General features: G+C 41.9%; 4 protein-coding genes and 2 pseudogenes across 4 annotated transcripts; 1 reads left to right on the forward strand and 5 right to left on the reverse strand.

Moving 5' to 3' along the window:
- Positions 1–4484: 4484 nt before the first annotated feature.
- On the reverse strand, positions 4485–5448 carry LOC125411621 (olfactory receptor 1f45-like). The gene has a single exon (XM_048451818.3). It carries the CDS (start codon positions 5406–5408, stop codon positions 4485–4487), a length of 924 nt encoding a protein of 307 aa, XP_048307775.3. The 5' UTR covers positions 5409–5448.
- An 8404-nt stretch (positions 5449–13852) lies between these two features.
- On the reverse strand, positions 13853–14777 carry LOC125411639 (olfactory receptor 1E16-like; annotated as a pseudogene).
- A 6790-nt stretch (positions 14778–21567) lies between these two features.
- On the reverse strand, positions 21568–22531 carry LOC125411635 (olfactory receptor 1f45-like). The gene has a single exon (XM_048451844.2). The coding sequence runs from the start codon at positions 22489–22491 to the stop codon at positions 21568–21570; it is 924 nt and encodes a 307-aa protein (XP_048307801.2). The 5' UTR covers positions 22492–22531.
- An 8446-nt stretch (positions 22532–30977) lies between these two features.
- Positions 30978–31598, reverse strand: LOC146892901 (olfactory receptor 1f45-like; annotated as a pseudogene).
- A 10908-nt stretch (positions 31599–42506) lies between these two features.
- LOC125411653 (olfactory receptor 1f45-like) lies at positions 42507–43470 on the reverse strand. The gene has a single exon (XM_048451880.2). The coding sequence runs from the start codon at positions 43428–43430 to the stop codon at positions 42507–42509; it is 924 nt and encodes a 307-aa protein (XP_048307837.2). The 5' UTR covers positions 43431–43470.
- Positions 43471–55847: 12377 nt separating this feature from the next.
- Positions 55848–56777, forward strand: LOC125411647 (olfactory receptor 1f45-like). The gene has a single exon (XM_048451869.3). It carries the CDS (start codon positions 55854–55856, stop codon positions 56775–56777), a length of 924 nt encoding a protein of 307 aa, XP_048307826.3. The 5' UTR covers positions 55848–55853.
- The last annotated feature ends 13614 nt before the right edge of the window (positions 56778–70391 follow it).

Raw genomic sequence — 70391 nt, forward strand, 5'->3', positions numbered from 1 at the left:
AAAGGTATCTTCCACCAGAGCCAGACAAATAAATCTTTAAAACTAGTTTATCAAGACAAGCCTCTCACTGTCTTGTCCCAGAACAGCGTGTTTCTAGGTCTATGGACCACAAACACTCAAGGGTGGAGGCTGATAAACCAAAAGGGGCCGCTCCTTCCCTAGTCACTATTACTATTTGAGTTTATTAAAAGACCCATCAGTCACCTGTTCAGGACAACCAAATGGAAATGTATAATGTCTTTTTCTAACGCTTAACATGGATATAATCCACTGACAAAAAAAAAAAAGGCCAGTGGGAAAGAAACACACAGGAGCACTCAAAAGTAGCTCATTCTTGGGTTTAATTGCCTAAAATTCAAGGAGAACTCACCCAAAGAGACCAGAAGGAAGGCCAAAGAAACTTAAATGGAAAAAAGAGTTTAGGAGAATAGTAAACTTACAAGTAGGCAGAGCAGGTAATGGGACCAGACCAAAGAACCAGGACCAGTGAGATGGCTCTCTGGTTCAAGGTGATTGCTACCAAGCCTGAGGACCCAAATTGAATCCCCTGAGGCAGTGTGAGAAATGATGATCCTCGCTTGATAATAAGAGTCCTGGAAGGCCTGGAGAGGTTAGCTGAGTGGTTAGCAGTACTGGCGGTCCTAACACAGGATCCCAGTCTGGTTCTCAGCACCCACATGTGCTCAATTGTTTCTGACTCCAGTCTCAGTGGATCTGATGTTATTCGGGTCTCCGTGAACATCATGCATAGATGATGCACAGAAATACATACAGGCAAATACCATATCATATAAAATGAACAAAAATTTTAAAGAGCAGTAGAGACTCAGAATAATAAAATAAACTATTATGAACTGGGAAAGAAGGCATCAACCCTGAGAAAAATGAAGCAAGAATCTGGTTCTTATGTTCCTGACTGGTTTCCCTGCCCCCTGAATATCTCACTGACTGAACTTTTCTGGGAGGTACAATCTTAGCACAGTCCCCACCAAATTCCCCATTCTCCTGGGGCTTGAGATGTGCCCCTCCCTTTCCAGATAGAAGGACTTAGACACATAGTCAACTACAACTTTTCTTCTCCCATAGGATAAACTCAATAGCACTCTGCAAGCAGGCACCAGCTGCTAGCTAGGGAAGATGGGAGCCCAGTGCCTCCTGCTGGGTGGGATTCCCTGATGAGCTCCATACTGAAAATAGACCAGAATGATTTATTTCTCACAGAAGGAGAGGACTGAATCCCACAAGTTGTCCTCTGACTTCCACATGCATGTTGGCAAAGAGACACAGAGAGAGACACAGAGACAGAGACACACACAGAGATAGAAAAATGGCACAAGGAGCAAAGAAGGCAAGACGAAAGGGAACCTTCATCCGACGATGGATGGCGATACAGATGGAGACCCACATTGGAGCACCGGACTGAGCCCCCCATGGTCCAAATGAAGAGCAGAAGGAGGAAGGACCTGAAAAAAGAAATCAGGACCGCGAGTCGTGCGATCACCCACTGATACAAGGGGACTGGTCTAATGAGAGTTCACCAAGGCCAGTTGGACTGGGACTGAACGAGCACGTGATCCAACCAGAATGTCTGAATGTGGCCGGATTTTCTGAATGTGGCTGGCCCGGAGTCTTTCTGAAAAGCCATTGACAATGACACTGGGACTTGTTTCCTCTGCATATACTGGATTTTTGGGATTCAGTCTGTTTGGATACTCACCTTCCTGGACCTGAAGGGTCGGGGAGGAACTTGAACTTCTCACAGGGCAGGAAGCCCTGACTGCTCTTAGGGATGGAGAGGGAGGAGGAGGGGGAGTGGGGGAAGTGGGAGGGTGTTGGGAGGAGGGGCGGAAATGAAAACTTTTATAATTCAATAAACTTTGAATTTAAATATAAAAAAGAAAGAACAAAACACATTTATAAAATGACAAAAAAAGAATAAATTCCTAAAACGTAATAAATTTTTATTATTAAGAAAGAGTCAAGAAATAGTCTTATGGAGTCTTCGCATGAAATTCTAAGTTAGCATGAGTTCTCTCCACAACAACTTGAGCCTTGGTTGTGGAATAGGCTCCATCTTCTTGACGATGTGAAGAAATAACTGCATTCCATTACTGATAGTTTACCTTGCGGTCACACCAAACCTGTTGTCTGTGGCCCCTAACTCTGATGTGTGCCTGGAATAGGAGGCAACTAATCATATGTGGCAGTGAGTTTACCCCTTTTAGTTTTTCTTAGCTTTATATCTCTTATATTATATGTATACTATCACAGCTGATCTTATTCACTGCCACGGTTTCCCCCTCAGCCTTGGGGCCATTGAGTGCTGCCAGCTGTTCACTTGTTTATTCTGAGGACTCCACACTGGAATATTATCTTTCCCTTTTTAAAATTTCCCATGAACCAAACGCACCACAATCATATGGAAAGTCACCAAAGACAAATAAAGATTTAAAGGGAAAGAAGCTGAACCCTTTAGGAACTGGATCAAGTAAGTCCGATACATAGAACCTAATTTAAAATCTCTGTCGCCTGCCCAGAGTTTGGTTTTGTTTTAGGACTTCACAAAATGACTATGAGGTTAGACTTAATGTTTGAAGTGGTCCCTTTGAGAGTCTGCCTGCTCTCTCTGTTCCTCAGCTCCTTGCCTACTCTAACAATTCCTGCCTCCCAGAGGAAAAGGAAATCTCCCAGGAGAGCAACAGCAGCAGTTCCTTGACAGTGTCTGTGATGAACACATGACCACACAGCTGACAGGAGAGAGAGTTTATTTTGACTGATGGATCCAGAAGAATAAGAGTCCATCATTGCAGGAACCATGGCAGCTGCAGGATGGGGAAGCTGAGAACACATCTTCAAAGGCAAGCATGGTGCAGAGCGTGAACAAGAAGTGTCACGTAGCCCAAGTAGCATACTGCCTCCAGCAAGGACACACCTCCTAAACCCCACATATAGCGACATCAACTATAGACCAGTTGTTCAATCTAAAATCATAAAGGGGACATTTTTCTTCAAACCACAACAGTAACCATCTGGCCTAGGACTCTGATTCCAACATTATCTGGACAAAGGCCATTATATGTTATAGTGACAAACACAGGATGACACATTCCAGCCACCAGACTAAAGGAGACTATGGGGAGACTGGAGTCTGTTCCAAGGGTCGCCAGTAACGTGTGGGTACTACACTCTGGGTTCACGAGGGGCCAGGAGGAGAGTTTAGTGGCTCTAGAGAAATCCTGTACCAAATCACTGATTAGTTTTTATTGCATTAAGAAAGGATATTTTACATCTCCCGTGGTTCTGTGAGAGTTGGGTGACAGGACTCATTTGACACCCGAGGATGAACAAATGGCACCTGTGCGGAGGAGAGAGATGTACAGGGAGAGACAGAATGTGGTGAGATTCCCCAGGAGATCGCTACAGTCAGAGGCAGGACAGAGCTGGAAGGACTTGATGGTGAGGACAGCAAGGACCTGTAAGTCAGTAGAATGGGAGAGAAAAGAAGTGAGGACCCAGAGGCCATGAGGGAGAGCTACTGAAGAGTGACCACTGCCCCATCCAGGAGATGGAGGGCAGAACTATCTGGATGTGAAGAAAGGACATGACAAGTGACATTGTGGACACTTGACCTTTAGTATACACTAGAAGAGCACTGGAACTCGGAACACTCTGACCCATATTTCAAACTAAGCTTGAACTTGGACTTTGAAGTCCTGAGTTCCAATTACAATCATGACATTAATTCAAGTCCCCGTGTCCCTAGGCATGGCCATGACTCTAGACACTTTAGTTCTGTAAGGAAATCTGTCCCCTGCAGCTCTTGGGAATGTGCACAGACACAGGCATGTTTTGGTGAGTAAAGCCATTACAAAAGGCTTCCCGACACTTGCTAGGCATTCCTAAGAATCATGCTGAAGAACAAAGTCCTGAAATGTTAGATAGGAAGAGAAGTCCAGAGATAGTGTTCTGGGTTGTAGCATGAAGGACAGGGACTTCATCCTGAGACATAGGACAATCACCACCACCACCACTGGTACCAGAGGCCCAAAGAATGGAGCACTCTATAAGCAGCAATCTCTAGTTGTCTAGTATGGGTAAACTTCCTGTGGGACATTTACCAGGATAACCAGAGCTCTGCTTGAGGCCATAGAGGTAGATAATCATATCTCTTAAAAGTCCCTGATCACCGTTATAGCCAGTATCTCAGGAGATATTAAACACATCCCAGTTCAGAATGTTTCCAAATGTTCTCAGTTTCTCTTATCTGTGAAATGAACATCTTAGAATCATCCCTTTGAAGAGATAAATCTCAGGGTGTGTGACAGAGAGCATTAGTCAGTATCTGAATCAAAACCTGATCACAAACATAAATCACTAATCCCAGGAACCATCCTGATGAACACTGGACTTGTCAGGATCTCTTTATAAAAAGGAAAAAAATTCATAGCATCTAGGAATCCTCTCAGGTCTAGAAATTTCAAGCTCTAGGACCTGAGAATTATCTTCCTTAGGGCTCCTTTGATGTCACGATTCCTCAGGCTATAGATGAAGGGGTTGACCATGGGGGTCACCACTGTGAAGATAACAGAGGCCACTGCATCTCGTAGTGAATACGAGGATGAAGGGTGCATATAAACTCCTAGGATTGCCCCATAGAAAAGGCAGACCACAGTGAGGTGGGAACCACAAGTGGACATGGCTTTTCTTATCCCTTGGACAGAGGGCATCTTCAAGACCTTAGAGCAGATGTAGGCATAGGAAACAACAATGCATACAAAAGGTGTCATAAATATCATTCCGCCCTCAGCAAAGGCTGTGACATCATTGATAAAAGTATCAGAACAAGAGAGTTTCATGACAAGGTAGGGATCACAGAAGAAGTGGGGCACTGCATTGTGGGAACAGAAGGTGAGTCGAACCATGAGGAAAGTGTGCAAAAGAGCATTGAGGTTTGTGATGACCCATGATATGGCCACCAGGAGGACACAGAGTCTGGGGCTCATCATCAGGATATAGTGGAGTGGGTGACAAATGGCCACATACCGGTCATAGGCCATTACGCTCAAGAGGAAGCCATCCATGTTGCCGAATATGAACAAGAAGTACATCTGGACTATACACTCTGTGTAAGAGATGGACTTGCTTCCCTCCATGTGATTCACCAGTGCCTTGGGGACAGTGACTGAGGAAAAGCAGATGTCGACACTGGAGAGGTTGGCCAAGAAAAAATACATGGGTGTGTGGAGATGAGGGTCACAGCTGACAACCAGGATGATGAGAAGGTTCCCAGCGATGGTGACCATGTACATCCCCAAGAACATTCCAAAGACAACCTCTTCTTGGACTGAATCTTCAGAGAGTCCCAGGAGGAGGAATTCTGTTACTGTCGTTTGATTGTCACCATCCATGTCTCTGCAGAAGAAAGTGAGATGCACATAGAGAAATCATTCACCAACACTTGGAGAAAACATTGATACAGTTAGAAGATTTTACTCATTAGTTGAGAATTAGCTGTTAGTAAAATCCCTTACAATATATTTTTATAACAAAAGATTAGTCCATTTTGAAAGGATTGAATTCTAATATCTATGATTTTATTCTCTTATTTGCTAAGTGCCATATATATGTCCATTTTATGGAATAGTTAACTAACTCTAGGAGTTTATATACTACATGAAGAATTTGAGGAGTGGACACCTAGATGCTTTATCAAATTTACTGATCAATATCAGTGAAAATTCAAAACAAGCTGATGATCTTGTTCTATGTGTTACACATATACATACATGGGCATGCATGCTCACACATATACAAACACAGCCACACATAGATGCATGAACACACACACCATGTACAACACACAGACACATACACAAACAGGCACATATATAGCTTGAACCTCAGACACACAAGCACACATTTTCTCATTGTTCTTTGGCCTGATCAGAAATTTCTGAGCTTATGCAATCTTCCTGCCTCAAATTCAAACTGGCTCAAATAGGTAGGTACCAAGTCACCAGAAATTACAGCTGAGGAGGGAGGGGAGTCACCCTGGGGTGATCAGAGGCCTGGCTGGGGAAAGGGAAGAGAGGAGACAGGTGTCAGGAGAAATGGCCTGGCTGCAGGGACAGAACATGACATAGAAACTGATGACGTTGGGTACAGGATGCTCGTGTGGTCCAGACAGCGAGCTGACTGCTGCTGTGAGAGTGGAGCTAAGCACAGTACTGGGATGGGAATCCAGGTAACTTCTGGAGCGTTGCCATGGATGTAGACCAGCGTGACAACAACAGCAGCAGCAAAGAGCTAGAATGAGGGCTGGGGAGATGGCTCAGTGGGTAAAGCACATGCCATGTAAGTGTGAAGACCTGAGTTCAAATCCCCAGAACCCACCTGAAACTCCACACCATAGAGCACGTCTTCTATCCCAGTGTTTTTTAGGGTGAAGTGAGAAGCAGAACTCTGTATGGTTGCTGTGACACACGTGCAGCTACACCCATAAACATACATGTACACACACACACACACACACACACACACACACACACACCAATATTTAAAAGCTAGAATATGCTTCTAATGGCTCACAGGTTCCGTGGATTGTAGAAGCAGAGAGATGAGAGTTGGAACGATGGGTAGTTCATAAGGACCAACAAAAGTGGCCCCTGACTGTCGGTGTTAATGTTCTAGAAGCCACATAGCTTCCCCTCAGAGAAATAGGAAAAGACATACAATGAGATGTAAAGGCAACTTGCTCCCGTGGGGTGAAACCACAGCTAACTCACTCCTGAGTTTGTTGAGCTACAGTTATTCTATATTTTCTTATACTGTGCGTTTATAGTGGTTGAGTGCGTTGACTTCCCATGTGTAGAGCCCGGGTCTGCCCCTGCTCCTGGGGTTCATCTTGAGGACAGTTTCTGGTCAGCCAGCTAAAACATTCTGTTTGTTCCTGTGCTCCCTCGGCCTCACCTGGTGATTATCTATAGGGCATTGTTTCATCTTTGGTATGGTAATTTCCCACCTGCCTGGGGGGAAATCCTTGTGCAGCAGCGAGGTATTTAAGGATTTCCCCAAAGTTGAATAAATGGCATTCAGCTGATCTCCTTTCAAATGACCCAGGTCTCTTGTATGTTCTTTCAATCTTCAGGCCCTTGCCTGTCTTGCTTATGGTACAGTGGTGCGCAAACTGTACAGAGGGGGTAACACAAAATCGGTTGTTACACCCATGGGAGCCCTTACCCATTGGGAGGAGTAGATTTGGGGAGGCTTAGGGGGGAGGGAAAGGAAGAGAGGTGGGGTGAACTGTGGATGGAATGTAAAATGAAATTCTAAAAAATTAATACATAAAAGAGATGGCAGATATTGAAATGGTCAATGTCTTGGAATAATACTAACATTTTTGGGTTTAAGCCCTAGGTTTACAGCTTCCCAGTGCATCATGGTAGGTCATCCATAGATGCCCCTTTCTTTGAATGGCTCTTCAGCTCCAGTGTTTGGATTCTAATTCCACTTTCCCTTAAGCTTCCTTATAAGAGACAGAATGCTGCTGCCATTACTATAAAACGAGAACCTTCAGGATATATGAATGCATGCATGTATAAACACAATATGTATGTGTGTATATGCATACCTAAATGTGTATTTGTTTTGTTGAATGATTTCTGTGAATCATAGGATTGTTGCGTGTGTCTGAGATGCCAAATGTGAAGACAAGTCTGTATCACAGGGTGTTTGAGACCCTGAACCTTAAAGGCTGCTTTGTCTCTGGACTCCAGTTGAAATCAACATTCTACTGTCCAGTTTCAGTAGCATCCAAGCAGCCACAGTCTGAGACACAATCATTATACAACCACACACTCCAGGGTACAGACACAGAACAAAGAAGAGGACCAGGATAAAATAATGACATTCTCCATCTCTCTCTCTCTCTCTCTCTCTCTCTCTCTCTCTCTCTCTGTGTGTGTGTGTGTGTGTGTGTGTGTGTCTATCTCCTCTGTGTGTATCTCGGTGTCACTGTCTCTTCATGTATCTCTTAGTCCTTGACTCTGTCTCCCCGATTCTGTCTCTGTCTGTCTCTCTGTCTGTCTCTCTGTCTCTCTCTGTCTCTCTCTCTCTCTCTCTCTCTCTGCTTCTGACCAAGCTTTTTAACAGCCTGCAGTACTGTTCCTAATCCTTTAAGCTCCATTCTGTTCTTGTGCTTCCTCTGCCCACATTTAGCTTCCACTGTGTTCCTAGTGCAGAGAACCTCATGTAGGAACAAGGCCTGGACGTGGAAAAGTGAGAGGCTTTTCCTCCTTTGAACTTGGTCAGATGCAGAGGGACTGAATGAAGTTCTTTCTCTATAAGTCATCCCATGGGCTCTAGTCTATGGGAGTCTGCCTGCAGTGAGGGAGCCCTCTGCTGCTTTCTCAGCCTCCTTACCTGGGTGCTCTTGGCTGCTATCAGATGTCTTCAGGAAAGTTCGGTCTCTGTTGGTGCCATGGTGGAGGCTGGGTTTTGAGAAATCCACACTTGAGGGTGAGAAAGGAAGGGCCTTTGTCCCTAGAAGAGAACATCTAGAATGAGGCATGTGGCTCTCTCTGGTCAAGATTGGATGGTTGGAAGTGAATAAATTGATGCTCCATCCCTGGAGGTGGTGGAGCCATGAAGACGGAGCCAAGTGTGTGCTCCCCTAGGGTGGATTTCTCAGAAGTTCTAATTAGAGACACAGATGAGGTGTTCACAGTCTATATTCTCTTCGGGCACTGAAAATAGGAACCTTAGAAAGTCAGTTCTTGTATAAGTGCTAATTGCTAGGCTCTATCCTTGGTTAATTATTTATATTTGTTCCGATCTGAGAACATGGTGCTTACAAATGCATATTATATACTATCAAAATATATAAGTATTTGTATCATATAGCTATATAACATAAAATTTGGTCAAATTACAGTAGAGGTTTAGATCACCATGAACTTCATGTCAAACCTATCAAATACATAATAAAAATCAAATCACAAGCCAATTAGTGATATCATTATTGGTATGGCCTAATAACAAAATTGGATCCTTCAATCAAGCATAAATCAATTAACAAATCCAATTGTGAAGGTTTCTATAGCAATCATGTGAATGATGCACAAAAGCTCTTGAAAAGTTATAAAGATATTAATTAGTGTATAAATTCTCAATAAATCCCAAGTCAAAGAGCCCCCTTACTTGATGAAAGATTTTTACAAAAAGACTTCATTACACCCAGCAAGGTACCCAACATTATCTTTATCAACTGAACTTTCTCTAAGTGACTTTGCTGTTTTACTCATTCCCCTGCTCATAGAACTGCTACACTAAGTTCATCCATTTTTAAAAGTTTTTAAGGTATTCAATTTGGTAAATTTGATTGTTTCTCTTTCTTTTCTATTGTTTGGCAGAGTTTCACCATATGTTCCATGAATACCTAGAAAAAGCATCCTATTGTTTCAGGCTTCCAAAAGCTTTAATTAAAGATCTCATTCTGTAGAGGGGAACACTAAGAAAGTGCAAACATCACCCCACTGTGGTGTGGCTAAAGGGAAGAAAGGTTTCTACCGATCAGATAGAGAAGAGGCAGAGGATCTGGAAGAGGTCAGAGAGACAGAGAAAGCAGTAGACTGAACGTGGGCAGCAGAATGGACCTGGCCGGGGCTACCTGTGAAAGAAGAATGACCAGACAGAGACCAGGGAGCATAGGGAGAAGACCAGAGCAGCAGGAGTGAGGATGTGAGGAGAGCTGAGCTGTAAGAAGGATGAGCACCTGGGGGAGGGAGTCTGAGCTGGAGGGGGTTTAAGGTAGAGGAGAAGGTGAGAGGGTAGGAAGTCAGCAAGGACATGTGGGACAGGTCCCTGGGATACTGAGGAGCCTGGAAGCCAGCAAGTGATTTGGTATGCTGATAGGCGCCACAGGTAGCCATAGGTCCCTCCAGCTAGAGATAAGGGAAATTACCCCTTTCAGCCCATGGGAACTGAATTCACAATTTCCTGAGGAATGCTGGCTTTTATCTAACTGCAAGAAATACTATAGTTCAGCTTGAGCTCATATCTATATATGAACAGTCTTTTGGGGTTTGCGAAATTTAGGTTTCCTTTTGACCTAACACTTACTGCCACTGACTGACTTCATATATATTGCTATTATCAAAGTATACTTTAAAAACTTTGACTTCCAATTTCAGCACTGACATATAGAAGAGCAATTGAGTTTTGAGTGCCGATATTACACACTATATGTAATGGTTGTTCTGTCTCTTTAAGAAACAAGCTGTTACGAGCTAGGGGACTTCAGCTCCAGGTTCTTTTCGAGTAATATCTATGAGGACTCTGTGCCATTCTCTCCAGAGAGCGATGAGTGACCAGACCAAGCAAGAGAACTGTTTTATAATGATTCTTTACTAGCAACTTCAATATCCATTGCATCAATGGGGTTTACAATCTTAATAGGCATGGGGGATTGATAATGGTCAATCACACAGGCAATTTAATATCACAATTATTAATCCTACTAAACCTAACCTTATCACTAATCCATAAAACACTTCTTAACCTTAATACAACTTATCCATTACCTATCTATAAAACACTTCTTAACCTTAACTTATCCATTAACATTTCCTAATCTTATCAATTATCCATAAGATATCTCTTAACATTTCACACACTAAACATATATATATTAACACATCTATGCTCTTCTCTTAACATTTCATACACGCATGAAATAGCATTATACGACCTGGTATTCTTCAGCTTATAAAGGGCTTTTTGAATTTCTTCAGGCAGGGCGCCTGTCCGCACTGGGTCCTAGATAGCGAGGCTCTACTCTTGACCCCATAGTCTGTGCTCGGGAGATAAGGTTCCGATGTTCTGTTCCAGGCTGGTATTGGGTGCTGGATCAATACTTGACTGCGTAGTCTCTGGCCTGGTGCTAGTCTATCTTAGAATGTAGGGCCTTGGGACTCGACGTTTCGTGTGACCGAGTCTGGGGAGACAAGGCTTTTAGTTCTCTACTCTCGAAGATGAAGCTTTGCTCTCAGGATGGGAAAGCATTCTGAAAGGCAGAGTATCTTGTCTGTTCTCGGGAGACAGAACTTCAATGTCCACTCTCAGGAAATGAGGCTTTGCATTGGGATGCAAGGCGTTAAATGTCTGTTTTCAAGATATGGAGCTCTGTACTCAGGAGACAGAACATTAAATATTTAGGCAAAGCGTTTAATATTTCAGCTTTTCGGGAGGCAGGCTTGGAGGATCTCTTTCCACGAGGCCAGATACCTGAGCCATTGTGAGAAGTGAGATGACTGTCCTGCTTCAGCCCTCTCTTTTCAGTCAGTTCAAAACTGCCCCTTTTTGATCCTTCCGATAATCAGGTGTCCTAGGTTATCAGTATTCACTGGCCACAGAAGGGTGGGGGTCCTTCTTGTGTGGCAAGATTATTTCATTACCATGATTCCTGGGTGTAGCCCTCCCACATCTGGCAGGGCCAGATGGGTGTGGCAGCCTTCAAGTGGGCAAATGTTCTCTTAGTATTTTACCTTAGTAATTTTCCATACCACACACAAGAAGAAATGCTTTTACATTACACCAAGTTGCATTCATTCTTATTCTATAAATTTCTTGCTCTATCTACACTACAGATTCCCTTTGTTAATTCATTCAGAGGAATCTGTTTCCATGCTCATTACACAAGCCACGCCCACTCTCTCCCCCATCAGCTGAGGCAGGCAGGTCTTCCTGCTTGCAGCCTTATGCTCTCTCTCTCTCTTCTGTCTCTCTCTCTTCTGTCTCTCTCTCTCTGTGTCTCTCTCTCTGTGTCTCTCTCTCTGTCTCTCTCGGAGAGGCAGCTTCGATCTCTCTCCTCTCTCTCTCTCTCTCTCTCTCTCTCTCTCTCTCTCTCCCTCCCTCCCCCTGTTTTTCTCTGTCTCTCCCTCTCTGCTCTTCTCTCTTCTCCCCCTTCCCTTCCATACTTCCATAACCCACTTAATAAATATCCAGCCTCATTCTGCCTGGCATGCCTATCCATCTGTCGCCCGGGTACCCACATGGCTCACCACCAGGGACACCACCGGTGACCAGCCACCTTCGGAGTCCTGCATGTGGTCTCCTGTCCTGGCACTGCCTGGAACTGGCTGCTCTCAGACCCGCTGCCCCCTGCCTGCCAGGGATCCGCAGCAATTTTTAATTTTTTCCATTACACTTTGATCTTTAAAACCTGAGACCTGACCATATTATTTCTGGTGCGTTTTAAGTGTTTGTTTACTTGGATTTGGTTTGGTTTTTGGTCTGTCCCTTTGCATTTTCAAATTCAGGCAAATGTTCTTAATGATCTTATTTTCCCTTTCAATCTCTGCATCATTTTGTTCCTGCACCATTAGATAAGACAGCAGCAAAAAGCTGAACTGGGCTTATCAGAACACACCTCTAACTTTGTCCTAGGGTTAGGGGACAGAAGGTTTAGTTTTTCACCTTAAAGACCTTTGCTGCACGGTTTTGCATTTGACTGATGGTTGATTGATTGGTTGATTGATTGATTGGTTAACTGACTGATTGTTTGGTTGTTAAAAGCTCATTCTCAGGTGGAGCATACTCCCTTTGACTTTCTTAAGTGCCTGGCTGCTAACACTGGAACAGGAGGGAAAGCTGACATTCCTCTTATGTTCTGATAAAACATTGTCCCTCTTGGTTCCAGTGAGGCTACCATCCATGGCCTTCTGTCAGGGTTCCTCCAGAGCAATCAAAAAAACTCACATTTAGTTGGCTTCTTTCTAGCCAACTTTCCTAATTTAAATTATTCCATTTTCTTTTACTATTTTTTTTTTACTTTTGCATTGGAACTTCTTACCTTTCCTTTTTTTCTATATATCTTTCTTTCCTTCTTACTCCTTGACTAGCTCTGGGGCTGAGTGGCTGCCCCTGGCTTGCTATTCTCCTCCTTTTCTTGTACCTTGCTCTCATCTCGAGCCTAGATCTCTTCTATTTATTCTTTCTGTCTGGTAGCCCTGTTTATTTCTCTCTCCTGCTTAGCTATTGGCTCCTTGGCTCTTTAGCAAACCAGTCAGGTGCATTAGGCAGACAAATCACACAGCTTCACAGAGTTAAACAAATGCAATGTAAAAGAATGCAACACATCTTTGCATCAGTTCAACATTAGCAAATGTTCCACAGCATAAACAAATGTAACACATCTTAAAACAATATTCTACATTATTTGATCCAGTTGTATATTGCTTCTTTAAACAATCTTTCTCGTGCCACTATAAACTCTGCCTATAAAGACAGTTTTGCTTACTGTCTGCAGGTTCCAGTCTCCATCCCTGAGTGGCACCAGTCTTGGACCCAGGCTTATGCTGAGGAGGAAAAAGTAAATGGGTAAGGAAGGGAGCAGAGGGTCCACAAAGGGTGCTTTCTGAGATGTGAAATGCAAAGACATGCTTAAGCCCAGGACAGAGAAAAACTTGCCATTTCCCCACCAGCATCTAAACCAGATGCCTCCCCTTCAGAGGCCAGAGAGAGAGATCAGAGAAGGGGTTTGGGTCAGCTCTAAAGTGCTGTAAAAGCCCCAGTTCTTGTGGGAGCAGGCGTCTCAAACCACAGCTCACTGAGTTACCCCAGGGTTTCTTGTCTGTGAAATGAGCCCCTCAGTTATAGGCTTTATTCAGATATGACAAATTACTACATTTATGAAAATGAGAATCTGTGAGCATCAGATTTATAACACAACCATGATCATTTGGTGTTAGCCGCAGGAAATGTCATGCATTAATTCTATACCAATCTGTGCATAGTTTTTGCTGCAGAGATGAGCAGATGCATGGTGTCCAGAGGTCCTCTCAGCTCTAAAATTTCACATTCGAGCATCTGAGAACCATCTTCTTAGGGCTCCTTTCGTGTCATGATTCCAACGACTGTAGATGAAGGGATTGACCAGTGGTGTCACCACGGTGAAGATGACACCGATCACCATGTCCTGTAGTGAGTATGAGGATGAAGGGTATATGTAGACCCCAGGATTGCCCCGTAGAAGAGAGAGACCACAGTGAGGTGAGACCCACATGTGGACAGAGCTTTCTTTATCCCATGGGTAGAGGGCATCTTCAGGACCTTAGAGAAAATGTAAACATAGGAAACAACAATGTAAGAAAATGGTGTCAGCAATATCACTCCACCCACAGTGAAGACCATCAGGTCATTAATAAAGGTGTCAGAACGAGAGACCTTCAGGATAGAGTATGGGTCACAGAAGTGGTGCACTGCATTATGGGAACAGAAGGTGAGTCGAACCATGAGGAGAGTGTGCAAGAGAGCATGCAGGTTTGTGATGACCCATGATATGGCCACCAGGAGGACACAGCGTCTGGGGCTCATCATCAGGGTGTAGTGGAGTGGATGACAAATGGCCACATAGCGGTCATGGGCCATCACACTCAGGAGCCATCATTGTCTGTGGTGCCAAATGCTAAGAAGAAATAGATCTGGGCCATGAATTGCATGTAAGAGATGGACTTGCTTTCCACCATGTGATTCACCAGTGTCTTGGGGACGGTGACTGAGGAAAAGCAGATGTCGACACTGGAGAGGTTGGCTAAGAAGTACATGGGTGTGTGGAGATGAGGGTCACAGCTGATGGCCAGAATGATGAGAAGGCTCCCAGAGATGGTGACAAGATACATCCCCAAGAACATTCCAAAGAAGATCTTTTCTTGCTCTGACTTTCCAGACAATCTCTGGAGGAAAAAAACTGTAACCATGGTTTTATTGTTTCCACCCATGTCTGGAGGAACAATGTATCATCAGTCAAAAACATCGTTCACCAAGATTTAAGCAAAACAGTTTCCATTTTCTAATGGTTTTCTTGTTCATTATGAATAAATACAAATACTTATCCAATATTGTAGAATCTTACAATAAATTCCTTGCTAAATTTACCAGCATGGTATTATCGTGCCCATTCTTTCTGAACTACATATCTGTTTGCTACGTTCCACATACAGGACAATTCCTAGTCAATATTTACCGTTGTTTATTAATTGAAGGGATGAATTATAGATGATGAAATTTAGCATTGAGCCATTAAACCACATTCACAGAGACAATGGAATGAAAAGTTCAAGACAGGCTTAGAATTTTTCTTTAGTTTGCATATCTTTATATCTTTAATATCTTTCATCTTTGGAAATTTTATTCAAGGAGCAGGTATTTACTATGTCAGGTCTCTATATGATAATCCCAACCTTCTCTCTCTTTCCTGCTCTCAGAGAACTGGAGGTGTGTGACCTCTGAGAGACCTGCCTGGTAGTTTTCCTGATATCATATCTGTCACTATCCTCCTGCAAGGGCCTCAGTTGAGCATTACCCACCTCCTCACTGCATACAGAGTAATATAGCTTGCTGCACGTGCCAGAGAATTTTTCTGGGAGGCAAAACAATAACGGAATAATAAGGAACAATCTAATGCAGTCTGTCCCAATGGTAAGCCTGTCTTAAAAAGCCCTCTCTGTGGACAGGGGGAGGTCACTTGAGACATTTGGGCTGCAGTGCTCCTGGGAGAATCCAAGGTGCTTGCCCAGGAAAGTGGAGTACTGCTCACCTAGCTGAACAAAGACACAAAGAGGCAGAGCCACCGTGTCAGTGGACGTCACATGTCAGATATCCCGCATACCAGATATTTACCTTACAATTCACTATACTTGTAAAATTACAGTTATGAAATAGAAATAAAAATAATTTTAGGGCTGGGTCTCACCAGAACACCGGGAATTGTGTTAAATGGTAATAGCATTATGAAGGTTACAGCCACTGTTCTATGTCATGAGTACTGACTGCTGGGGTGGAGGGCTGTACAAGGAGCATCTCAGGGCACTGGAGATAGATGGTGATTGCTCTGCATGTGTCGAATAGTCCAGGGAGACTTACATTCTTGAAATTATTGGAAAATGTTGACATGAGAAATCATTAAAATATTTATTAGATTTATTTATTGTATTTTATGTAAACATGTTTTGCTAGCAGGTATGTATGTGTTTCATGTGCATGGTTGTGCCCTGTAGGGTAGGAAGAGGACATTGGATTCCCTAAACTACAATTATGAATAACTAGGAGTCGCCATGTCGGTTATTATGAGTTATTTAGAGTCATCATGTGGGTCACACACTATGTGGGAGCTGGGAACTTAACCCCAGTTTCCCATGAGAGCAGTAAGTGCACTTGAGCACTGAGATGTCTCTCTAGAGCCCAAGAAATATGATTTTTGAACCTAGAGTACCTTTTAGAGCCGCAGTGTGTAGAGCCTGGTTAGAGAAACCTAGACAGTGGTCCTGTGGTCGTGATGGCCATGACAACTGTATATGCTAGGGGTGAAGGAGGAAATTTGCCACTTGCCGTCAAGACAGAAATAAGAGTGCCTGGACCGGTAGGTGTGGGAGCCCACTCTGACAGAAACCAGCAGGGGATACATGGGAGGGGGCACAAGGTTGAGGAAATGGCAGAGTGAGAGAAATGGAGAAAGACACACAGGATAGATCCGGGAGGACAGATGGTAAATACCAACCAGCCCCAAGTTTATTTCTGAACTTGCTTTTATAGATGTCAAAGGCAGAGGGCAGAACAAAGAGCAGGACAGTCATCTAACCACCTCCCTGCACTGCCCTTTGGAGAAAGCACAAGCAGGTATATTATCCCTCACAAGAATTCAGCTAGCAGCAAGCAGCTTCTGTCTCTAACTGGATGTGCCTACACCAGCCATACACCAACCCAAGTCTTAACAGATAATGTGTTCTTTCCAACGGGCTTACTCTGGAGTTCACACAGTCCTCAAGATTACTGGAAAAAGTAGAGCAGGCAAGTGAGAACTCAACTGACTTATAAGTCAGAATTGACTTCAGATGGAAACTGAGTCATATGGGGGCTCCTACAGGTAGGTTCTAAAGACAGACAGTTTCCAGAGCAGAAACAAAGAGAAGAGAGGATGTGCAGTCTGCATAATTGATATTAGTGCTAAGATCATAATCTGTGTAGGGTAAAAGGGACAGTAGGAGCAGGAAACCAACCAATCACTGGGCAGCTTGAATCTGAGACCTGAGCCAAGGAAAGGAACATCTTAATCCCTGAACCCAGGACCAAAGAAACGCAACCTAACTCTGATACCAGTGTCAAAGAAACACACTTTGTCCCTAGAATCAGAGCCAATGAAAGAAATATGCCTCAGGCCTAAGGTTAAAGTAAAACTGTTAAAAATGACCAGTGAAAAAAAAACAGAGTTTGACCATGAAATCAGAGCCATCTCTGCCCCTGACCAACTAAGCTAAGCAATCCCTGAGCATAGAACACTGACCAATCCCTCATCTCCCTGGAAAAACTATGCCAGTAGGAGTAACACACAGGATTGCTCAAAAATACCTAGTTCTTGGGTAAGATTGCATAAGAGTAAGTAAGCCTCGGGTAAGGCTTGTCCATGGAGAACCTACCCAAAGAGACCAGGAGGAAGGCCAAGGAAACTTGCATGGAAAAAAGAGTTCAGGGGAATAGTAAACTCACAAGTAGGCAGGGCAGGTGTTTGGGACAAGGGAAAAGAACTGTGAATAATGAGATGGCTGAGTGGGACAAGGTGCTTACTACCAAGCCTGATGATGCAAATTCAATCCCTGTGGGAGTTTGCTAAAAACAAGTCAGCTAGGGTACCCGAAGGGGGGCGTGAGGACTGAGAAAATAAGGAAGACAGGATAGAAACAGGAGGTATGATGATCAGTGCTGAAGAACCTTGAGGTTCCTACTGGACCTGATTGTAGACAGACGAAAGGCAAAAGCAGAACAAAACACCCCATTGTCAGTTAACCACCTCCCTATTCTGTCCATGAATCTAGGAGCAGGCAGTCTCACTATCTCGTCCCCTGCCTCCTGCTGGCAGCAAGCAGCTACCTTATCTATCTCTATGTGCCTTCATGTGGACTCAGCAGCTTGTGTTTAGCTAGATGATATGTTCTTTATCCTAGGCTTAATAAGAACATACTCTCAGCTCCCAAGGAGACTAGAGCAAGCAAACTTGAACTGTACTGACTTATATGTCAGAATGGAGTCCAGATGGAAGCTGAACCACTTGGGGGCCACGACCGTTCTCCCATTTTAGTTTTTTAAGACTCCGCAGAGACTCCCAGATGACAGAGCCTGACTTAGGTTGCTCCTTTCACACTCAAGTCTAACTTGTCATGGGATCGTGGATTCCATCATTGATATCCTGTCTTAGATTGAAAGGAGGCAAAGAAAAAGTAAACAGGAAGTGCATTGTAAGAAATTTCCAAAACTTTAGAATTGACAGAGACATCTCGCTGCCTGGACTGTCACTCAAAGTTCTTCTGTAATGTTAGGGCATCCATCTTCAGCCTACAGTCCCATAGATTCCAACAGACTTCCATGAAGCAGGAAATTTGAAGATCTGTTCTGCCTTATAATAGCAAAGTCCATTATTTGCTTTCTTCTGTGTCCTGCAGAATGTCTGGCAGTTTCTTCTGTGAAGCAGGAACCTGAAGGACCATCCCATCTATTGGAAAGTACAACAGTCACTTTTCTGTGGGTCATGCATGTTCTGTTCATGCAGCATACCATAAAGCAGTCCAGACAAGAGCATTTTCTTTCCCAAATGGTTAGCCTTGTCACAGTGAAAGCAAATTCCATAAGAAGGTTCTTCGGTGCCAATCAACCTCTCTGAAGTAATTGGAGCAGCCAGAAACATGTCTCACTGTCAAGAAAAGTCTAATTTCTTGAAACATTTTAAGTACCATATTCTATAAGTCTTTGAAAGTTTTGAAGAATACCTATTCATCTGAAATATATCTCTGCAATCCAGAAAACCTAACTAACATGACTACAATTTGACTATTATAAATGACTATCTATTAATCTGTGATTCTCAACTATACATCACATTTTTAAATGAGCTGCACAAACAAAATAACTTAAAAAATAGTAATAGACCTATCAAAAAATTGACCTTAAATTTATATCAACAAAACAAAAACAAAGACCGTACCAATGTAATCATTTCTATATCATATCCCTGAGATCATTTATCATTTATATTTAATCCCCTTTAAATAAAAGTAAACATTTACAAATAAACATTTTGGGAATTTGGGCAATGTCTTTTCCAAACTGCTTTCTATTGTTTGTTGAGGCAAGCATTTTTAGGATCCATGAAGACCTTTCAGGGGCTCTTGTTCCATCAAACCACATTAGCCTGGAAGGAATCCATATGTTCTCATCTCCTGTGGAAACAAAAGCAGAACCCCTTTTCCAAAGCAACATATCATTAGACTCAAATTTTGAAGTCAAGATACCTTTAAAATATATGTGTTGGTTTAGCTTAGCAGCCTCCAGAATCAAGTCTCTCTAAAGTCAAAAAAATCTAAAGAAAACACAATAGTATACATAATCCAGACTCTCTGTGTATTTTCCATCTTTACATGGATTTTTATTACTTTTACTCCTTTGATCTACGTCTGTCTGTACTCTTTATATCACTTTTACTGCCTCTTTAAAGACATTATTTTATTTTTTAAATTTTTTATTTTTTATAACTGTATACTCTTTTTCCTCTCTATCCCAAGCTTACATAAATTTTTTAACATACTGTGACACATTTGGGAGTTTATTTTTGTCTGAATATATTTTTAATGCCTATCTGTAATCATTTTCTGAACAGGAGTGCCTTTTTAATTCTAAGCAGTCATGCCTAGGACCAACTCCATGGCCTTGCCTGTTGGTTATGCCCTGTACTACATGGTGGAGGCATGTTAACCTCCTCTGTAAGCCATGCTCACTGCTTTAGCTCCAGCGATGCAGCAGTCTGTGTCACCATTAAGTAATTAGTAGCATACTGCTCACAAACCCCATTTAAGTGCAGGACCTCCCAAAATAACCAGCGTTCCCTCTCCCAGAGCAAACTAGGAAGCCATCTCACAGGGAAGCCATGCCTCTGCTTGCTGCCAGCAAACAGAGCCTATCTGGAAAAAAATGTGCCTACCAAGACGTTTCAATGTACTCTGGTTTGGTTTTGTTTTGTAAGCTTTTTTAGGTCTTATATAGATCCATGCCCCAAACAGTGGGAACTGTTTTGTAAGTTGACACTGCATGGCCATTCCAGGCCACACAGACCAAAAATAATCACACAGAAACTATATTAATTACAACATTGTTTGGCCAACAGCCCAATATTTCTAGCTACCTCTTGTATCTTAAATTAACTCATTTCTATTAATCTGTGTATCACAGCAAGGCTGTGCCTTACCAGGTAAAGTTCTGGATATCTTTCTCATTCAGCAGTTACATAGCTTCTCTCTGACTCTGCCTATTCTCTCTCTATATCTCTTCCAGCCTGTCTATATTCTGCCCTGCCATAGGCCAAAACAGCTTTATTCTTAAACCAATGAGAGCAACACATATACAGAAGGATATCCCACATCAGAGATATGCAGAGAGAGAAAAAATATGGTAATATTTCCCAGAATGAAAAATCATTACAATCAGAGGCAGGACAGAGTCTAGAAGGGAGTGATTGTGAGGACAGGAAAGACCCAGAAGTACATAGAATGGGGGGAGGGAGTGATGACCCAGAGACTATCAAGGGAGAGCTACTGAAGATTAACAACTGCACCAATCCAGAAGATGGAGGACAAAACTACGTGGATATGAGGAAAGAACATGACAACTGACATTGTTAGCATCTGGGCATTAGTATAGGCAAAAAGAGGGCTACAACTCCGGAGAGTCAGACACATATTCCAGAATTAGCGGGGACATGGACTCTGAAGACCCTGAGTTCCAATTGACCCCATGTCGCTAGACATGGCCATGAATCTAGGCACTTCAGTTTTGTAAAGAAACCTCTCTTCAGGCAGCCATGGAAACATGCAGGAACATGAGCATCTTTTGGTGAGCACAGCCACTACCCAAGGCTTCCTGGTTCTTCCTAAGCATCCACAAGAGTCATGATAAAGAACAAACTGTTTAAATGTTATGTGGGAATAGAAGGGTAGAGGTAGTGTTCTGAGCTGTAGAATACAGTAGAGGGACCTCAACATGGGACAAAGGGCAAACACCAATATCTGAGTTCCCAGAGGCTCTGAGAGCAGAGTACTCTATAACCAACAACCTCTAGTTTTCAAGAAAGGGTAAGTTACATTTCCTGTGGGTGATTTACAAGGCTAACCACAGCTTTCTTAAAGACCACAGGGGCAGGTGTCTTCATCTTTTAAAACCTCCTGATCACTGTGACAGTCAGGACCTCAGAAAATAATAAAAATATCCAAGTTCAGAATGTTCCCAAATGTTCTCAATTTTTCTTATCTGTGAAATGAACATCTCAGAATCTTCCCTTTGAAGAGGTAAAGTTCAGACTGTGTGACAGAGAGCATTAGTCAGCATCTGAATCAAAACCATGATGACAAACATCTGTCACATATCCCAGATGCTGTCATACTGAGCACTGGACCTCTCTGGATCTCTGTTTACAAAAAATGGAAAATGTATGTCATCTGGGAGTCCTCTCAGCTCTAGAAATTTCAAATTCTAGGACCTGAGAATTATCTTCCTTAGGGCTCCTTTGATGTCACGACTCCTCAGACTATAGATGAAGGGGTTGGCCATAGGGGTCACCACTGTGAAGATGACAGAGGCCACTGAATCCTTTAGTGAGTAGGAGGAAGAAGGGTGCATATAAATTCCTAGGATCGCCCCGTAGAAAAGACAGACCACAGTGAGGTGGGAACCACAAGTGGACATGGCTTTTCTTATCCCCTGGGCAGAGGACATCTTCAAGACCTTAGAGCAGATGTAGGCATAGGAGACAACAATACATACAAATGGTATAGCATACATCAATCCAGACTCAGCAAAGACTGTGACATCATTGATAAAGGTATCAGAACAAGAGAGTTTCAGGACAAGGTAGGGGTCACAGAAGAAGTGGGGCACAGTATTGTGGGAACAGAAGGTGAGACGAACCATAAGGAGAGTGTGCAGGAGAGCATCGAGGATTCCAATGACCCATGGTATGGCCACCAGGAGGACACAGAGTCTGGGCCTCATCATCAGGGTGTAGTGGAGTGGGTGACAAATGGCCACATAGCGGTCATAGGCCATCACACTCAGGAGAAAATTGTCCAAGGCACCAAATGTGAACAAGAAGTAGATCTGGGTCATACACTCTATGTAAGAGATGGACTTGCTTCCCTCCATGTGATTCACCAGTGCCTTGGGGACAGTGACTGAGGAAAAGCAGATGTCGACACTGGAGAGGTTGGCCAAGAAGAAGTACATGGGTGTGTGGAGATGAGGGTCACAGCTGACAGCCAGGATGATGAGAAGGTTCCCACAGATGGTGACTATGTACATCCCCAAGAACATTCCAAAGACTACCTCTTCTTTTTCTGACTCTTCAGAGAGTCCCAGGAGGAGGAATTCTGTAACTATTGTCTGATTGTTATCATCCATGTCTCTGGAGAAGAAAGTGAGATTCGTATAGAGAAATCATTCACCAACACTTGAAAAGATGCAGTTTGGAAAATTTTACTCATTAGTTGAGAATTAACTGTTAGTAAATTCCATAACAATGTATTTTTATAGCAAAAAGTGGTCCATTTTGAAAGGACAGAATTTTAATGTATATGAGTTTATTAATTCTGTTGTTTGATTAGTGCCATATATATGAACATTTTACACAATAATTAACTCAGTCTAGGAATTGGCTACTATATCTAATTGTACAAATGAAAAACCTGAGGAGTGGACAGCTAGTGCTTTAATAAAAAAGGTTGATCAAATAGTAAAAATTCAAAACAAACTAATAGTCTTGTTCTTTGTTACACACATACACACAAGAACACGCATACTCACACATATACAAACATACACACACTTAGGTACATGAGCACACACACCATGCACAACACACACATACATAAACACGCACATGGATATCTTGTAGCACACTCATGCACACAATTTTTCTTACATTAACTTTTCTCTGACCAGGAAGTTCAGGACTTAAATGATCCTCTTGCCTTAATATTTAGCCCACTGGAACTATAGGCAGATAGCCAGTCACCAGTAATTTTTATGCTATATTAGCTACCATTTATTGAAATTTAATCATATGAAAAGTCTCTACTACTTCTCATGTATTATAAACCTGGTGGTTCTGCTGTGGTTTTTCTGTTCCAGCACAATTGGGAAGACCAACATGCTTTGACAGACCTGCCTGGCAGTTGGGCCTTTGTATTCTATTTGCTGCTAAGATGTGGTCACCTCAACTCACACTTGAGCTGCTGCCCAGACCCCTATGTGCAATGTTTCCCCTTTCTGCACTCAGAAAAGGGGGGCCTACAGATTCTAAGTGAATTGTTTTTCTACTGAAAGAAAGAGGTTTTACAGGTGGATAAAATACAGATTCATGTGCATCTCAAAGGCAATCCCCAGGCAAAGGCATCGCTAAGGTCAGGAGGTCAGGAAAGCATCTGGACTGCAATGCCCATGGAGGGAGGCAAGGCAATTACAGCTGAGGAGGGAGGAGAATCACCCTGGGGTGATCAGAGGCCTGACTGGGGAAGGGGAAGAGAGGAAACAGGTGTCAGGAAAAATGGCCTGGCTGCAGGGACAGCACATGACATGGAAATTGATGGTGTTGGGTACAGGATGCTCGTGTGGTTCAGACAGTGAGCTGACTGCTGCTGTGAGAGTGGAGCTAAGCACAGCGCTGGGATGGGAATCCAAGTTGACTTCCAGAGTGTTGCCATGGGTGTAAACCAGCGTGACAACAACAGGAGCAAAGAGCTAGAAGGAGGGCTGGGGAGATGGCTCAGTGGGTAAAGCACATGCCATGTAAGTGTGAAGACCTGAGTTCAAATCCCCAGAACCCACCTAAAACTTCACACTATAGAGCACATCTTCTATTCCAGGACTTTAATGGTGAAGTGAGAAGCAGAGCTCTGTATGAGTGCTGTGACACATGTGCACCTACATTCCCAAACGTACATGAACACATGCACACACAGTAACACATACATAGTATATAAAATTTTAAAAGGTAGAATATGCTTCTAGTGGGTCACAGGGTCAGGGGACTGTAGAATCAGAGAGATAAGAAGCAGAATGATCAATAGATCGTAAGAATGAATGAAAGAGTCCTTTGGCTGTAGATGCTTGTGTTCTCGAAGCCATATCATTTCCTATCAAAGAAATAGAAAAAGCGGTACAATGGGATGTAAAGTCAACTTGTTTCAGAGGGGTGAGACAACACATACGGTTCAATCCTGTGACCGGTAAGCTACAGTTATTCTGTGTTGTCTTACATTGTGCATTGAAATATGGTGGACTTTGTAACAGACAGTTGCCAGGAATAATACTAACATTTTATGGTTTAAGTTCTAGGTCTACATGCTCCACAGGAAGCCAGGGCATCATGTGAGGTCATGCATGGATGCCCCTTTCCATGATTGATTGGCTCCTCACCTCCAGTTTTTGGATTTCAATCCCACTTGCACTAAAACTTCCTTATGGAGACAGAATTCTACTGCCACCAATGTAAAAAGCAAGAATGTAACTGTGTGTCTCTTGTACTGGGTTGATGTCTGTGAGTTGGAGGACTGTCAGGTGTGTCTGAGATCCAGATGTGCAGGTATGTCTGCAACTCTGGGTGTTTGAGCCCCTCAACCTAAAAGGCTGCTTTGTCTCTGGACTCGGATGAAGTCAACACTTAACTGCCCGGTTTTAGTAGCATCCAGGCACTCACACGAGGAACATCTTCATTATACAACACACACCCAGAGAATGGACACAGAATAAATATGAGGACCAGGAAAAACATGGCATTCTCTGTCTCTGTTTCTCTGTCTCTCCCTGTCTCTGTCTCTCTCTGTGTTTGTGTGTCTGTGCCTCTGTCTCTCTCTGTCTCTGTCTCCTTTTGTGTGTGTCTGTGACTTTGTGTGTCTGTCTCTCTCCCTCTGTGTGTCTTTCTCCTTCCTCACTCTTCTGAAGAGGCTTTTCATTAGTGTGAAAACTGCTCCTAACCCACTAACCTTGGTTCTGTTCCTCAACTTCCTCTACCCAACAGCAGCTTCCACTGTGTTCCTAGTGCAGAGAACCTCATGTAGGAACAAGGCCTGGACATGGAAAAGTGAGACACTTTTCCTCCCATGAACTTGGTCAGATGCAGAGGGACTGAATGAAGTTCTTTCTCTATAAGTCACCCCATGGTCTCTAGTCTATGGGAGTCTGCCTGCAGTGAGGGAGCCCTCTGCTGCTTTCTCAGCCTCCTTACCTGGGTGCTCTTGGCTGCTATCAGTTGTCTTCAGGAAAGTTCTGTCTCTGTTGGTGCCATGGTGGAGGCTGGGTTTTGAGAAATCCTCACTTGAGGGTGAGAAAGGAAGGGCCTTTGTCCCTAGAAGAGAACATCTAGAATGAGGCATGTGGCTCTCTCTGGTCAAGATTGGACGGTTGGAAGTGAATAAATTGATGCTCCATCCCTGGAGGTGGTGGAGCCGTGAAGACAGAGCCAAGTGAGTGCTCCCCTAGGGTGGATTTCTCAGAAGTTCTAATTAGAGACACAGATGAGGTGTTCACAGTCTATATTCTCTTCGGGCACTGAAAATAGGAACCTTAGAAAGTCAGTTCTTGTACAAGTGCTCATTGCTAGAGCTCTATCCTTGGTTAATTATTTATATTTATTCCTATCTGATAACATGGTGCTTACAAATGTATATCATATGCTTTCAAAATATATAAGTATCATTTAGTTATACGACATAAAATTTGGTCAAATTACAGTAGAGGTTTTTGATCACCATGAACTTCATGCCAAAACCTAGCGAATATATACTAGAAATCAAATCACAAATCAATTAATGACATCATTATTGGTATAGCCAAATAACAAAATTGGATCCCTCAGTCAAGTATGAATCAATTACAATCAACCCAATTGCAATGGTTTCTATAGCAATCATATGAATGATGCACAAAAGCTCTTGACAAAGTTGTAAAGATATTAATTAGTGTAAAAATTCCCAATAAATCCAAAGTCAAAGAGCTCCTTAACATGATAAAAGATTTTTACAAAAAGACTTCATTACGCCCAGTAAGGTACCCAATGTTATCTTTATCAACTGAACTTTCTCTAAGTGACTTTGCTGTTCTACTCATTCCCCTGTTCATAGAACTGCTACACTAAGCTCATCCATTTATAAGAAGAAATTTTAAGGTATTCCATTTGGTAAATTTGATTGTTTCTCTTCCTTTTCTCTTTTGCGGCAGGGTTTCACCATATACCCCATGAATACCTTGAAAAAGGAACCTATTGTCTGAGACTTCCAAGAAGAACTTTAATTAAAGATCTCACTCAGTACAGAGGGGAATACTAAGAAAGTGCAAACATCACCCCTCTTGGTGTGGCTAAAGGGAGGGAAGGTTTCTACTGATCTGAGAGAGAACAGCCTTAGGATCTGGAAGAGGTCAAAGAGACAGAGAAAGCAGTAGACTGAATGTGGGCAGCAGAATGGACATGGCCAGGGTTACCTGTGAGAGAAGAGAGAATGACCAGACAGAGACCAAGGAGCATAGGGAGAAGACCAGAGCAGCAGGAGTGAGGATGTAAGGAGAGCTGAGTTGTAAGGAGGATGAGCAGCTGGGGGAGGGAGTCTGAGCTGGAGTGGGTTTAGGGTAGAGGAGAAGGTGAGAGGGTAGGATGTCAGCAAGGACATGTGGGACAGGTCCCTGGGATACTGAGGAGCCTGGAAGGCAGCACATGTTTTGGTATGCTGATAGGCGCCACAGGTAGCCATATGTCTCCTCAGCTAGCGATAAGAGAAGTTACCCCTTTCAGCCCATGAGAACTGACTTCACAATTTCATAAGGAATGCTGACTTTTATCTAACTCCCAGAAATCCTATAGTCCAACTTGAGCTCATATCAAAATATGGACAATCTTTTGGGGTTTGGAAATTGGCATTTCCTTTGGACCTGACACTCATCACCATGATTGACTCCATATATTATGCCATTGTAAAGTTTACTTTAAAAAACATTGACTTCCAATTTAATTATTGGCATATAGAAATGCAATTATGTTTTGGGTGTTGCTAATTATTACACGCTACGATCTTTAACCTGAGATCTGATGATATTTTTCCTGGTGGGTTTTAAGTGTTTGTTTGCTTGCTTTGGTTTGGTTGGTTTTTAACTTGTCCCTTTGCATTTTCTAATTCAGGCAAATGTCTGTATGATCTTATTTTCCCTTTCAATCTCTGCATTGTTTTGTTCCTGCACCATTAGATAAGACACTAGCAAAAAGCTGAACTTGGGGTGGTCAGAACATACCTTGAACCTTATCCCAGGGTTAGGGGAGAAGTTTAGTCTTTCACTTTAAATACCTTTGCTGCAAGGTTTTGCATTTGACTGATTATTGATTGATTGATCTGACTGATTGGTTAGTTAGTTGTAAAAAAGCCCTTTCTCTAATGGGGACTCCTCCATTTGACTTCCTTTAGTGCCTGGCTGCAAACACTGGAACAGGAGGGAAAGCTGATAATCCTCTCATGTTCTGATATGACATTGTTACTCTTGGTTCCAGAGAGGCTACCATCCCTGCCCTTCACTCAGGGGTCCTCCAGAGAAATCAAAACATACACACCTGTAGTTGGGTTTTTGTTTTGTTTTGTTTTGCTCATTCTTTGGGGGCCTACCACCCAGCTCCCAAATAAATGGTTGAAGTCTTATTGTTATTCATGAATTTCTGGCCTTAGCTTGTCTTGTTTCTAGCCAGCTTTTCTAACTTAAATTATCCTGTTTCTTTTTTAACTATATCTTGCCTTTTGGCTTTTTGTCTTTCTTTATTCTATATATCTTCCTTTCCTTCTTACTTCTGGACTGGCCCTGTGGCTGAGTGGCTGGGCCCTGACTTGCTCTTCTCCTTTTCTTGTACCTTGCTCTCCTCCGGAACCTAGATCTCTTCTATTTGTTCTCTCTGACTGGCAACCCTGTCTATTTCTCTCTCCTGCCTAGTTATTGGCTCTTTGGATCTTTAGTAAGTCAATCAGGCATTTTAGGCAGACAAAGTAACACAGCTTCACAGAGTTAAACAAATGTAGTTTAAAAGAATAGGACACATCTTTGCAGCATTAAACAGTTACTCCACAGTTTAAGATGTAACACATCTTTAATGTTCTACAACACCCACCCACTAATTTTGGAAGACCTATGCCCAGGAATCCTTCGAGAACCAGCTGTTTCAGGGAGTGGACTGCTCTCATTCTTAGGAATGGGGAGGGTACTTCATGAATGCCAGCCCTTTCTCATCAAAGAACTCCAACCTTTACTTAGTCAGAGAGTCCCTGTTACTCCATGCTGGGAGCAGACTCTCCTGTTCTGAAATAGCTAATTATAGGGGGCTGGAGAGATGGCGCAGAGGTTAAGTGTATTGACTGCTCTTCTAGAGGTCTTGAGATCAATTCTTAGCAACCACATGGTGTCTCACAACCATCTATAGTGATATCTGGTGCCCTCTTCTGGCCTGCAGGCAGAACACTATACATAGTAAATAAACCTTTTAAAACTTTTTTTAAAAAAAAATAGCTAATTATCACAGTTGCTTTGCGTGCTGGCTGTTATCCGGGGTGACCAATCCTACAAGTTCCAGCCCATCACTGTGATTATGTCTGACTCTGTACTTCACGCTCTAGTCTGGGAGATGTTTGGACTATTCTCTGCTTTGACTACAGGAATTTATAATGAGGATTTCTATGTAAATAGAGACCGGTCTGTTTCTATGCAACTCTAGTGCTAATCCTTATAGCCTGGTAAAAGTGTCTTGTATTTCTATTGTCATTTACTGCTTTTCAATTAGAGACAAACAGTAACCCTCTTCTCTGGAATGTTGAAATCAGCTATTTATTAGGAAGACATATTCCCTATACAAATCTTCCTCCATGCTTACAGTGTGCAGAAGCTGCTCACGTTTACTGAAAACGTGAAAACTCTACTCTTGTGTATTCCTGTCATGAGTGTGATCTCCTTGTGTACTCTGTCAGGTAATGGGACATGGCCCATGCATATGAAGGCTACTGATTACTATTTGTTAATTGAAAATATTCGTAACTTGCTGGACCATTTCTGAATTTGTTTGTAGTTGTATTCTTTTTATTCACTTGACTCTTTTACTCTTTTGGGGGGCCCTTCACCTAGCTACCAAATCAAAAGAGAGAGACTTATTATTACTTATGAATGCTTGTCCTTAGTTTGGCTTATTTCTAGCCAGCTTTCCTTCAATTATTGCATCTACCTTGTGCTACAGGACTTTTTTATTTCCTTATGCCTGTTTAGCATCCCTTCACTCTTACTCTGTGGCTGGCTATGAGGCTGGGTAGGTGGCCCCTAGAGTCCTCCTTTCTTCTCTTGTCATTATCAATCCTCTCTCCTAGATTGCCCCTCCTACTTATTACCTCTGCCTGTAAGCTCCACCTATCCTTTCTTCTGCCTTGCTATTGGCCATTTAGCTCTTTAATAGACCAATCAGGTGTTTATGACAGGCAAAGGAACAAGATCTCCTGAGTAAATTGGGAGCATAGGGACTTTGGGAGAGGATTGAAGGGGAAGGGAGAGGCAGGAAGGGGAGCAGAGAAAAATGTAGAGCTCCATAAAAATCAATTTAAAAAGACAGGCAAAGTAACACAGGTTCACAGAGTTGAACAAATGCAACATAAAAGAATGCAACACACCTTGCATCAGTAAACAAATGTTCCACAACAGAAACAGATGTAATACATCATAAAATAATATTTTACAGCATTTGATTGAGTTTTACATTGTTTCTTTTAAAGTCTATCATATGCACCATGCACTCTGCCTATAAAGAGAGTTTTGCTTACTGTCTGCAGCTTTCAGTTTCTATCCCAGAGTAGCACCAGTCCTGGACCCAGGCCTATGCGGAGGAGGAAGAAAACAACGGGTCTGAAAGGGAGCAGAGGGTCTGCAAAGGATGCATTCTGAGCTGTGAAATGTAAATGCTTAAGCCCAGGACAGAGAAAAACTTGCCATTTTCCCACCAGCATCTAAACCAGATGCCTCCTCTTCAGAGGACAGAGAGAGATCAGAGAAGGGGGTTGGGTCAGCTTTAAAGTCCTGTAAAAGCCCCAGTTCTTGTGGGAGCAGTCATCTGACAGATTGGGAGGAAGCACCTCAAACCACAGTACACCCAGTTACCCAAGGGTTTCTTGTCTTTGAAATGAGATCCTCAGAAAATGCCCTATTCAGAAATGACAAATTACTACAATTATGAAAATGAGAATCTGCAAGCTTCAGATTTATAAATACAGCCACGATCATTTGTGTAGCATGAGGGCTGAGCTTGTTGGAGTTTCTGTCCTGCCCAGTTCCCACAGCCATTTAGCCCCAGAGAAAATCACACAGAGGTCTCCATAAGATTATGAACTGATTGGCCCATTAGCTCAGGCTTCTTATTAGTTCTTGTAGCTTATATTAACCCCTTATCCTTATCTATGTTAGCCACATGGCTCAGTACCTTTTTCAGTCACATCCTGCTTTTTCTGTGGTCTGGGCAGGACTGGGGAGGAATGGGCTTCCTCCTTCCCAACATTCTCCTGTTCTCATTGTGTCACCTTTACTTCCTGTCTGGTTGTCCCACCTATACTTCCTGCCTGGCCAATCAGCATTTACTTGAAACATGATTGACAGAATACAGACAATTCTCCTACACCACTTCCCCCTCTTTTTTAACAAAGGAAAATATCCATAGTCCATTTTTTGGGAATATGGGCATAGTAATCAAGGCTACTTCTGGCTGGTTGGGGGCACTGATAATCTTAGGAGGATCTAAAGAAAATTTAGAGTTATGATCAAGTCCTGAGTGGAGTTTCCTGTGAGACTTGATCATCTCAGGCAGCATCTTGAATCTGTTGTATATGTAGAACTCAGACACACGAGCCATCTGTTCCTACCATCAGGTCATTAATAAAGGTGTCAGAACAAGACAGTTTCAGGATAGGGTATGGATCACAGAAGAAGTGGTGCACTGCACTGTGGGAACAGAAGGTGAGTCAAACCATAAGGATAATGTGCAAGAGAGCATGCAGGTAAGTGATGACCCAGGATATGGCCAGCAGGAGGACACAGCGTCTGGGGCTCATCATCAGGATGTAGTGGAGTGGGTGACAAATGGCCACATAGCGGTCATAGGCCATCACACTCAAGAGGAAGCCGTCCATGTAGATGAATGTAATGAAGAAATAGATCTGGATCATACACTCCATGTAAGAGATGGACTTGCTTCCCACGACGTGATTCACCAGTGCCTTGGGGATGGTGACTGAGGAAAAGCAGATGTCAACACTGGAGAGGCTGGCCAAGAAGAAGTACATGGGTGTGTGGAGATAAGGGTCACAGCTAACAGCCAAGATGATGAGATAGTTTCCAGAGATGGTTACCATGTACATCCCCAAGAACAGCCCAAAGACAATCTCTTCTTGCTCTGACTTTCCAGATAATCCCAGGAGGATAAATTCTGCAACCGAGGTTTGATTGTCTCTACCCATAACTATGAAGAAGAAAATATCATCAGTCAGTAACATTATCCACCAAGATATGAGCAAAAATAGTTTCCATTTTACAATGGTTTTCTAGTTCACGATGAAGAAATACAAATACATATCCAACGTAGTAGAATCTTGCAATTAATTCCTTGCTAAATTTAGCATCATGGTATTCTAGTGCCCAAACTTTCTGACCTACATATCTGTTTGCCAAGTTCCACATGCAGGACAATTTCTACATAATATTTACCATTGTCTATTAATTGAGGGGATGAATTTATAGATGATATAATTTAGTATTGGGCCATTTAACCACATTCACAAAGACAATGGAATAAAAAGTCCAAGACAAGCTTAGTGGATTTTTCTTTAGTCTGCATGTTAATATCTGCCATTTACAGAAGATTTAGCCAAGGAGCATGTGCTGTGTAAGGTCTCTATGCTGTAATTCAGAGCTTCTGTTCCTTTTCTACTCTTGGAGAGCTGGAGGTGTGTGACCTCTGAGAGACCTGCCTGGTGGCTTTCTTGATGTCATATCTGTCACTATCCTCCTTCAAGGGCTTCATTGTGAGCATTACCCATCTCCTCTCTGCATCAAGAGAAATAAAGCATACTGTGAGCGTACCAAAGTGTTTCCTGAGAGATGTGAGCTGCAGTGCTCCTGGGAGAATCCAAAGTGTTTGCCCTGGAAAGTAGAGTACTACTTGCCTAGATGATCAAATCCACACAAAGAGACAGAGCCACCGCATCAGTGGTTCTCAACCTGTGGGTCATGACTCCTTGGAGATCACATGTCAGATCTTTACATTACTATTCACTGCACCTGCAAAATAACAGTCATAAAATAGAAGTGAAAATAAGGTTAGAGTTGGTGGTCACCACAACATCAGGAATTGTATTAAATGGTAACAGCATTAGAAAGGTTACAGCCACTGCTCTATGTGATGAGACCTGACTGTTGGAGTAGAGGGCTGTACAAGGAGCATCTCAGAGCACTGGTGGTAGATGGTCTTTGCTCTGGGTGTGATGACTAATCCTGAAATGTAATGCTACATTCTTGAAATTTAGGGGAAGTGCTAAGATAAGAAATCGTTAAAATATTAATTAGATTTATCCATAATATTTTGCATATAAGTGCTTTGCTTGCAAGTATGTATGTGTTCCATGTTCATGCATGTGCCCTGTAGGATAGGAAGAGGACACTGGATTCCCTGGAACTAGAATTATGAATGACTGGAAGTCACCATATAGGTTATTATGAGTTACTATGGATCAACATATAGGTCGCACACTATGTAGGAGCTGGAATCTTAACCCCAGTTTCCCATGAGAGCAGTAAGTGCACTTGAGCACTGACATGTCTCTCTAGAGCCCAAGAAATATGCTTTTTTGAACCTAGAGTACCTTTTAGAGCCGCAGTGTGTAGAGCCTGGTTAGAGAAACCTAGACAGTGGTCCTGTGGTCGTGATGGCTATGACAACTGTATATGTTAGGGGTGAAGGAGGAATTTTGCCACATGGTGTCAAGACAGAAATAAGAGTGCCTAGACTGGTAGGTGTGGGAGCCCACTCTGACAGAAACCAGCAGGGGTTACATGGGAGGGGGCACAAGGTTGAGGAAATGGCAGAGTGAGAGAAATGGAGAAAGAGACACAGGATAGATCCAGGAGGGCTGACGGTAAATACCAACCAGAACTCGCTTTTATACTGACTAAAGGAAGAACAAAGAGCAGGACAGTCAACTAACCACCTCCCTGCACTGCCCTTTGGAGAAAGCACAAACAGGTACATTATCCCTCACAAGAGTTCAGCTAGCAGCAAGCAGCTTCTGTCTCTAACTGGATGTGCCTACATCAGCCATACAGCAACCCAAGTCTTAACAGATAATGTGTTCTTTCCAACCGGCTTACTCAGGAGTTCTCACAGTCATCAAGATTACTGGAAAAAGTAGAGCAGGCAAGTGAGAACTCAACTGACTTATAAATCAGAATTGACTTCAGATGGAAACTGAGTCATGTGGGGGCTCCTACAGGTAGGTTCTAAAGACAGACAGTTTCCAGAGCAGAAACAAAGAGAAGAGAGGATGTGCAGTCTGCATAATTGATATTAGTGCTAAGATCATAATCTGTGTAGGGTAAAAGGGACAGCGGGAGCAGGAAACCAACCAATCACTGAGTACCTTGAATCTGAGACCTGAGCCAGGGAAAGAAACATCTTAATCCCTGAACCCACAACCAAAGAAACAGGACCTGACTCTGATACTAGTGTCAAAGAATCACACTTTATCCTTAGAATCAGAGCCAGTGAACGAAATATGACCAGGTCCTAAGATTAAAGTCAAAAGGCTAAAAAGGACAAGAGAAAGAAACACAGTATGGCCATGAAATCAGAGCCATATCTGTCCCTGATCAACTAAACTAACCAATCCTTGAGCACATTAAACTAACCAATCAGTGTTCTTTCTGGCAAAACTCTGCCCCTAAGAAGCCCTATGAAAGTCTCTCCTCTTGTTAACTTAAAGGCCTCCTTTTATTCCTCTCTGGCAGAGGCAGCCAGTCTTCTGGACTCTTTCCCAAATAAATTTGTTCCTCAAAAGAGTCTTGGGTGACAATCATCAATTGCCAGCACAGAATAGAAGAACCTGGCTGGGATGACCTTAGGGGATTGAGCTGAGAAACCTTGCTGAGAAGCTCCCTTAGGGAACTGAGCAAGGCACAGCAGAACAGAAGAATCTTGCTAGGATGCTCCCTAAGGGGCCTAAGCAAGGCTGAGCAGAAAATTTAAAAACTTTTTGCTGGAACCTAAGGAGATTACTACATTTTTGCAGTGGCTTCCCCTTGACCAGAGTGTTAGCAAAAGAAGTAACATCTTCCCCCAGAGAAGAAGCAGATAGCGCTGCTAGGATGTTCCCTTACGGGAACAGAGCAATACTCAGCTGTAGCAGCTCTCAGGGGAAGAGCAGGATTGCTGTATCCTGCAGGAAGACCATCTCCCACTACACTCCAGCTTGGCGAGCCCAGGAAAACTTTCCTCCAGGACTGAGCTGTCTTATTGCTGCTCCAGCCTCCAGAGCTGTCCTATTACTGCTCTAGGTATAGCCTGGCTCTCTGGTAAGTCAGGGTATCTCTGCAACTCCACAGCTGTAACACATCCCTCTACAATCTGAAACAAGGTGAAATTCTCCTTGCTCTCCTACTATAGTATTTGTTTCAGAGGTGGCGTGGCACAGGCAGGTTTCCTGCTGGACAGTGACAGTGACACCTGAGCAAGCTACACTTCCTCAGAAAAGGAGTGTGTGAGACATGTCACACACCTAACTGCTCTCCCTCTGACTGGAAACTGGCAGGCATCCTCTGAAGTAGAAGTCAGCATCCATGTCTGCTTCCTTATAGAGAGACAGCTCTGTTATCATTGACAGTGATATTCAGTGTGTGGATTAAGAAAGTTGGCATCTCTTTCACCTTTTAGCCTATTGTGAGCCGTGCTAAGGACTGAGTCTGAGACATCTGATAGCTGTGTCTCCGCGCTTGGAGCCCTGAATTGTACAATTAAACTGAGTAGTTCCTAGACTAGCCAACTTCCCTTATGGGGCTCAGAACAGTATCCAAAGTAGCTTAAGTCTCAGGCCCCTTTGTAATGGAATCACAGGTCACATTGGAACAGGACAGACTTGCATGTCCGCAAGGAGAATCTCTTTCTCAAGGAAAGGCTCTTAGGATCCTGTTGTCACGGCATCACTAACCCTCGTTGCCACCAATGGTGTGCAACAGTCACATGAGGAGTGGATGCTGGGGCAACAGCCACTGCCTGCAATGATTAGAGGAAGAGATGAGCAGATGCCAGTGTAAGAGTACATTCAACAACATAAAGAGCAGTATGGACCCAACAGAACCTAGTGGTTCTACAATAGCAAGACCTGAAAATCCCAATATAAGTAAAGCAGAAGAAAATGACTTTTAAATTAGCTTCATGAAGATGATAGAGGCCCTTAAAGAGGAAATAAAAAATACTTAAAGAAATGGAGAAAAAGGCAAACAAAAATTTGGAAGAAATCAATAAATCTCTAAAAGAAAGACAAGAAAACAAAAGGCAATCAAGCTGGTGAAGGAAACAGTTCAAGACTTGAAAATTAAAATAGAGGCAATAAAGAAAAGACAAACCAAGAGAATTCTGGAAATGGAAAATCTGGATAAACAAACAGAAACTACTGCTGCAAGCATAACCAGTAGATTCCAAGAGAGGAAGAGAGAATGTCTGGCATTGAAGATATGATAGAGGAAAACGATTCATCAGTCAAAGAAAACATTAAAGCAACAAACTCACAACAAAAAATGTCCAAAAAAATTAGGACACTATGAAAAGACAAAACATAAGAATAATAGGGATAGAAGGAGAAGAATACCAGCTCAAAGGCACAGAAAATATATTTAGCAAAATTATAGAAGACAACTTTCCCAACTTAAGAAGGAAATGACTATGAAAATACAAAAAATTTACAGAACACCAATTGGATGGAACCAAAAAAAAATTCCCTCTACATATAACAATATACAAACAACAAAACACTGACCATACAGAATAAAGAAAATTAATTTATAGCTGCAAAAGGAAAAAGGCCAAGTAACATATAAAGGCAGATTCATCAGAATAATAATCTTCTTCTCAATGGAGACTCTGAACAGATGTTATGCAGATACTAGGAGACATGGATGCCAACGCAGACTGCTATACCCAGAAAAACTTTAGATCACCATTAACAGAGAAAACAGGATATTCCATGACAAAACCAGATTTAACCAATACCTAGCCACACATCCAGCCTTTCGGGAAGCACTAGAAGGAAAACTCCAACCCAAGGAAGTTAGCCATGCCCATGAAAATACAGGCAATAGATAACCCCCAGCAGCAAATCCCAAAGAAGGGAAAGATACACACTGCCCTCAAAAAATAACAGGAATTAACAATCACTGGTCATTAATATCCTTCAGTAGCCATGAAATCAATTCACCTATAAAAAGACACAGGCTAAAAGAATGGATATGAAAACAGGATTCATCCTTCTGCTATACTCAAGAGACTCACCGCAACTTCAAAAACAGATCTTACTTCAGAGTAAAGGGTTGGGGAAAGACTTCCCAGTCAAATGGACCTGCTGCGGGATGTCTTTATGTGTGCCTTGAATATGTGTTCCTCTCATTAGTTGATAAATAAATCTGCTTTGGCCTCTGGCAAGGCAGGATAGAACGAGGAGGACAATCCAAATCGAGATGCAGAAGTAGAAGGGAGCAGTCTGAAAGACAACAGCCAACCATGGAGGAAGCAAGACATAGAAAATGAGGTATGAAATCACAAACCACATGGCAAAGCACAGAAAAGAAATATCGGTTAATTTAAATGTACGAGCTAGTTAGTAATAAGCCTGCGACATTGGCCAAACATTTATCATTATTATTATAAGTCTCTGAGTGATTATTTAGAAACAGCTGTGGGGCCAGGCAGAACAGAAAAGCCTCTGGTTACCTGTGGTGGTGCAACACAGGACAGGAATTGCCACTTAAGACCTAAAAAAGCTTTTTTTTAATTGATATTATTGAGCTCTACATTTTTTTCTCCTCTCCTCCCTGGCTCTCCCCTCCCCCTTCAATCCTCCCCGAAGGTCATCATGCTCCCAATTTACTCAGGAGATCTTGTCTTTTTATACTTTCTACTTCCCGTGTGGATTATATCTATGTAAGTCCCTCTGAGTGTCCTCATTGTTGTCTAAGTTCTCTGGGATTCTGGTTTGTAGGTTGGCTTTCTTTGCTTTAAGTTTTAAAACCACCCATGAGTGACTTCATGTGATAATTGTCTTTCTGGGTCTGGGTTATCTCACTCAAAATGATGTTTTCTAGCTCCATCCATTTTCCTGCAAAATTCAAGCTGTCGTTATTTTTTTCTCCCGTATAGTACTCTATTGTGTAAATGTACCACATTTTTCTTATCCATTCTTTGATCGAGGGGCATTTAGGTTGTTTCCAGGTTCTGGTTATGACAAACAATGCTGCTGTGAACATAGTTGAGCACATGTCCTTGTGGCATGATTGAGAATCCTTTGGATATATACCCAAAAGTGATATTACTGGGTCTTGAGGAAGGTTGTTTCCTAATTTTCTGAGAAATCACCACACTGATATCCAAAGAGGTTGTATCAGCTTGCATTCCCACCAGCAATGCAGAAGTATTACCCTTTTTCCTAAAACCTTTCCAGTATAAGTTGTCATCAGTGTTTTTGATTTTGGTCATTCTGATGACTAAGGATGTAGAACATTTCCTTAAGTGTCTTTCAGCCATTTTAGATTCCTCTGTTGAGAGTTCTCTGTTTAGGTCTGTGCTCCATTTTTTATTGGATTATGTGATCTTTTGGTGTCCAATATCTTGAGTTCTCTGTATATTTTGGAGATCAGACCTCTGTCTGATGTGGGGTTAGTGAAGACCTTTTCCCATTCTGTAGGCTGCCGTTTTGTCTTGTTGACCGTGTCCTTTGTTTTACAGAAGCTTTTCAGTTTCAGAAAGTCCCATTTATTAATTGTTCCTCTCAGTGTCTGTGCTGCTGGGGTCATATTTAGAAAGTGGTTTCCTGTGCCAATGCGTTCAAGTGTACGTCCCACTTTCTCTTCTATAAGGTTCAGTGTGGCTGGCTTTATGTTGAGGTCTTTGATCCATTTGGACTTGAGTTTTGTTCTTGGTGATAGATATGGGTCTATTTTCATTCTTCTACACACAGAGCTCTTCATTAATTATAAACTGGTTGGTCTATTAGCTCAGGATTTTTATTAACTAATTTTTACATCTTATATTAGCCCATAATTCTTGTTTGTGTTAGTCACATGGCTTGGTACCTTTTCACAGCGAGGTGGTCTCATCTTGTTTCTTCTGCTGCTGGGTCATGACTGCAGACTAACCTTTCCTCTTCCCAGAATTCTCCTCTTCTCATCACCTCACCTCTTCTTCCTGCCAGGTTGCCCCAACTGTACTTCGTGCCTGGCTACTGGCCAATAAGCATTTTATTAAAAATAATACAAGTGACAGGATAAAAGGCCATTGTCCCACAGCACTACCCCCTTTTTATTCAATATAATAATTCTGAATCTAATCTCCCTTGTTTAGCTCTTTGTCCAGCCATTATCCATAACAACTTGTAAACAACATTCTAAACAAAGATAAATAGCCATAGTCCATTTTTTGGGGGATGTGGGCATAGTTTTCCAGGCTACTTCCTGCTGATTGGGACACTGATAATCTTACAGAGACTTTAAGAAAATTTAGAATTATGGTCAAGTCCTAGCTTGGAATATTTTGTGAGGCTTCATCATCTCAGGCAGCAGTCCTGAGGGTGTTCTGAATGTAGAACTCAGACATCTGGGTCATCTGCTCCTACTGGAGATTTCTCAGGGTCTCTTTCTTGATCAAACCTTATTTTTCTTAATCCAGAATGAATCCACAGCTTCTCATTTCCTGTAGAAACAAAAGCAAAACTTCTTCTCCAAAGAAACATACCTTTTGACGTAAATTTTGAAGTCAAGACATTTTCAAAATACCTATGTTGGATTAATCCAGCAGCATTTATAATCAAATGTCTTTTAGCAGTTGTTGCTCCTCCCTCAGCAACCAAACAATTCGAAGAAAACACCATAACATACAATATCGAGACTCTCTGTATATTTTCCATCTCTATGTGGCTTTATTTTAAACTCTTTTTCTTTTATTTTTATTTTTAATTTTTGCTAGTTTGAGACTAGGTTTGTCTGTGTACCTTTGGCTGCCCTGGCACTCACTCTGTACACCAGGTTGTCCTTAAACTCACAGAGATCTGCAACTCTAGGCCTCCTAAGTACCCAACTACTCTCTTTCTTTCTCTTTTATTTTATTTTAAGGACTTTGTCCTTTTCCTTTCTTTCCCAGGCCTACATATATTTTTAAGTGCACTGTAAACTGTTTAAAGGTTTCTTTGTCTGAATCTTTACTGTATATCTCTTTTTCTGACCATAGAAATCTTAAATTTGCTAGGTGATATGGCCAGAATTAAAGCTGTGGCTTTGATGGCTGCATCCACCCCATTCCTTAGCTTTCTGAGAGTCTAACCTCATGCCAGAGATACTAGCCAGAGCCATGTTTATTGCCACATCTCTATGGAGTTTCAAAGTCCCTACCACTATCAAAAAGCATGCTGTCAGCTATTTATCAGCACCATTTCAGTGCTTTGTGGCCGAGCCTCTTAAAAGGGCTGCAAAGTTTTTGCAGCTAAAGCTGAGTCAGGAAGCCTATCTTAAATGAGACACACTTGCCTCTAGCAAACAGTCAACCTGAGAAAATGCTATCAAACAAAAAAAAACATGCTTTTGCTGTCTAGAATTTTTTCTCAAACTCTCTCAGGTTTTGTGTGGATGCAGTTGTCACGCTGGTGCCATTTGTTGACAGAAACTTCTTTCCCACCCGATCTCACAGTTTGTTTAGTCCCAGAGAAACACACAGAGGTCTACATTATTCATAAACTGGTTGACCTATTAGCTCAGGCTTCTTGTTAACTCTTTCTTACATCTAATATTAGCACATATATCTTGAATGTGCTAGCCACATGGCTTGGTTCCTTTCATCAGTGAGGCATTCTCATGTTGCTTACTCTACCCAATGACTGCAGGCTGACTATTTCCTCTTCCCAGAATTCTCCTGTTTTGGTTGCCCCACCTTTAATGCCTGCCTGATCTCCCCAACAATACTTCCTGCCCGGCTTCTTGCCAATCAGCATTTTATTAAAATACAAGTGACAGGGTAAAAACCAATGTCCCACAGCATGTATGTATATTTTTACTCTTGTTTAAGGTATTATGTTTATGCAGTTCATTCGAAAATAAAATATATAATTAAAAATACAGATTAATATTCATCTATAACAGTCAAACTTATAGTCATATTAGGTAGGGTTTCTAGGTATGCAAAGATATATTTCAGATAGAGAGGTAATCTTCAAACACTTCAAAATCTATGGAATATGGCATTTACTATGTTTTAAATACTTAGAGTTCTCTTGACATTAAGGCACATCTGCTTTTGGCAGCACCAATTACTTCAGAGAGGATGATGGGCATCAAAGAATTTCATTATGGAGTTTGCTTTCAATGTGGCAATGCTAATCATTTGGGCAAGAAACTGCTTTTGCCTGAACTTCTTGACAGTATGCAGTATAAACTGGACATGCAGGACCCTCAGGAAAATGACCACTATACTTTGCCAAAGCAAGGCAGAATGGTCCTTTGGGTTCCTACTTGACAGAAGATACTGCCAGACTCTGTAGGACACAGAGAACAGTAACTGATAAACTTTGCTAAAGTAGACCAAAGAGTCCTGCAAATTTCCTGCTTCACTGAAGAGTCTGCAAGATACTCTGGGCCTGTAGGCTGAAGATGGATACCCCATCATTACAGAAGAACTTTGGGTGACTGTACAGACAACCAGATGTCTCTGTCATTTTCAGACTTTTGGAAGTTGCTTGCAATGGACTTTCTATTTGCTCAGGTAACAATATATCCTTCTAGCATCTTTGATGGAGTTGAAGACTAGATGCTATAATTATAGTTTTCCTTACTTATAGTAAAAGATACATTAGATATTAAACTTTAGACTCACAAAGATAGGGTAGATGATAGAGTATTTTCTTTCATTTGGTCAAATACAAATAGATTAAATATTATAACTGTAATTCTTGTTTCATAATTGTTTGGTTTTATTTAATATTACTATATAAAAATTAGAAGCTACTTTTTTGATTAGACAAAAAAGGGGTAAAGCTATGGGATCTCTTTCTGTATGTTGTGAATATGTGTTGCTGTCATTGGTTGACAAATAAAGCTGCATGGCCTATGGCAGGGGAGAGTGAGGTGGGAAATCCAAGTAGAGACACAGGGGAGGAAGGGCAGAGTCTAGGATATGCCAGTCAGTCACTGAGGAAGAAAAATGTGTAGAAAATGAGGTAACATGCTACAAATCACATGACAAAAAATATGGGTTAGTTACTAATAAGCCTGAACCATTTGCCAAGCATTTAAAATTGAAATAAGCCTCTGAGTGATTATTTGGAAGCAGCTGTGATACTGGGCAGGACAGAGAAAAACCTCCATTTACATGGACCTAAGAAGCAAGCTGATGTAGCAGTCATAATATCTATCAAAGTAGATTTCAAACTAAAATTAGTCAACAGAGAGAAGGACATTGGATATTCATCACAGGAGAAATCTATAAGATGAAGTCTCAAACATCTATGCCTCATGTAAAAACTGACCCACATATGTAACAGAAACATTACAAAAGCTTAAATCACACATCAAACCCCACACACTAATAGTAGGAAACTACAACATCCCACGCCCATCAATAAACAGGTCTGACAGACAGAAAACTAACAGAGAAGTAAGGGAACTAGCAGATGCTATAAATCATATTGACTTAGGCAACATTTACACATTTCACCCAAAGACAAAGGACTATACCTTTAAAATGGGCTTAAATTCAGGACCACTTTCTTCCATATGACATATCAGGTGCCTATCTGAGGGGTGTGCCCTCACCTGTCTTATATTTCACACTGGAGCCCTTGCCGTCCCTGGGAGCACAGACATCCTTGAACCCAAGCACATATCTCCTCACTGGTATAGCTGCACCTGAGCTTACATTCTGGTCTACAGTAACCATGGCAGCATCTTCACTACTCTGGAGTCCCTTCCTCAGCATCAGAATAAAACTATATTTAAAAATATTTATCACAAATGCCACATGCCATCAGGCTGAGCTATAGACCTGTCTGGATCAGTGTTTACAAAAATAAAACAAAAAAATGTGTGATGTCTAGGAGTCCTCTCAGCTCTAGAAACTTCAAATTCTAGGACCTGAGAATTATCTTCCTTAGGGCTCCTTTGATGTCACGATTCCTCAGGCTATAGATGAAGGGGTTGGTCATAGGGGTCACCACTGTGAAGATGACAGAGGCCACTGCATCCTGTAGTGAGTAGGAGGAAGAAGGGTGCATATAAACTCCTAGGATCGCCCCGTAGAAAAGACAGACCACAGTGAGGTGGGAACCACAAGTGGACATGACTTTTCTGATCCCTTGGACAGAGGGCATCTTCAAGACCTTAGAGCAGATGTAGGCATAGGAAACAACAATGCATACAAAAGGTGTAAGGCATATCACTCCTCCTGCAGTAAAGGCTGTGACATCATTGATAAAGGTGTCAGAACAAGACAGTTTCAGGATAAGGTAGGGATCACAGTAAAAGTGGGGCACTGCATTGTGGGAACAGAAGGTGAGATGAACCAGGAGGAGAGTGTGCAGGAGAGCATGCAGGTTTGTGATGACCCATGATATGGCCACCAGGAGGACACAGAGTCTGGGCCTCATCATCAGGGTATAGTGGAGTGGGTGACAAATGGCCACATAGCGGTCATAGGCCATCACACTCAAGAGGAAGCTATCCATGTTACCAAACACAAACAAAAAGAAGATCTGGGTCATGCACTCCATGTAAGAGATGGACTTGCTTCCCACGACGTGATTCACCAGTGCCTTGGGGACAGTGACTGAGGAAAAGCAGATGTCGACACTGGAGAGGTTGGCCAAGAAGAAGTACATGGGTGTGTGGAGACGAGGGTCACAGCTGATGGCCAGGATGATGAGAAGGTTCCCAGAGATGGTGACCGTGTACATGCCCAAGAACATTCCAAAGACAACGTCTTCTTGTTCTGACTCTTCAGAGAGTCCTAGGAGGAGGAATTCTGTGACTGTTGTGTGATTGTCACCATCCATGTCTCTGGAGAAGAAAGTGAGATGCACATAGAGAAATCATTCACCAACACTTGGAGAAAAAACTGATGTAGTTTGGAAAAATTTACTCATTAGTGAAAAGTAACTGCTAGTAACATCCCTTATAAGGTATTTTTATAGGAAAGGAGTGTCCCATTTTGAAAGGATTGAATTCTAGTGAGTATGATTTTTTAATCTGTTCTTGTTTGCTTAGTGCCATAAATATGTACATTTTATACAGTAGTTAATTCGGTCTGGGAATTGGCTACTAGATTTAACTGAACACATATAGAAATAGAGGAGTGGGCAGCTAGGTGCTTTACCAAAGATTGCTGATCAATAGCAGTGAGAGTTCAAACAAGGTAATAGTCTTGTTCTATGTGTTACACATATACTCACAAGGACACGCATGCTCACACATACACACGCACAACCACACCTAGGAGAATGAACACACGTAATACATAACAAACTTGCACAGACACACACTAAAGACTTGTAGCACAGACATACACACAATTTTCTGACATGTTCTTTTCTCTGATTATGATTTCTAGAGCTAAATAATCCTGCTACCTCAAATTCAAACTGGCTAGGACTATTGGTAGGTACCAAGTTGCCAGAAATTTTTATGTTATATTAGCTATCATTTACTAAATTTTAATCAAATGAAAAGTCACTACTAGGTGTCATAAATTATATGACCAGAGGTTGTACTGTGATTTTTCTATTTTCTCACAATTGGAAAGACCAATAGGTTTTGACAGAATTGGCTGGCAGTTGGCCCTTCATTTTCTATCTGCTACTAAGAGGTTTTTCACCACATCACACAGCTGTTTGTCTGCTCACCTGAGTCAAGGCCAAACCCCTGTGTGCAGTGTTCCCCTCCTTTCTACACTCAGAAGAGGGGGACATACAGATTCTAAGTGTATTGTTCTGCTTCTGAAGGAAAGAGGTTTTTCAGGTGGATAAAATGCAGATTCATGTGCATCTCAAAGACAGTCCCCAGGCTAAGACATCTCCATGGTCAGGAGGTCAGGAAAACATCTGGACTGCAATGGCCCATGGAGGGAGGCAAGGCAATTACAGCTGAGGAGGGAGGAGAGTGACCCTGGGGTGATCAGAGGCCTGGCTGGGGCAGGGGAAGAGAGGAGACAGGTGTCAGGAGAAATGGCCTGGCTGCAGGAACAGCACATGACATGGAAATTGATGGCGTTGGGTACAGGATACTTGTGTGGTCCAGACAGCGAGCTGACTGCTGCTGTGAGAGGGGAGCTAAGCACAGCACTGGGATGGGAATCCAGGTAACTTCCAGAGCGTTGCCATGGATGTAGACCAGCGTGACAACAGCAGCAGCAAAGAGCTAGAATGAGGGCTGGGGAGAAAGCTCGGTGGGTAAAGCACATGGCGTATAAGTGTGAAGACCTGAGTTCAAATCCCCAGAACCCACATGAAACTCCACACCATAGAGCACATCTTCTATCCCAGTACTTTTATGGTGAAGTGAGAAACAGAACTCTGAATGAGTGCTATGGCACTTGTGTCCTACACTCCTAAACATACATATACACACAGTAACACATACACAATATATAAAATTTAAAAAGCTAGAATATCCTTCCAGTGGGTTACAAGGTCAGTGGATTGTAGAACCAGAGAGATAAGAAACAGAATTATCAATAGATCATAAGGACGAATGAAAGAGTCCTTTGACTGTAGATGCTAAGGTTCCTGAAGGCAGATAGTTTCCTATCAAAGAAATAGAAAAAGGTGCAATGGGCTGTAAAGGCAGCTTGTCCAGGGAGGCAAGATCACAGCCAAGGTTCAATCCTGAGACCGGTAAACTGCAGTTATTTTGTGTTGTCTTATGCTGTGCATTAAGAGATGGTGGACACTGGAATGGTCAGATGCTGGAATAATACTAACATATCATGGGTAAAGCCCTGGGTGTACAGCGTCCACTGGACTCCAGTGCATCATGTGAGGTCATACATGGATGTCCTTTTCTTTGACTGGCTTTTCAGCTCCAGCTTTTGGATTTCAATTCCACTTCCACTTAAACTTCCTTATGAAGACAGAATTCCACTGCCATATCTAAAAAAAGAAAAAAAAGAGCATAACTGTGTGTCTTTGTTACTGCTTTGATGTCTGTGAGTTGGAGGACTGTCAGGTGTGTCTGAGATCCAGATGTGCAGGTCTGTTTGCAACACTGGGTGTTTGAAACCCTCAGCCTTAAAGGCTGCTTTGTCTCTGGACTCAGGTGAAGTCAACACTTAACTGCCCAACTTCAGTAGCAACCAGGCACTCACACGAGGAACACCTTCATTATACAGCACGCAGCCCAGAGGATGGACACAGAACAAATATGAGGACCAGGAAATAATAAGGATATTCTCTGTCTCAGTTTCTCTGTCTATCTTTGTGTTTCTATATGTTTCTCTGTGTCTCTGTCTGCTTTTGTGTGTGTGTGGCTTTGTGTTTCTGTCTCTCTCCCTTTGTGTGTCTCTCGGTGAGTCTCTCTTTCTTCCCTCTCTTCTGAACAGACTTTTATTAACCTGAAAACCGTTCCTAACCGACTAACCTTGGTTCTGTTCCACTGTGTCCGTAGTGCAAAGAACCTTGTGTAAGAACAAGGCCTGGACATGGAGGAGTGAGACACATTTCCTCCTTTGAACTTGGTCAGATGCAGAGGGACTGAATACAGTTCATTCTCTATAAGTTATTCCATGTGTTCAAGGCCATTGGAGTCGGTCTGCTGTGGGGGTGCCCTTTCCTGTTTCCTCAGGCTCCTTACCTGGGTGCTCTTGGCGGCTATCAGATGTCTTGAAAAGTTCTGTCTCTGCTTGTGCCACAGTGCAGACTGCGTTTTGAGAAAACAACACTTGAAACTGAGAAAAGAAGGGCCTTTTCCCCTAGAAGAGAATATCTAGAATGAGGCATGTACTCTCTCTGTCAAGGTTGGATGGTTAGGAGTGAATAAATTGATGTTCCATCCCTGGAGGTGGTGCTGCTGTGAAGATGGTGCCAAGTGTGTGCTCCCCTAGGGTGGATTTCTCAGAGGTTCTAATTAGAGACACAGGTGAGGTGTTCACAATCTATATTCTCTTTGGGAAATGAAAATAGGATCCTCAGAAAGTCAGTTCTTGTACAAGTGCTCATTGCTAGAGCTCTATTCTTGGTTAATTATTTATATTTATTCCTATCTGATAACATGGTGCTTACAAATGTATATTATATGCTATCAAAATATATAAGCATTGTGTATCATATAGCTATACAACATAAAAGTTGGTCAAATTACAGTAGAGGTTTAGATCACCATGAACTTCAATCAAAAACCTAGCCAATACATACTAGAAATCAAATCACAAACCAATTAATGACATCATTATTGGTATAGCCTAATAAGAAAATTGAATCCTTCAATCAAGTATGAATCAATTATCAAACACAATTGCAATGGTTTCTTTTTTTTAATTTTTTTTGAGAGCAATCAGACTTTTTATATCTTTTTTTAATGATTCATAGGATCATGGACCACCAAGGGCCAGCATTCCTTTCTTTTTTTATTACTTTAAAAATAATACCAATCAAAATTCCTACTTCCTACCCTCCTCCCACTTCCCTCCCACATTCCCACACACACCCTCCCTCCCACCCACTCCAATCCTAAGAGAGGACAGCGTACCCTGCCCTGTGGGAAGCCCAAGGCCCTCCCCACAACATACAGGCTGAACAAGTGATACATCCAAAGAGAATAGGATGCCAAAATGCCAGTATATGCAGTAGAAACAAATCCCAGCGCCATTGTCATTGGCCCCTCAGTCTGCCCCAAACATCAACGACATTCAGAGGGACCAGTTTGATCCCAGGCTCGTTCATTCCCAGTTCAGCTGGAGTTGGTGAGCTCCCATTAGCTCAGGCACACTGTCTCAGTGAGTGAACCCCTTGTGGTTCAGAATTCCTTGCTCATATTCTCCCTCCTTCTGCTCTTCAACTGGACCTTGTGAGCTCAGCCCAGTGCTCTGATGTGGGTCTCTGTATCCATTCGTTGCCAGATGGAGGTACTATGGTGATATTCAAGATAATCATCAGTCTGACTATAGGACAAGGCCAGTTCAGGGACCCTCTCCTCCACTGCCCAGGGTCCTAGCTGGGGCCATTCCCATGAACTCTTAAGAACCCCTCCAGAGCCAAGTCTCTTGCCAACTCCAAAATGGCTCCCTCAATAAAGATATCTCCTTCCCTTCTCCCATATCCGTCCTTTCTCTATCTCAACCATTCCACTCTCCCAAGCTCTCCACAACCCTCCCCTTCTCCCCTCTTCCTTTCCCTCTACGCCCTTACTCCCAGACTCCCAAATTTGTTCAGATGATCTTGTCTGCTTCCAACTTCCAGGTAGATCTATATATGATTTTCTTTGGTTTCTCCTTATTACCTAGCTTCTCTAGGATCATGAACGATAGGCTAAATGTCCTTTGTTTATGGATAGAATCCTCTCATGAGTGAGTACATACCATATTCATATTTTTGGGTCTGGGTTATCGTACTCAGGATAGTGCTTTATAATTCCATCCACTTGCATGCAAAATTCAAGATGTCATTGTTTTTTTTACCACTGAGCAGTACTCTAATGTATAAATGTGCCACACTTTCTTTATTCATTTTATCATTGAGGGACATCTAGGTTGTTTCCAAGTTCTGGCTATTACAAACAGTGCTGCTATGAACATAGTTGAGCAAATGCTTTGTAGTATGAGTGAGCATCTTTTGGGTATATTCCCAAAAGTGGAATTGCTGGATCCTGAGGTAGGTGGACTCCCAATTTTCTGAGAAACCTCCACACTGATTTCCAAAGTGGTTGCAAAAGTTTGCATTCCCACCAGCAATGGATGGGTGTTTCCCTTACTCCACATCCCCTCCAGCATACGCTATTATTGGTGTTTTTGGTTTTAGCCATTCTGACAGGTATAAGATAGCATCTCAAAGTTGTTTTGATTTGTATTTCCCTGATAGCCAATAAAGTTTAATATGTCCTTAAGTATCTTTTGACCATTTGAAATTCATCTCTTAAGAATTCTCTATTTAGTTCAGTACCCATGTTTAAAATTGGGTTGTTTAGAATTTTAATGTCTAATTTCTTGAGTTCTTTATATAAATTTTGGAGATAAGTTCTTTTTCTGATGTAGGGTTGGTAAAGATCTTCTCCTTTTCAGTAGGTTGTCTTTTTTATCTTATTTACAGTGTCCTTTGCTCTACAGAAACTTCTCAGTTTCAGGAGGTTCCATTTATTTATTGTTACTCTTATTGTCTGTGATACTGGGGTTATACTTAGGAAGTGGTCTCCTGTATCTATGCATTGAAGTCTATTTCCCACTTTCTCCTCTATCAGGTTCAGTGTGGTAGAATTTATATTTCAGTCTTTAATTCATTTGGACTTGAGTTTTGTGCATGATGATACATATGGATCTATTTTTATTCTTCTACAGGTTGACATCCAGTTATGCCAGCACCATTTGTTAAAGATGCTTTCTTTTTTCCATTGTATAATTTGAGCTTCTTTGCCAAAAATCAGGTGTTCATAGGTTTGTGGATTAATATCCAAGTCTTCAATTTGATTCCATTGGTCAAAATCTCTGCTTTTATGCCAATACCAAGATGTTTTCATTACTGTAGCTCTGTAATACAGCTTGATGTCAAGAATGGTAATGCCTCCGGGAGTTCCTTTATTGTATAGGATTGTTTTGGCTATCCTGGGTTGTTTGTTTGTCCAAATGAAGTTGATTATTGTTTTCACAAGGTCTGTGAAGAATTGTGTTGGGATTTTGATGTGGATTGCATTGAATCTATAGATTGCCTTTGGTAGGATTGCCATTTTTACTATGCTGATCATTCCTATCAAAGAACGTGGAAGATATTTCCTTTTTATGGTATTTTTTCAATTTCTTTCTTCAAAGATTTAAAGTTCTTGTCAAATAGGTCTTTCACTTCCTTGGTTACTGTTACCCCAAGATACTTTATGCCTTTTGTGGCTATTGTGAAAGGTGGTGTTTCTCTGATTTTCCTCTCATCTTCTTTATTCTTTGTATATAGGAGGACTACTGATTTTTTTTTGAGTTGATCTTGTATTCTGCCATACCACTGAAGGTATTTATCAGTCATAGGAGTTCTCTGGTAGAGTTTTTTGGGTCACTTATGTACACTATCATATCATCTGCAAATAACGAAAATTTGACTTCTTCCTTTCCAATTTGAATCCCCTTGATCTCCTTATGTTGTCTTATTGCTATTGCTAGAACTTCAAGCACTATGTTGAAGAGATATGGAGACAGTGGACAGACTTGTCTTGTTCCTGATTTTAGGGGAACCGCTTTGAGTTTCTCTCCATTTAATTTGATATTAGTTGTTGGCTTGCTGTATATTGCTTTTACTATATTTAGATATGATCCTTGTTTCCCTAAACTCTCCAAGAACTTTATCATGAATTTTGTCAAATACTTTTTCAGCATCTAATAAAATGATCATGTGGTTTTTGTCTTTCAGTTTATTTATATGGTGGATTACAATGATAGATTTTTGTATGTTGAACCAGCCCTGCATCTCTGGGATGAATCCTACTTGATCATAATGGATGATTTTTTTGATGTGTTCTTGGATTCGGTTTGCCAATATTTTATTGAGAATTTTTGCATCAGTGTTCATGAGTGAGATTGGTCTGTAATTGTCTTTCTTGGTTGAGTCTTTGTGTGGTTTTTGTATCAGGGTAACTGTAGCTTCATAAAAAGAGCTTGGTAATGACCCCTCTGTTTCTGTTATGAGGAACATATTGAGGAGTATAGGTATTAACTCTTCTTGGAGGTTATGGTAGAATTCTGCACTAAAATCATTCTGCCCTGGGCTTATTTTAGTTAGGAGGTTTTTGGTGACAGCTTCTATTTCCTCATGACTTATAGCTCTATTTAAATTGCTTACCTGGTCTTGATTTAATTTTGGTATATGGTATCTATCTTTAAAAAATTGTCTACATCTTTTACATTTTCCAGTTTTGTGGAGTATAGGCTTTAGTAGTAAGACCCAATGATTCTCTGAATTTCCTCAGGGTCTGTTGTTATGTCCCCCTTTTCATTTCTGATGTTGTTAATTTGGGTGTTCTGTCTCTGTCTTTTGATTAGTTTGGATAAGAGTTTGTCAATCTTGTTGATTTTCTCAAAGAACCAGCTCTTTCTTTCATTGATTCTTTGGCTTATTTTCTGTATTTCTATTTTGTTAATTTCAGCCCTCAGTTTGATTATTTCCAAACTTCTACTCCTCCTGGGTGAGTCTGCTTCTTTTTTTTTTTTTTGATAGAGCTTTCAGGTGTGCTGTTAAGTCTCTAAAGTGAGCTTTCTTCATTTTCTTTATGTGGGCACTTAGTGCTATGAACTTTCCTCTTAGCACTGCTTTCATAGTGTCCCATAGGTTTGGATATGATGTGCCTTCATTTTTGTTGAATTCAAGGTAGACTTTAATTTCTTTCTTTATTTTTTTCTTGACCCAGGTGTGGATCAGTAGTTGACTGTTCAGTTTCCATAAGTTTGTAGGCTTTTTGGGGGTAGTATTGTTGTTAAATTCTACCTTTATTCCATGGTGATCTGATAAGACACAGGTGGTTACTCCAATTTTTTTGTATCTGTGGATGTTTGCTTTGTTACCAAGTATGTGATCAATTTTCAAGAAGGTTCCATCAGGTGCTGAGAAGGTGTATTCTTTCTTGTTTAGGTGGAATGTTCTATAGATGTCTGTTAAGTCCATTTGATTCATTACATCTGTTAGTTCTCTTGTTTTTCTGTTAAGTTTCTGTCTGGCTGACCTGTCCATTGGTGAGAGAGAAGTGTTGAAATCTCGTACTATTAGTGTGTGCCATTTGATATGCAATTAAAGCTTTAGTAATATTTCTTTCACATATGTGGGTGCCCTTATATTAGGGGCATAGATATTCAGGATTGAGACTTCCTCATAATGAATTTTTCCTTTATGACTATAAAGTGTCCTTCTCCATTTCTTCTGACTGATTTTAGTTTGAAATCTATTTTATTAGATATTAGGATAGCAACACCCACTTGTTTCTTAGGTCTATTTGATTGGAAAACCTTTTACCAACCCTTTACTCTGAGGTACTGTCTGTCTTTGAGGTTGAGGTATGTTTCTTATAAACATCAGTATGCTGGGTTCTGTTTTCATAGCCATTCTCTTAACCTGTGCCTTTTTATAGGTGAATTGAGTCCATTGATATTAAGCGATATTAATGACCAGTGGTTGTTAACTCTGGTTATTTTTTTTGGTGGTAGTGTTTGCGTGGTGTCCATAGGAAATTTATACTTTTTAGGCTGTGAATGGGTTTATTGTTGCCAAATTCAACACTGTAAAATGTATTTTTATAAGTTGATGAGCTTAGTCTAACTGTTACATGAACAGGGGAATGAGAAGAATAGTAAAGTCATTTGGAGAAGAGCAGTTGAAATACATGACAAATAAAAATTAATATTGGGCACTGTACTGATGGTAATGAAATATTTTTGTAAAAGCCTTTAATCAAGTCAAAGAGCCCTTTCATTTGGGATTTATTAGAAATTTTTACACTAATATTTAAGTTCCTTTTGTTCATCATTCATATCATTGTTATAAAAACCATTGCAATTGTGTTTCATAATTGATTCATACTTGATAGAGGGCTCCAGTTTTGGTTTTAGGCCATACCAATGATGATGACACTAATTGGTTTGTGGTCTGATTTCTAGAAATGTATTCACTAGATTCTGGTATCAAGTTCATGCTAACCTTAACCTCTACTGTTACTTGACAAAATTTTATAATGTATTGTTATATGATACAAAAGATTTATATACTGTGATTTTATATATATATATATATATATATATATATATATATATTTCTAAAACCCATGTTATCAGATATGATTAAATATAAATAATTATGCAAGAATAGAGCCCTTGCAGTGAGGACCTGTATAATAACTGACTTTCTAGGATCCTAATTTTCAGTGCCCAGACAGAATATAGACTGAACACCTCACCTGTGTCTCTAATTAGAACCTCTGAGAAATCCACCCTAGGGGAGCACACACTTGGCTCCATCTTCACGGCAGTACCACCTCCAGGGATAGAGCATCAATTTATTCACTCCTAACCATCCAAGCTTGACAGAGAGAGCCACATGCCTCATTCTAGATGTTCTCTTCTAGGGACTAAGGCCCTTCCTTTCTCACCCTCAAGTGTGGATTTCTCAAAACCCTGCCTCAACCATGGCACCAGCGGACACAGAACTTTGCTGAAGACATCTGAGAGCAGACAAGAGCACCCAGGTAAGGAGGTTGAGGAAACAGCAGAGTGCACCCCCACAGCAGGTAGACTCCCATAGACTTGAGCCCATGGAATGACTTATAAAGAAAGAGCTTCATTCAATCCCTCTGCATCTGGCCAAATTCAAAGGAGGAAAAGGTTCTCACTCCTCCATATCCAATCCTTATTCCTACATGAGGTTCTCTGAGCTAGGAACACAGTGGAAGCTACAATGTGGGTAGAGGAAGCACAAGAACAGAATGGAGTTTAGAGAGTTAGGAGCAGTACTGCAGACTGTTTAAAAGCTTGGTCAGAAACAGAGAGAGAGAAAAAAAGAGAGACAGAGAACAGACAAAGACAGAGACAGAATCAGAGAGACATAGTCAAGGACTAAGAGATACATAGAGAAACAGTGACACCAAAATACACACAGAGAGAGGAGATAGACACACACTGTCTCTCTCTCTCTCTCTCTCACACACACAGAGAGAGAGAGAGAGAGAGAGAGAGAGAGAGAGAGAGAGAGAGAGAGCAAGAGAGAGAGGCACAGAGAGAGATACACACAGAGAGAGACAGTTACAGAGAGGAAGAAAAAAAACAGAGATGGAGAATGTCATTATTTTATCCTGGTCCTCTTCTTTGTTCTGTGTCTGTCCCCTGGAGTGTGTGGTTGTATAATGATTGTGTCTCAGACTGTGGCTGCTTGGATGCTACGGAAACTGGGCAGTGGAGAGTTGACTGCTGCTGGAGTCCAGAGACAAAGCAATCTTTAAGGTTCAGAGTCTCAAACACCCTGTGATGCAGACTTGTCTTCACATTTGGCATCTCAGACACACCCAACACTCCTATGATTCACAGAAATCATTCAACAAAACAAATACACATTTAGGTACGCATATACACACATACATATGTGTGTTTATATATGCATGCATACATATATCCTGAAGATTCTCTTTTTACAGTCACGACAACAACATTCTGTCTCTTATAAGAAAGCTTAAGGGGAAGAAGAATTAGAATCCAAAAGCTGGAGTTGAAGAGCCATTCAAAGAAAGGGGCATCTATGGATGACCAACCATAATGCACTGGGAAGCTTAAACCCAAAAATGTTAGTATTATTCCAAGACATTGACCATTTTAATATCTGCCATCTCTTTTTTATATTAATTTTTTAGAATTCCATTTTACATTCCATCCACAGTTCACCCCACCTCTCCTCCCTTCCCTCCCCGCAAACCTTCCCAAATGTACTCCTCCCAATGGGTAAGGGCTCCCATGGGTGTAACACCCAATTCAGTGTTAGCTCCTCAGTACAGTTTGTGCGCCACTGTACCTTAAAAGGCCTGGAGATTGAAAGAACACACAAGAGACCTGGGTCATTTGGAAGGAGATCAGCTGTATGCCATTTATTCAACTTTGGGGAAATCCTTAAATACCTCGCTGCTGCACAAGGATTTCCCTCCAGGCAGGTGGGAAATTACCATACCAAAGATGAAACAATGCCCTACAGATAATCACCAGGTGAGGCAGAGGGAGCACAGGAACAAACAGAATGTTTTAGCTGGCTGACCAGAAACTGTCCTCAAGATGAACCCCAGGAGCAGGGGCAGACCCAGGGTCTACACATGGGAAGTCAACGCACTCAACCACTATAAACGCACAGTATAAGAAAATATAGAATAGCTGCAGCTCAACAAACTTAGGAGTGAGTTAGCTGTGGTTTCACCATACGGGAGCAAGTTGCCTTTACATCTCATTGTATGTCTTTTCCTATTTCTCTGATGGGAAACTATGTGGCTTCTAGAACATTAACACCTACAGTCAAGGGCCACTTTTGTTGGTCCTTATGAACTACCCATCGTTCCAACTCTCATCTCTCTGCTTCTACAGTCCACGGAACCTGTGATCCATTAGAAGCATTTTCTAGCTTTTAAATATTGGTGTGTGTGTGTGTGTGTGTGTGTGTGTGCGTGTGTGTGTACATGTATGTTTATGGGTATAGCTGCACGTGTGTCACAGCACCCATACATAGTTCTGCTTGTCATTTCACTATAAAAGCACTGGGATAGAAGACGTGCTCAATGGTGTGGAGTTTCAGGTGGGTTCTGGGGATTTGAACTCAGGTCTTCACACTTACATGGCATGTCTTTACCCACAGAGCCATCTCCCCAACCCACATTCTAACTCTTTGCTGCTGCTGTTGTTACGCTGGTCTATATCCATGGCAATGCTCCGGAAGTTACCTGGATTCCCAACCCAGTGCTGTGCTTAGCTCCACTCTCAGCAGCGGTCAGCTCGCTGTCTGGACCACACGAGCATCCTGTACCCAACGTCATCAATTTCCATGTCATGTGCTGTTCCTGCAGCCAGGCCATTTCTCCTGACACCTGTCGCCTCTCTGTCCCTTCCCTAGCCAGGCCTCCGATCACTCCAGGGTGACTCCCCTCCCTTCTCAGGTATAATTTCTGGTGTCTTGGTACCTACCTATTTGAGCCAGTTTGAATTTGAGGCAGGAAGATTGCATAAGCTCAGAAATTTCTGGTCAGGCCAAAGAACAATGAAAAAAAGTGTGTTTGTGTGTCTGAGATTCAAGGTGCCTATTTGTGTATGTGTGTGTGTGTTATACATGGTGTGTGTTCATGTACATATGTGTGGTTCTGGTTTTGTTTGTGTGAGAATGCTTGCCCATGTCTGTTTGTGTAACACAGAGAACAAGATCATCAGCTTGCTTTGAACTTTCACTGATATTGATCAACAAATTTGATAAAGCACCTAGGTGTCCACTCCTCAGTTTCTTCATGTAGTATATAAACTCCTAGAGTTAGTTAACTATTCTGTAAAATGGACATATATAGGGCACTTAGCAAATAAGAGAATAAAATCATAGATATTAGAATTCAATCCTTTCAAAATGGACTAATTTTTTGCTATAAAAATACATTGTAAGGGAATTTATTAACAGCTAATTCTCAACTAATGAGTAAAATTTTTCAACTCAACCAAAACTTCAACTAAAATTTTTCAGTTTCTTTACACTGTTGGTGAAAGATTTCTCTATACGAATTTCACTTTCTTCTCCAGAGACATGGATGGTGACAATCACACAACAGTCACAGAATTCCTCCTCCTGGGACTCTCTGAAGAGTCAGAACAAGAAGACGTTGTCTTTGGAATGTTCTTGGGGATGTACATGGTCACCATCGCTGGGAACCTTCTCATCATCCTGGCCATCAGCTGGGACCCTCATCTCCATACACCCATGTATTTTTTCTTGGCCAGCCTCTCCAGTGTCGACATCTGCTTTTCCTCAGTCACTGTCCCCAAGGCACTGGTGAATCACATGGTGGGAATCAAGTCCATCTCTTACACAGAGTGTATGATCCAGATGTACTTCTTGTTCATATTTGGCAATATGGACGGCTTCCTCTTGAGTGTGATGGCCTATGACCGCTATGTGGCCATTTGTCACCCACTCCACTATATCCTGATGATGAGGCCCAGATTCTGTGTCCTCCTGGTGGCCATATCATGGGTCATCACAAACCTGCATGCTCTCTTGCACACTCTCCTCATGGTTCGACTCACCTTCTGTTCCCACAATGAAGTGCCCCACTTCTACTGTGATCCCTACCTTGTCATGAAACTCTCTTGTTCTGATACCTTTGTCAATGATGTCACAGCCTTTGCTGAGGGTGGAATGATATTTATGACACCTTTTGTATGCATTGTTGTTTCCTATGCCTACATCTGCTCTAAGGTCTTGAAGAAGCCCTCTGTCCAGTGGATAAGAAAAGCCATGTCCACTTGTGGTTCCCACCTCACTGTGGTCTGTCTTTTCTATGGGGCAATCCTAGGAATTTATATGCACCCTTCTTCCTCCTACTCACTACAGGACGCAGTGGCCTCTGTCATCTTCACAGTGGTGACCCCCATGGTCAACCCTTTCATCTATAGCCTGAGGAATCGTGACATCAAAGGAGCCCTAAGGAAGATAATTCTCAGGTCCTAGAATCTGAAATTTCTGAACCAGAGGGGATTCCTAGTTGCCATGAATTTTTTCCTTATTATAGAGAGAGATCCTGACAGGTCCAGTGCTCAGCAGGATGGCTGCTGGGATTAATGATAAATGTCTATGTTCATGTTTTGATCCAGAAACTGACTAATGCTCTCTGTCACACACTCTGAAATTTATCTTCTCAAAGGGATGACTCTAAGATGCACATTTCACAGATAAGAGAAACTGAAAACATTTGGAAACATTCTGAACTGGGATGTGTTTTACATCCCCTGAGATACTGTCTATAACAGTGATCAGGGACTTTTAAGAGATATGATTATCTACCCCTATGGCCTCAAGCAGAGCTGTGGTTATCCTGGTAAATGACCCACAGAAAGTTAAATTTAGCCATACTAGACAACTAGAGGTTGCTGGTTATAGAGTGTTCCATTCTTAGGGTCTCTGGTACCTGTGGTGGTGGTGATTGTCCTTTGTACCAGGTTGAGGTCCCTGTCTCACATGCTACAATTCAGAACACTAACCTTTGGACTTCTCTTCCCACCTAACATTTCAGGGCTTTGCTCCTCAGCATGATTCTTAGGGATGCCTAGCAAGTGTCAGGAAGCCTTGCGTAGTGGTTTTACTCACCAAAACAAGCCTGTGTCTGTGCACATTTCCAAGAGCTGCAGGGAACAGATTTCCTTACAGAACTAAAGTGTCTAGAGTCACGGCGATGCCTAGAGACATGGGGAGTTGAATTAATGTCATGATTGTAATTGGAACTCAGGACTTCAAGGTCCAAGTGCAAGCCTATTCTGGAATATGTGTCAAAGTGTCCAGCCCTCTTCTAGTGTATACTAAAGGTCTAGTGTCTACAATGTCACTTGTCATGTTCTGTCCTCACATCCAGATAGTTTTGCCCTCCATCTTCTGAGTTGGGGCAGTGGTCACTCTTCAGTAGCTCTCCCTCATGGCCTCTGAGTCCTTACTTCTTTTCTTCCCCGACTCTACTGGCTTCTGTGTCCTTCCTGTCCTCACCATCAGCTCCTTCCCGACTGTCCTGCCTCTGACTGTAGTTATCTGTATCCTGGGGAATTTCACCAATTTCTCTCCCTGTACATCTCTCTCCTCCACACAGGTACCATTTGTTCCTCCTCAACTGTCACATGAGTCCTGTCACCCAACTCTCTCAGAACCACAGGAGATATAAAATATTCTTTCTGCATGTAATAAAAACTTATCAGTGATTTGGTGCAGGATTTCCCTAGAGCCACTAAACACTCCTCCTGGCCCCTCGTGAACCCAGAGTGTTACTGGTGACCCTTGAAATAGACTCCAGTCTCCCCATGGTCTCCTTTGGTCTGGTGGCAGGAATGTGTCATCCTGTGTTGGTCACTATAACATGTAATGGCCTTTGTTAAGATAATGTTGGAATAAGAGTCCTAAACCAGATGGTTACTGTTGTGGTTTGAATAAAAATGTTCCCTTTAGGACCTCAGATTTGAACTCTTGGTCCACAGTTGATATCGCTATATGTGGGGTTTATGAGGTGTGTCCTTGCTGGAGGCAATATGCCACTTGGGCTATGTGACACTTCTTGTTCACGATCTGTACCATGCTTGCGTTTGAGGATGAGTTCTCAGCTTCCCCATCCTGCAGCTGCCATGGTTCCTGCAATGATGGACTCTTATTCCTCTGGATCCATCAGTCAAAATAAACTCTCTCTCCTGTCAGCTGTGTGGTCATGTGTTTGTCACAGCCACTGTAAAGGAACTGCTACAGTAGCCCTCCTGGGAGATTTCCTTTTCCTCTGGGAGGCAGGAATTGTTAGAGTAGGCAAGGAGCTAAGGAACAGAGAGGTCAGGCAGACTCTCAAAGGAACACTTCAAAAGTTAAGTCTAACCTCGTAGTCATTTTGTGAAGTCCTAAAACAAAACCAAACTCTGGGCAGGCGACAGAGATTTTAAATTAGGTTCTATGTATCGGACTTACTTGATCCAGTTCCTAAAGGGTTCAGCTTCTTTCCCTTTAAATCTTTATTTGTCTTTGGTCACTTCACACATGATTGTGGTGTGTTTGGTTCATGGGCAATTTTAAAAAGGGAAAGATAATATTTCAGTGTGGAGTCCTCAGAATAAACAAGTGAACAGCTGGCAGCACTCAATGGCCCCAAGGCTGAGGGGGAAACCGTGGCAGTGAATAAGATCAGCTGTGATAGTATACATATAATATAAGAGATATAAAGCTAAGAAAAACTAAAAGGGGTAAACTCACTGCCGCATATGATTAGCTGCCTCCTATTCCAGGCACACATCAGAGTTAGGGGCCACAGACAACAGGTTTGGTATGACCGCAAGGTAAACTATCAGTAATGGAATGCAGTTATTTCTTCACATTGTCAAGAAGTTGGAACGTATTCCACAACCAAGGTTCAAGTTGTTGTGGGCAGAACTCATGCTAACTTAGAATTTCATGCTAAGACTCCATAAGACTATTTCTTGACTCTTTCTTAATAATAAAAATTTATTACGATTTAGGTATTTATTCTTGCACCATTTTTCTATCTCTGTGTGTGTCTCTCTGTCTCTGTGTCTCTCTCTGTGTCTCTTTGCCAACATGCATGTGGAAGTCAGAGGACTGTGGGATTCCTAAATCATTCTGGTCCATTTTCAGTATGGTGTTCATCAGGGAATCCCACCCAGCAGGAGGCACTGGGCTCCCATCTTCCCTATCTAGCAGCTGGTGCCTGCTTGCAGAGTGCTTTTGCATTTATTCTAGGACTGAAGAAAAGTTGCAGTTGACTATGTGACTAAGTCCTTCTATCTGGAAAGGGAGGGGCGCATCTCAAGCCCCAGGAGAATGGGGAGTTTGGCAGGGACTGTACTAAGATTGTACCTCCCAGAAAAACTCAGTCAATGAGATATTCAGGGGGCAAGGAAACACAGTCAGGAACATAAGAACCAGATTCTTGCTTCATTTTCTCAGGGTTGATGCCTTCTTTCCCAGTTCATAATAGTTTATTTTATGGTTCTGAGTCTCTAGTGCTCTTTTAAATTTTTTGTTCATTTTATATTATATGGTATTTGCATGTATGTATTTATGTGTATCATCTATGCATGATGTTCACGGAGACCCGAATAACATCAGATCCACTGAGACTGGAGTCAGAAACAATTGAGTGCATGTGGTGCTGAGAATTATGCTGGGATTCTCTGTTAGAACCGCCAGTGATCCTAACCACTCAGACACTTCTCTGGGCCCCTTAGGAATCTTATTATCAAGCGAGGATCATCATTTTTCACACTGCCACAGGGGATTCAATTTGGGTCCTCAAGCTTGGTAGCAAGCACCTTGAACCAGAGAGCCATCTCACTGGTCCTGGTTCTTTGGTCTGGTCCCATTACCTGCTCTGCTTACTTGTAAGTTTACTATTCTCCTAAACTCCTTTTTTTTCCCATTTAAGTTTCTTTGGCCTTCCTTCTGGTCTCTTTGGGTGAATTCTCCTTGAATTTTAGGCAATTAAACCCAAGAATCAGATAGTTTTGAGTGCGCCTGTGTGTTTCTCTCCCACTGGTCTTTCTTTTGTCAGTGGAATATATCCATGTTAAGCCTTAGAAAAAGACATTATACATTTCCATTTGGGTGTCCTGAACAGGTGACTGATGGGTCTTTTAATAAACTCAAATAGTAATGGTGACTAGGGAAGGAGCAGCCCCCTTTGGTTTCTCAGCATCCACCCTTGAGTGTTTGTGGTCCATAGACCTGGAAACATGCTGCTCTGGGACAAGACAGTGAGAGGCTTGTCTTGACAAACTGGTTTTAAAGATTTATTTGTCTGGGTCTGGTGGAAGATACCTTTAATCCCAGCACTCAAAGACATAGTTAGCAGGATCTCTGTGAGTATCAGGCCAGTTATGGTTACATGGTAAGGCTCTGTTTCAAAAACACAAAACAAAAAAATATTTTTATTTTGTAAGTGTGAATGTTTGACCTTGTCTAATGCAATAAACTGGAGATTGAGTGAGGAAGGCAGTGGACATCCTGCTCTCGCTTCCACATGTGCATATGCAGGGGCGCACACCTAAATACACATATGTGTACGCAACATACACACATACACACAGACACACACACATACACACACACACACACACAAGCACCACACACCACGTAGCTCACATATTATTACTTTTGACAAAAACTAAAGTCAATAATGAAGAAATGCCAATAGCATGTCTAGAATGTAATCCTAAATATTACAAATCAAACAACACTCTCCTAATTATACATGGGACAAATGGTAGTTTATAGTAGCATTTCCAGGGACCCCAAATGACCCCAGGTGAGCTGACAGAGGTCTGAGAAGGATAGTTTTTCCTCACATATGACATGGAGACGTGATCTTTTTAATTTTTGTCCCCCATCTATGAAATGACATCCCAATTGTTTCTGAAAATGCTGACAGTTGATAAATACTATAAAAATCTCTGTGTCCAGTGACTACAACAAAGGCAAGAGCAGGAGCAGGCACAGTAGAGAAGGGATCATTTGAGTTATTAGGTTGACTTGAGAGCCCCCATTAGCCCCGACAATGTCTTTAAGACATAACCTTCACATCCTAGACTGCACAGGAAATGAAAAAAGAAACCTGAATCTCCCTATGCTCAGAGATAAGATCTGATCTTACTCTTACGATGCTGTAATAAATCCTCAAGACCAAAGCAACTTAGAGAAGAAACAGTTTATGTTGTCTCACAGTCCCAGAGGGAGAGCCCTTAATGGCAAGGAAGGCAGGGCATGGCAGCAGGAATAGGAAGTTGGCTGATCACATTTTCATCCACACATAGGAAACAGTAAAAAGAGAAAAGGAAGTGGGATGAGACTATAAACTCTCAATGCCCACACCCTCTGATGTACTTCCTTCAGAAGACTGTGCCTCCTAAAGGGTTCCACACAGCACCACCAACTGGGGATGAAGTGCTCAAACATAAGACCTAATAGAGGCCATTTCTCATTGAGCCCTAGCATGATCATTACAACCTACTTCTGTGCAGTTCTTTCTTGCCTCTAACTTGTAAAGAAGAGAGAGCCAGACATACAAATGTCACAGCATTTCCCAAAGGATTCTGATACATCACACAAAACTGTGGATGCTCAATGAAGAAATCTGGGGATGCACAGACTTTTTTTAACGAGCTCAGTTCTCTTTATAGTCAGTTTTCTTCTTCCTGAAACATAGAAGGTTGACATGAAACTGTGAAGCATTTGTTTAATTGATATTCTTTATCAATAAGTATCAATAGGTATCAATAAGTTGCCATAAGAACCTAACAGATCAGAGACATGACGAAGAAACCACCAATGACCTCCTCTCTCTCTGCTGTTCTTCAATCCAAAAGGCTGAGATCCACTCTCAGCCCCACTATTTCCTGACTCCTATCTGTCCTCAGTCCTCCAAGAACTCTTTGGTTAATTTTGCTCAGCTAGTGGCTAGCTCCATCCCCTAACTCAAAGCAAATCTTATTGTCAGAATGTGATCAACTATCACACAGCAATACTGACTGTGATTAACCCCGCCTCTTCCATCTAATGCTGAAGCTTCTCTCACTGACATCACTTATGCATGGCCACTCCATGATTTCATCACCATAGGCGCCTTAATGGATCATCATCAAATCTTATGGGAAGCTCCTGAGGATGTGACTGGAGAATGACTAAATAAATCCATTTGGAAGAGAAAAAGGGATGATAAGATCAGTGGTGCTAATGTCTGGGAGTGGTACATCTAGGAGTAGGCATTTTGGATGTGATCCAATTAGGTGTGTCAACAAACTTCAATCTCCCAGCCACTTCAACTGCAATTGATGACAGAGATGATACAGTGAAACTATCTTTCAAGAAGTTTTGAGGAAGAAATGTGAATAGAAAATTGTTCCATCACTCACTAAGTATCCTGACCTGACCTCCCTGACACTTGAGAAATGCATTTGCCTCTGTTCTCCTGAGGATAATGGAGTGTACAACTGGTTACACAGGAGGACACCTCTTCATCTTGGTCTTCACCAGGCTCATAGTCCAGACAGATGAAGCTCAGAAATGGAGCCCTGGCTATAATCATCCTGCATTCCTTTGCGTTCAATGAAGACTGGAATCACTGGGGGATTTTACCTCCTGCTCTTAGGGTTCACATGCAAGAAGGTTTGTGAACTGTGCACATTGGGTGGAACTTGTAGATAAGTCATATCAGAGTAGAGGAATGCAAATCCCACATGGTTGGCTTCCCAAACTCGGCATGGTCTCATTCCCAGACAGTCAGGGAGGAAGGACCTCCAGGGTAGTGAAGATGCTGCCATGGTTACTGTGGACAAGACTGTAAGCTCAGGTGCAGCTATTCCAGTGAGGAGATATGTGGTTGGGTTCTGTCTGTGCTCTCAAGGATGTCAAGGGCTCCAGTGTGAAATAGATGAGGGTAGGAACTCAGATATGGATCTGATATGTAATATGGAAGAAAATGGTCCTGAATTTAACTCCATTTCAAAGCCTGAGACATGCTAATGAAGAAATGACCATAGCAATGTTGCACAGGACACAGTGTAACACTCAGCCAACCAGATGAGTTTCATCATACAAACTCTTTTACAATGGACACATTCACTTACTTTAAACTGTCAACTTATCAATCTAGAGTCCCCTGGGAAGGGAGTCTCATTGAGGGATTATGTAGATTAGGATGGCCTGTGAGCATGTTCGTGTTGAGTTATCTTAAGGTGGGAATATCTGCCCACGATGAGTGGCAGCTCTTCCCTAGGCTGATGGTCCTGGCTTGCATGAGGTAGAGAAAGGGAGCTGAGCACCAGCATTCCTACACTCCTCTCTCTATTGCTCTCCCCTATTTAGAGATCCCTGTGATTCCTCATTGTGAGCTCCTGCCATCAAGACTTCCCATCAATGACCTACTGTAACCTGGAATTGTGTGGCGGTTTGAATGAGAATGACCACAATAGGGTCATCTACTGGGATGCTTTGTCTCTACTTTGAAGAGATGTTTGGAAAGGATTAGGAGGTGTGGCCTTGCTGGAGGAGGTGTGCCACTCAGTGCAGGCTTTGAGGTTTCACAAACCCATTCCACACTCAATCTCCTCCCTCTTTCCCTATCTCAATCTCTCTCTCTCTCTCTCTCTCTCTCTCTCTCTCTCTCTCTCTCTCTCTCTCATTAATTAGTCAGTCTACCCAAACTAGTAATTTACTTGTCTCAAAAGCCAGAGTAAAAGGCTCCTGAAGAACAACATAAAATGCTGGCCTCTGGCACACATGTGCACAGACATACACAGTCAAACACAGACGCAGATGCAGATGCACACTCACACACTCACACTGACATACTAAGAATAGAAATCCAGAGATGCTGTTTAACATTTGCCTTGTTAATTTAGCACCCCTACAGGGATTGTACATTCTAAGTTTTTTTAAAAAAAAAAAACCAAAAAACAAAAAACAAAAAAAAACAGATAATATGGAGGAAGTTTCCCAGCTGGTCTGAGATTGATTTCTATATGTACTTAGCCCAAACTCTATGGTGTCTTCAGCACTGGGTTATTCGTGTGTCATTATAGTAATGACAATGACAATAGACTGTACTGTTTGGGGTTCCACCAGGGTCTCCTTCACAATAACTTTGTACATAATATGACTGATGCACTTAAACACCACCCACTGCTATGGTTACCTGCACAATATATAGCAAGATGAAGTCTGTCAGAATTCCAAACTGGATGAAAAGCTTACAAGTCTCCTTGCCTAACTGAGAAGCTATTGGAAATTCACAGCTGCTGATGGAGAAAGAATCATTCATCTGTGAGAGTGTAGCCACCAGTAGGTTGTCCATATTCCTGTGGATGATACACACACACACAGACACACAGTCAGACACACACACATAAACACATGTATTGGTAGCACTAGCTGGATTTAGCAGGCATTTAAACAATCAATTAAGAGAGGACATGATGTCTAGGTGTTTACTTGGGGTAAATCTGTGAAGAGTTGGAGGGGAAATAGAAGCAGATATGGTCACGTTTCTTTGTATACATATATGAAATTCTCAGAAAATTTTAAAAAGGAAAAATAAAAACCTGAAAATTAAAAGAGAAAAACAAAACATGAAATTTGTATTTTTAGTTCATATATTCAAAATGATATTTGTCCTCTCCTACACAGCTTCATGATATAAGGTACTGATAGTAGGACTTTGGGAAAATAGGACTCTGTGCAGAGCGGCTCTAAGAATAAAAAACTCTGCCTAGCCTCGAGACCCAGGGGACTGCACTGTGCAGCCATCTTGTCCTCAGAGAGGTGCAACAGTGTCATCTGTCTCGGTGACATGGCCTCCTCTGAAAATTCTACTTTTGGTAACTAAATCTTAATGGACACTCGCAGTCATGGCCCTCAATTGGCACATTTGTGCACTACTTTCTAGGCCAGCATTTCCATGGGAAGCCTTATCTCCAGGAGATACGTCCCTCTGAATATAAGCAAAAGAGAACAAAAGAACACGAAGAGATCACGGGATCAGAAGGCAAAGCAGAGTACTCCTGGGTCAGTCCCTGGTTTTCTCCGGGCCCAGACACATTTGGATGAAGAGCAAAGAGGCCCTTTGCTCAACTCTTGGAATTTCTTTGTGCAACTTTGATTTTTGTTCACAGACAGCAGCAAGAATGAAGAAACCTGGGCATCAGGATCCAAGGGCAATCTGAAAAGTGACAGGAAACTAGAGAGGCTCCACCCATGCAGTCTGTCCAATGGAAGCTGTTTCTACTAACTCTCTGTATTACTGACAACAGGAAAGCCACTGTCGTGCTCCATAGGAAACTAGTCAAAGACTGTAAGCTGCTTGGATGTCCCCCTGGCCAACTCTAGAGCACATCTTTAGGTGAGGGGAAGGAGAACTTCTTTGACATCTGATATTTGATGGATCCTCTTGTACTTCACCAATTTAATAAACAAATGAAATAACCACTGCTAGAGAAAGCCATGCCTGCCTTTCTGACTCGTGTTGAATATACTCTACATTCAAGAAGCCCAAGGGAGGCTTGGGTGGTCAGGCAGCTATGCTTCTTACCACCAGGAATAAGGAATTTGTCTCTTATTTAGTGAAATGTGAAGCCCCTGTGTATGTTATGGCAATACGCATGTTGCAAATCAGACCCTAAGTTCTTAAATTATAGTATTAGATTCACCATTGCTTTAGCTTCCGTTGCCCTCCCAGTCTCACTATTTTAGGTTTTTTTAAAAAACATCATTAGATAATCACTTAGCACTGATAAAGTCTCTGTGGTTATATTCTAGAGTTGAGTACCACTTTGCAGTCATTGATATCAATACAAGCCTTCAGAAATTTTATCGAGTGCAATTTAAATCTAAAAACTTGAAAATAAAGAATGAAAGAAGCGGCCATCTATTTTGGAGACATGTCAGTTTCATAAGAGGTTCTGATACTACAACTGTTGCCATATTAACAAATTTTCACAAAGCCATCTTTTTCTAGGAAAACAAGGAAACCTAGCATAATGGAATTCTGGATCTCCACCTTGGTAAGTGACTTCATCTTGGTGGGGACTCTGGAGGACAGTGGCTCTCCTGAACAGCTCTGTGCTGCAATCACAGCTCCGTACATATTGACTCTGCCCAGCAATGGACTGCTTCTCCTGGTCATCACAGTGGTTGCCCGGCTCCATGTGCCCATGTATTTCCTGCTTCGACAACTCTCTCATGGAGCTCCTCCAGACGTTAGTCATCACTTCCAAGGCTATCATGGATTCTTTGTTTAAAGACAACACTATCTCCTTTGGAGGTTGTACCCTTCAGATGTTTCTATGAGTGGCAACTGGTGGTGCAGAGGACCTCCATCTGGCCTTCATAGTACCTTTATACGTTACTTGACATTTTTCCTTTATAGCTCTTAATATTCTTTCTTTATTCTGTATGTTTTGTATTTTGATTATTAAATGGCAAGGGGAATTTTTTTGATCCAGTCTATTTGGTGTTCTGTAAGCTTCTTATACCTTCATAGGGATATCCTTCTTTAGGTTTGGAAAGTTTTCTTCTATAGTTTTGTTGAATATATTTTCTGTTTCTTTGAGCTGGTGTTCTTCTCCTTCTTCTACCCCTATTATTCTTAGGTTTGGTCTTTTCATAGTGTCCCAGATTTACTGGATGTTTTGTGTTAAGAATTTGTTGAATTTAATGTTTTCTTTGAGTCTATTTTCTCTATAGTATCTTCAGTGCCTGAGATTCTTTCTTCTATCTCTTGTATTCTGTTGGTTATACTTGTCTCTGTAGGTACTGTTTGTTAACCCAGATTTTCCATAACCAGCCATAACATCAGTTTGTGTTTTTTTTATTACCTCCATTTCTGTCTTCACGTCTTTTACTGTTTCCTTTACCTGTTTGATTGCTTTTTCTTGGTTTTCTTGGGTATCTTTGAGGGATTTATTAATTTCTTCTAACTTTTTGTTTGTCTTCTCTTCTATTTCTTTAAGGGAGTTTTTCACTTCATCTTTAAATGTCTCCATCATTTCCATAAAGTTACATTTACAGTTGTTGTCTTCTAGTTTTTGGGGGGTTAGGATGATCAAGTCTTCCTGCTGAGTGTCCACTGGATTCACGTGTTATCATGTTGCTTTTTAGGATGATGGAGGAAATCTTGCATTGGTGCCTATCCATCTCTTCCTTCAAATGAGGCCAGCAGTGTCTTGGTTGGCATCTTGGTCCAATCTTTGCTGTAGTTGTCTGAGTACTTGGGAGTTTTTCTTTGCCCTCTCTTAGGTTCCCTCAGCACTGGAGCAGGCTGTGTCATGAAGCGGGCTTGGGGGCAGGGTGGATTGGGGGGAAAAAAGCCCAGCAGCAGGAACACTTCCGGATGGATGGCCAGAAAAGTTTAGGGTGTTGGGGAGGAACCCCTGGGTTCTGTCCCACTGGGAAAGTCCCAGAGAGTGGTTTTTCCAGCTATCCCACAATGTGGTCACTGATTCATCTCTCCAGTTCCCTCAGCACTAGAGCAGGCTCTGTTGGAGGGTTTCAAGGACCTGGCAGGTGAAAAGGTGGGGTTGTGGGAAGGGTGGATTGGAAGAAAGAAAGCCCAGCAGCAGGAACACTCCCAACTGGCTCTCTGGTCCCCTCAGCACTGGAGTAGGCTGTGTTGCAGGGCTCCAAGGATGTTGCATGCGAAAAGGCAGACTTGAGGGCAGGATGGGTTGGGGTAAAGAAAGCCCAATACCAGGAGCACACCCTACTGGGTGGCCAGAAAAGCTTAGGGAGATGGGGACGGGTTGGATTCTGTCCCACTGAGAAGGTCCCAGAGAGTGGCTCTTCTGGTTATCCAGCAATGTGGCCATTGACTCACCTCTCCAGTCCAATCAGCACTGGAGAAGTTTTGAGTGTTGAAATTACACACTATGATCTTTAAAACATGAAAACTGACCATATTTTTCCTAAGAGTTTGTTTGCGTGTTTGGATTTGGCTTTGCTTTCGGTTTGTCCTTTGCATTTTCTAATTAATGCAAATGTTACTAATGGTCTTATTGTCCCTTTCATTTTCTACATTGTTTTGTTCCTGCACCATTAGATAGGACACCAGCAAAAAGCTGAACTTGGGTTATCAGAACATACCTCTAACCTTGGCCCATGGGTGGGGGTGAGAAGGTTTAGTCTTTCACCTTAAATTTCTTTGCTGCAAGGTTTTGAATTTGATTGATTGTTGAATGATTGACTGACTGATTGTTGGTTGATTGGTTGTAAAAAGTTTTTCTCAAATGGAAACTCCTCCCTTTGACTTCCTTAAGTGACTGACTGAAAACACTGGAACAGGAGGGAAAGCTGATAATCCTCTCATGTTCAGGTAAGCCTTTGTAGCTCTCGGTTCCAGTGAGGTTAACATCCCTGCCCTTCTCTGAGGTGTCCCTTAGAGCAATCAAAACATACCCCTGTAATTGGGTTTTTGTTTTGTTTTGCTCATTCTTTTGAGGTCCACAACCCAGCTCCCAAATAAATGGACGGAGATTTATTCTTACTTATGAATGCTTGGCTATATCTTGGCTTGTTTCAAGACAGCTTTTCTAACTTAAATTATCCCATTCCTCTTTAACTATATTTTGCCTTTTGACTTTTTACCTTTTTTTATTCTATATATCTTTCATTCCTTCTTACTTCTTGACTGACCCTGTGGCTGAGTGGCTGGGCAGTGGCTTGCTCTTCTCCTTTTCTTGTACCTTGCTCTCCTCTCAAGTCTAGATCTCTCCAATTTATTCTCTCTGCCTGGCAGCCCTGTCTATTTCTCTCTCCTGCCTGGTTACTGGCTCTTTGGTTCTCTATTAAACCAAACGGGTGTTTTGGGAGGACAAGGTAACACAGTTTCACAGAGTTAAACAAATGTAGTTTAAAAGAATGTGACACATCTTTGCAGCATTAAAAAAAAATATTCCACAGTTTAAGATATAACACATCTTTAATGTTCCACAACATCCACCCACTAATTTTGGAAGGCACAGGCCCAGTGATCCTTTGAGAACCAGCTCTTTCAGAGAGTGGACTGCTCTCCATGCTTAGGAATGGGGAGAGTGCTTCATGCATGCCAAGCCCTTTCTCACCAAAGAGCTGCAGCTTTAATTTGTCAGAAAGTCCCTGTTACCCCATGTTGGGAGCAAGTTCTGGAGCTCTGAAATAGCTAATTATAGAGGGTTTGAGAGATGGCGCAGAGGTTAAGTGTATTGACTGCTCTTCTAGAGGTCTTGAGGTCAATTCTTAGCAACCACATGGTGTCTCACAGTCATCTATAGTGATATCTAGTGCCCTCTTCTGGCATGTAGGCAGAACACAGAATACATAATACATATTTTTAAAAGTTTAAAAAATAGCTAATTATCACAGTTGCTTTGCTTGCTGATTGCCATTTAGGGTGACCAATTCCCTACAAGGTTCTGTCCATCACTGCACTGGTGTTTGGCTCAGTGCTTTATTCTCTTGTCTGTGAGAATGTTTGGACTATTCTATGCTTTGATTACAGGAGTTTATATTCAGGATTTACGCGTAAATAGAGACACATCTGTTTCTATGCAACTCTTGTGTTAACCCTAATAGCCTGGTAAAAGTGTCTTGTATTTCTATTGTCATTTACTGTTTCTCAGTTAGAGACAAACAGAAAGCCTCTTCTCTGGAATGCTGGAATCAGCTGTTTATTAGGAAGACACATTCCCTTCTGCAATTCTGTCTCTATGCTTCACAGTGTCCAGAATCTGCTCACATTACTGTCATCTGTATTCTTGTATGTTCCTATCATGAGTATGATCTGCTTGGCCATTCCATCAAGTAACAGGACATGGTCAATGCATATGAAGGCTATTTAGTACTATTCGTTAATTGAAAATATTCATAGCTTGCTGGACCATTTCTGCATTTAATTGTAGTTGTACTCTTTTGGCTCTTTTTCTCTTTTGGGGGACCCACCACCTAGCTACCAAATATACACACAGAGGCTTATTATTACTTATGAATGCTTGCCCTTAGCTTGGCTTATTTATAGCCAGCTTTCCTTAACTTAAATTATCCCATCTATCTTGTGCCTCTAGACTT

This window comes from Myodes glareolus, chromosome 9 (assembly GCF_982192425.1).
Source record: "Myodes glareolus chromosome 9, mMyoGla1.1, whole genome shotgun sequence".
NCBI lineage: Eukaryota > Metazoa > Chordata > Mammalia > Rodentia > Cricetidae > Myodes > Myodes glareolus.

Excerpts from the sequence above, each read along its gene's own strand:
- LOC125411647 (XM_048451869.3), top strand. The coding sequence starts at position 55,854 with ATGGATGGTGACAATCACACAACAGTCACAGAATTCCTCCTCCTGGGA.
- LOC125411653 (XM_048451880.2), bottom strand. The coding sequence starts at position 43,430 with ATGGATGGTGACAATCACACAACAGTCACAGAATTCCTCCTCCTAGGA.
- LOC125411621 (XM_048451818.3), bottom strand. The coding sequence starts at position 5,408 with ATGGATGGTGACAATCAAACGACAGTAACAGAATTCCTCCTCCTGGGA.
- LOC125411635 (XM_048451844.2), bottom strand. The coding sequence starts at position 22,491 with ATGGATGATAACAATCAGACAATAGTTACAGAATTCCTCCTCCTGGGA.